Source organism: Convolutriloba macropyga, chromosome 7 (genome assembly GCF_964194025.1).
Source record: "Convolutriloba macropyga chromosome 7, txConMacr16.3, whole genome shotgun sequence".
Classification (NCBI taxonomy): domain Eukaryota; kingdom Metazoa; phylum Xenacoelomorpha; order Acoela; family Convolutidae; genus Convolutriloba; species Convolutriloba macropyga.
The window spans coordinates 61,210,671-61,272,368 of NC_134474.1; the positions used below are offsets into that span (position 1 = coordinate 61,210,671).

General features: G+C 36.6%; 1 protein-coding gene across 1 annotated transcript; it reads left to right on the top strand.

The window, feature by feature from the left end:
- The first annotated feature begins 5,637 nt into the window (after nt 1-5,637).
- LOC142342423 (calpain-15-like) lies at nt 5,638-36,111 on the top strand. Its single transcript, XM_075393744.1, has 8 exons — nt 5,638-5,941; nt 21,338-21,563; nt 25,529-25,824; nt 26,249-26,430; nt 32,162-32,451; nt 32,829-33,385; nt 33,919-34,054; nt 35,740-36,111. Exons 1-8 carry the CDS (start codon nt 5,845-5,847, stop codon nt 35,957-35,959), a joined length of 2,004 nt encoding a protein of 667 aa, XP_075249859.1. The 5' UTR covers nt 5,638-5,844; the 3' UTR covers nt 35,960-36,111.
- Nucleotides 36,112-61,698: the final 25,587 nt, after the last annotated feature.

A 61,698-nucleotide genomic window follows, 5' to 3' on the forward strand; every position in this document is an offset into this window, starting at 1 on the left:
ATTTCAGTAACTTTTTCCTGATTATTCTGAAGGCATGCAAAATTTAACCTTTCGGTTATTTTATTAATTTTCATGTTGGAAAAAAACAAGAAATACAAATTACGCTTATGAACGTGTAGCTGGAGCCGGCAGCACAAGAAAAGTAGTGAACAAGACTCTAACGTTTTAGTCCAAAGCTTTGAAATTAGATTAAATGGAATGTACAATTCAAGAAACACTGAAGCAAAAAAATGCTAAAAGGCCTCTACCAATTAGGACCTAAACAAAAAAGGTAACTGTTGTGACTCAGGAGGCTATTTAATTCTTTTTCAATTCTTAATCGTTATTTTGCACTGTTGTATCAGAGCAGGTACTTTGTTTGGGTGGCCGCGGATAACGTGGATTTTGGATTCCTTTGGAAGAAACCTGCGCGCTTCAAGTTTTAATATTAAAAACTCTGCAGAATTTCAACGAATACTGAGGTCCTGTTCACAAAAATTCCCGGATAAATTTTCTGGGCCAATGATTTTTTGCAATTAGTTGAGTGAGCTTTTGTTGCTTTGATTTCATCTGTATGTCAGCATTTGGATGAGAGGCATTTCGTGGTTACCGTTATATATTTTATTGCAGTTACTTATTTGGAATATAGGAGTTCGATTATCTTTTAAATTGGGTCTTATACATTCGTTGCGGCTGTGTCTGGCCTAGAAAATTAGCGCTATACCTATGGGAACTTATTAAAGGAAAATAACGGCTAGAACTTCTTCATATACTTACAACTTATGTGAAAAATACCAATTTGTCAAATTAAAATTAATTCCGATATTTAAAACAAACGTTTTCGATCATTACTTTCATCGTCAGGTTAAAAATGTTTTACAAATTATTAAGAGATAAAATGAATATGTATTTACATTTGTCTGAGACCACACTTAAAACAATTCTAGGAACTGTTCTGAAAAATGAAATCGAAAATTTTTCCGTATATACAATATTTAGCCTATTTACAACTCATATTTACATCTGTTATCAATTTATTTTAAAACATTTATATACCGGATTTTTCAATTTCTGTCATGTTCTTGTTTTTTTTAGGGTTTATTCCGAATTTGCCCTAAACTTAAGTATCCCTCTTGTGGAGGTTTTGCAAATTTCGTTTTGTCATACACAAAATGTTTTTTGCACTATGTATCCTCATCTAGTCAAAATTATAATTTGAACTAATATTATAACGTGAGTTTCCACCCCCTATATTCATCGCATGTGTTTAGTGCCGTCTTCAGCTTACTGATGTATATAGCTTTGATAATCATTAGTTTTTCTACTGTCCGACAGGCGTCCAGAATTTTCCATTCAAGGTCTTTCGTGGCGCCACGACAATCAACCAGATGTTGACCCACCAGTGAACTCTTCTTTTGATGTTCTGTTATCAATGTGGTAACAAGCCGGCTTGTTTGCCCAACATAGATGTATCCGCATCCATTACATTTAATCTGATATACATCGTGGGATTTCACGTCTCTATCGAAAGATGATTTCAGGGTGGGGAGGCTTGATCTTAATTTCCGCGTTGTAAAAACCACTTGAAATTAGCATAGTTTATTCAATTTGCTTAAAAGTTTTGAGTAAGGTTGCATCTGTATTGTAGAAAAATAGTTGGCTTATCATAAGATCTAGTCTCAATTGGTCTTTACCGCCACTTATTATCTTTTCTAGAGTCTGGTTCACTATTTTTGAAGACCATTCCTCTGGATATTGATTTTTGATCCAGCAAGTTTTGATCTTTTCGAGAGCCTGATCGAAGGCCAAACAACTAAAAGTTGCATTAAAAACCCTATGAACCGTCCCTTGAATCACATTTTTCTTATGCTGAAGTGGTGCACAGCTGCAAAATTTCATTATTATTCTAGTGTCAGTTGATTGTTGATAACAATGGCAGGCGATATTACTTTTTCTGCTCAAATTTACGTTAATGTCAAGAAAAGCCAAATCCCCTTCCATCTTAATTTTTTTAGGGTAAATTGCAGCTTGTTGTGTAATGAATATGCAAATTTTCAAAAATTTTCCGGGTCACCACGAACCGTGCAGATAATATCATCCACATACCTTTGAAACAGTTTCATCTCCTCACAACGCCCCACTGTCTGTTGTTTGCAGCAATAAGTACAAATACGAACAACATCCTCATGTTGGTGTATTCCTCATTCGCTATCCTTTGCGTCTTGCTTGAAAACCAGTTTTTGCATGACTCACATTCTACTCCTCTTCCTCGGAAAGTAACTCTCCGGTTACAGTCTTTGCATTTCCCGTTTTGGTCTGATCTGGAATTATTTTCACTGAACTCTGGTTTTTGCAGTGATGCCTCAAACGATTTCATCCACACTTTTGCTCGTATTACAGCCAGTGATGCACCCGTAGCCAGACCATCTGATTGTACATACCAAATGCCATTACATTTGAAAAGAACATTCGTCACCGCAAGCTTTAGCAATTTTTTCATGGCGGACCTTGGGATATATGGAGCTAGGTTGCTTAAATAGAGTTCTCTTAGAGCAATTTCTATAACCTCTCCATCCGGAACGTTGTTGTACGAACCTTTTACATCAAGAGATACTATCTGCTCGTCATCTTCAAGAGTGAGAGACTCTAAGGCCTCTCTAGCCTTTTGCGTGTTTGCGCCCGGTAGTTTATGGACAAATGGTGTCAGAAATCCGTTTAAGTTTTCGAGAGTTGTATCTTTTTTATGTACCTTTGCCAGGCCATAAAGACTCGCTGGTTGTGAACCTGTTGAAATGAGTCTTTGATGAATTTTGTCACTAATTTTCCCTTGCGTCATTAATTGTTGCAGGCTCAGAATATCATCTTTGCTTCATTGATTTTTTGAAACTGATCTGAGTTCAGCATCTCATCAAGTTTTTCCCTGTGCGTTGACTTCTTCATCACACACAAACCGCAGCCTTTGTCAAATGGTAGGGCCAGCAAATCTTTGGCTTTTAAGTAATCATTCATTTTTTTGACCCATCTATCCATTGGGGTTTCGCGTACGTTTTTTGCATACCTTTTTGCGGACGCCTAAATTTCACTAATTTCTCACCCTCAGTGTTATTCTCGCGTAACTCACGTATAAGTTTGTCTACGTCTGCAAGGAAGTGCACCTCATTAAACTTGGCTCTCACAGGGTGATTAGCTCCCATCGATAGGATATCACGTACAAACTTTGGACGTTCACGGCCATCCATTATCACATTACTATGGGAGCCATTCCGCAGTGCTATATCCTGTCTCTCTGACAGTTTAACAAGTTTTCCATTCAGTCTGTTTTGAACCACTGCGGAGTGTTTCCTCATTTCACGCCTAATTTTGCCAACAACGGATGGCATCAGTTCTGATCTCACATTATCCCTAAAATTACTCCTATCTGTCTCAAGTTTTTCCTTGAACACTTTATGGCCTTTCTCCGCACGGTTTAGTTCTTGTTTCAGGAGCTGTAAGTGAAAACTTTGCACCGCTTGTTCAGAAAAAAATCATTTTTAGGAGCGCGAAACCTCAAAAATCCGGAATAATATCATTGTTAAGGCATTGTTTTAAAAACTCAATTCGGTAATTGCAGCTAGTGATCTTATTTAGGGTTTTCAAGTAATCAAGATAAAGTTTGTAACAGTTTGAATTTTTCAAAATTGGCCATGTTCATGTATTTTTAGGGGTTATTCCGAATTTGCCCTAAGCTTAAGTATCCCTCTGGAGGTTTTGTGAATTTCGTTTTGTCATGCACAAAATGTTTTTTGCCCTATGTATCCTCATCTAGTCAAAATTATAATTTGAACTAATATTTTAGCGTGTATTTACATTTTAGTTGTTCCTCAATTTTGCTCCATTGTAGGAAGACGATCGTTTCCACATGCCGGAGCTGTCGAATGGAAAAGTTTTTTCGAGGTGAAACTTTTGTTCAGGCGAAAACTCAAAATTCATGTGTAAATGTGGTAGAAGTAGGAGATAGGCTTTAGGACGAGACCAGGGGTGAAATTCACCCTTCAGTTTTCAGCTGGCACAATTTTTTGGCAGGGGGTTACAGGAGCTACAGAGACAGAGAATTCGCCATTTACAAGGTTCATCTCATTGTAGCTCCTGTCGAAGAATTCGTGATACATCTTTGTCAGTCTTGATTTTGATAACTCATTCTCAGGTATGTGCTTGTTTCCGGCACTTGAGATTTTAAATGGTGCTTTAACCAATGACAATATAATAATTTAAGACTAATAATGATGTGCGTGAGTTTTTGCCTTAAGTGTTATATCTTATTGCATTCTTTTAAAATTTACTTGGGTTTTGACTCGTGTTCCCCTAAATCTAATTCCAAGAGCTTTGATTAAAATTCTGCAGCTTACAAACTACTTTTCCTTCGTTGCTGGTGCTGACAACACAAGTTTCATGTTTGTTTCACTTTTAAGATGAGATATGTTATCCAGGATATGTTAGTTTACAGCTATCAAAAATTCATCGCTTGACCGATTTTTTGTCTAACCCATTTAATTTTTCGTCCTCAAAAAAAGGATAACAGGTAGCGCGCAGCGGGCCTTAAATTCTCGGTCTTTCCCATTATAGCCTCCCAGCGTACTGGTCAGATAACCTATAGTCCCCCAATCATGGTAACAAACCATAATGGGCTATAATTTCATGGGGCGCTTTAATGGGAAAGACCGAAATTTCATAGAGGACACATATGCGTATGGGGGTTTGGATCTATTCTGTTTGCCCCCCAGCTTAGCGAGTTTATTTCTTTTACAACCAATTGGCGGAAATTGAATCAGGTTTTTGTCAGGATGCAAACCCGCAACTAGAGAAAAAGTTCCCAGACCACAAACTTCTGTCAGAGATCGTATGTAAGTTGACAGATTTGGGTGTTAAAAAGTTTGTTGATTAGAAATTGAATAGTCCAGATAATCAAGGCAAAATTGTTTTCAGTTCTGCGAAAAAAATAATTGATAGAACCTCAAATTTAATTGATCAATTATCGCAATATTTGATTTTTGTTTTTCCAATTAAGTTAATTTGATTGCTCCTTTTTTGTCTAGCCAATTCAGTTCAATTTATTTTTCCAAATCCCTGGAGGGCTATAATTTTGTGGGGGGGGGGGGGCTATAATGGGAAAAATCCAAGTTCTCTGAGCCTTTCAGCTCGCTAGTCTCTAAGTATGCGATTCACAGAAACTGCTTTGGAGAAATGCTTATGATGTGAAGGTCGGCTCTTAGAGGCTGAACCCCCTCCCCCTCATGTCACCTCCCTCCAATCCTCACCCCTGCACATCGTTCAGGCCCTAAAGGCTCCGTGCAACCAAAGACCTCCTTCACAAGAGTTTGCTTGCACATATCATAAATTTCCTGTCTACTACTTCGCCTGTTTCCTGATTCTTAATATATAAAACTTTGCTGTGTTGAGTAAAGCGTGTCTTATCTATGGGAACACCAGCAGAGAAGAGATATCTGAGACAAAAGTTGAGAAAGAAGTGAAACGGTTTCTCCGAGTGCAGTATTTTATCATGTTGAATTTTTATTCTAACCAATTAGTGGCTGTTACGCATGCAAAACAAGACAATATATTCAAAATGAGTATAGCCTCATAGCTCATCTGCAACTGCTTTGAATAACCGCCAGCAAGAACATTATATGTTTGAGTTATTTAAAATATTTCAGACAGACTTGTAGACCTGTAAATAGTTAGTTACCAATGATCTGTAAAAACATAATAGAATATAACGATCAGTACCGAGACCGACTGCTACGAAACCAATCTACAAAGCAAAATATAATATAATTGAAGAAGCTTGAAATCAAGAGGAAATTGTATAAAAACTGGAAGACGAGTAAAATGTCAACGACGAGAGGTAGGAAGACTACCGCCTCTGGGAGCACAATAACTGGTAGCAAATCGAGATCAAAGTCTAAGTCAAGATCCAGAAGCCGAGGTTAGTTATTCAAGTATTGTACCACGGTAAGAATTCTTACGTGTAGCTTGATATTTTATGCTTTTTTGCCTATTTCAACAAAGACTCAAATGTAGATAATGAATCAGTTTAATGGTTCCCTATTGAAGTTTGTAGCAATTATTAAGAACCAATGCTGAGCATTGGTCTTCTATCGGTTTTTACGAATCAAAGAATTTGTAACGTCCCGTTTTCTCCTAAACGAGTATATGTGCATTTATTTAAGTTCCTTACATAGAACCATACCATATTGAGAAGTTGTTTGTGTCTTTGCACTATATTCAGATTTCATAATTGGACTGTAAACTAGATACCGTATTTATAAGTAATTATAACCACGAGAGCTAAAATTGTTCATTTGACATATGTAGAAGAAGTAATGAAAAACTTTCATACACAAGTTGGAATGAACTAAATGGACAACCGAGATAGTAATGATGAGAACAAGTCAACTAATAGTTTTCTAATGAAATCGTTCCTTCTCTACTAATAGGCTGTCAACCCTGCGTTTCCGAAATTACACCCCAATATCCATTCCTGACCTTGGTTAGAGAAAAGGATATATAACTCAGATAAATCCCCTATTACATTGCATATACAAATTCGGTTATATAGAGGAAATATACCAGCCAGAAAGGGTATATAACAGAATTGCATTGTGGCGAAGTCTTTTTACAACTCGAAAAGTGGTTTCCTTAGAGCAATTTTTTTCGCTTATTTATAGGGAGTTTATAGTATGTCCCATAAAGTTGAAACGACCGAAAACGCCAAAACACGCAAATGAGCAATGTAGACAGTGTTTCTGAAACGTTCGCGTAGTGCAACTTTATGGGACACGCTATATTTGAAACAGGATGTTAAGTCGACGGCGCACCCGAAAACTAAGTGTTGCTAAGTAAAAAGGAGAACAAAAGTCTAAAAAACCCAAATGGACCGTATGAAAAGGCAATTGGAGCTAGCAACACAGAAAAAGTAGTTTATAAACAGCAAATTTTTTTATTAAAGAACCTCTCTGAATTAGAATTGGGAATAATGATACAAAATCCAAGGAAGCTGCTGAAACAATGCAAGAGAGCCTCTACCACATATACCAATTACTCGAGCACATTAACATTGAAGACAGAAAAATAAAACATGTACGACTTCGAAATTTCATTTTTCAAAACAAAAATGTAATCCTTATTCACACAGCAAGCAAACTTAGAAGAGATTTCACCCACATCGGCAAGCCACTTGAAAGATTATAAGTGTAATGACAGATCAGTCTGTGTCATCACTGAAGTGTCTCGAGGACGCTAAAAAATAAAACAAGGCTTAAATAAAAAGACGAGGACTAATGAGCAATAGAATAGATCCAGTGGTACGTATTCGACATCTTGAACTTGAAAAGAGTGATTCTGGGGTCAAATGCCAGCGGGCAGCCAGACGAATAGGAATTAACTACTCCAAAGTAGCAGAAAAATACTCACCTTCAATGCTCGGAGTCTGCGAGATTAAACAGATGAACCAAGTTTCTAATAGTCTGTTAAATTGCGATTTCGACATGGGTATCAGAATTATGGTTAACTACTGAGATCACTCATAAAGCCTTATCTATATTTTCATATTTCTGTATACCAGAAAACTAGGAATACAACTGATTCGAAATATAAAAAAGAGGGAGTTATATTTGCTGTAAAATCATCGCTTGAAGTTGAAAACTTGGATATTGCTTCAACTTAATAGAACATGATGTTCTTATGCAACAATCCCGACATAGCTCTCAGTTGTTATCGTGATTATGCAGTATAGAAAAAACTAGTAATATTAACAAACCGAGCTCGGATTAGTTTTCGATATTCACAGAAAAGTCTACTTGATGCAGGCGAAATCGGAACGAATGAAAAATTTGCTTTTAATTGCACTGATTGTAAAGAGTTTTGATATTATTACACGTTATCCTTTATCCTTTCAACCCTTATTGTCACGGTAGTTTCAATTTCCTGGTAGAATGTTTTTACACATGCTTCTACAAAAAAAGAGAAAACATATCACTTTGCACCAAACATGGGGCAAGTTTGCAACCATGGATCTCGAATTCAAGATCCAATTTTACTTAAAAATTGAGTACTTGAAATCGATTTGATAAATCTGATCTCATTTCTAATTGAAGCTCCGAAAATCATAGGTTCTGGTTCAAAACTCGCTTGATACTGACCACTTAATTTATGGAGCTGAAAATTTCGAAAATTAGCAAAATTCAAATGTATTTTTTTCATAGATCCGTAAAAATCCTCAAGTACCACCTGTAATGTTCTGGAAGGAACTGTAAGACACCATTTCTGTGATATCAGCTTACTTACCGAGAAAACAGACCAGGAACATTACAGTTGTTTCTTTCTGTAGACCGTGTACGAAAAATATGATAATGATGCTGTCAATGGTCTAAGTATCTTCTGTTTTGTCCCACACAATGCTTTTAACATATTAAAAGCTTCATAACATCGGCTTTTGAGGAGAGTTCATTGATCTAATTTTGTTTTATCTGACGAACCGAAACAATGTGAAAATTGGCAATGAGGTTTCTGATTTGCTTGAAGTTACAAGTGGCGTCCCACTGGGTTCAATGCTTGGAGCTCTTTTCATTGTCTTCAATGACTTGCCTGAACAACTAATTGATGTTTTTTTTTATTTGAATTTGCTGGTGCTATGAAAATAAGAAATGAGAAACAATAATAAACAGAAAACGCGACTTCAAATTTGCCAACCTGGTGTAAAGAAAAACAAATAGGACTTGGTTATAGCAAAACCCAACTCTTAAACGTCAAGGGAAGCATAGCGGCTTCTATTAATCAAGATCTGGTAAATGAAATCATAAACCAACTCGGCCTTGGGAATGAAAACTGGAATCTTTCCTGGAATAGAAACTGCTCTTTCAGGAAACAAATAATATCAAGTGTGAAGGTTAAACGCTTATTTATGTTACGATGTACCGATAATTTGCTACCGATATCTGCCATGGATTGTTGTACCATGGTGTGTCAAACTAGAGGTAGTTGAGCTGCCCGTTGATTTTGTTTTCATGTTTTTTCTACATTTTGTGGAGCCGAATGTATTGCATCCCCTACTCTTTGGCGATCTGCTTTTATACTCGGGTTTTTTTCACTCTGTCAAAATTCCTTGTTTCATGCATTCTTGATTGTCTTATAATTGAGCTGTTTTTTTTCCTTTCGGAGGACCTGGCTGTTTTTGGCCCCGGTTGCAGCTTTTTCCACAAGCTGTGTATTTATCGCGAATTTAATTTTTTGTGTAATTTAGAAGTTACCCCTCACTTCCAACCCCCGCACTCCATTTTACTCGTCCTTGTCCATTCGTTTATAAACAGCAAATTTTTAAATTAAAGAATCTCTCTGAATTAGAACTGGGAATAATGATACAAAATCCAAGGAAGCTGCTGAAAGAATGCAAGAGAGCCTCTACCACACATATACCAATTACTCGAGCACATTAACGTTGAAGACAAAAATAAAACATGTACGACTTCGGAATTTCATTTTTCAAAACAAAATGTAATCCTTATTCACACAGCAAGCAAACTTAGTAGAGATTTTACCCACATCGGCAAGCTACTTGAAAGATTATAAGTATAATGACAGATCAGTCTGTCATCACTGAAGTGTCTCGAGGACGCTAAAATAAAACAAGGCTTAAATAAAAAGACGAGGACTAATGAGCAATAGAATAGATCCAAGGGTACGTATTCGACATCTTGAACTTGAAAAAAGTGATTCTGGGGTCAAATGCCAGCGGGCAGCCAGACGCATAGGAATTAACTACTCCAAAGTAGCAGAAAAATACTCACCTTCAATGCTCGGAGTCTGCGAGATTAAACAGATGAACCAAGTTTCTAATAGTCTGTTAAATTGCGATTTCGACATGGGTATCAGAATTATGGTTAACTACTGAGATCACTCATGAAGCTTTATCTATATCTTCATATTTCTGTATACCAGAAAACTAGGAATACAACTGATTCGAAATATAAAACATTGAGTTATATTTGCTGTAAAATCATCGATTGAAGTTGAAAACTTGGATATTGCTTCAACTTAATAAAACATGATGTTCTTATGCAACAATCCCGACATAGCTCTCAGTTGTTATCGTGATTATGCACTATAGAAAAACTAGTAATAATAACAAACCGAGCTCCGATTAGTTTTCGATATTCACTGAAAAGTCTACTTCATGCAGGCGAAATCCGAACGAATGAAAAATTTGCGTTTAATTGCACTGATTGGAAAGAGTTTAATATTATTACACGTTATCCTTTCAACCCTTATTGTCACAGTAGTTTCGATTTCTTGGTAGAATTCTTTTACACATGCTACTTCAAAAAAGAGAAAACATATCACTCTTCACCAAACATGGGGCAAGTTTGCAACCATGGATCTCGAATGCAAGATCCAATTTTCTTTAAAAAATGAGTACTTGAAATCGATTTGATAAATCTGATCTCATTTCTAATTGAAGCTCTGAAAATCAGAGGTTCTGGTTCAAAACTCGCTTGATACTGACCACTTAATTTATGGAGCTGAAAATTTCGAAATCCGACAATTTAGCAAAATTCAAGTGTATTTTTTCATAGATCCGTAAAAATCCTCAAGTACCACCTGTAATGTTCTGGAAGGAACCGTAAGACACCATTTCTGTGATATCAGCTTACTTACCGAGAAAACAGACCAGGAACATTACAGTTGTTTCTTTCTGTAGACCGTGTACGAAAAATATGATAATGATGCTGTCAATGGTCTAAGTATCTTCTGTTTTGTCCTGCCCAATGCTTTTAACATATTAAAAGCTTCATAACATCGGCTTTTGAGGAGAATTCATTGATCTAATTTTGTTTTATCCGACGAACCGAAACAATGTGAAAATTGGCAATGAGGTTTCTGATTTGCTTGAAGTTACAAGTGGCGTCCCACTGGGTTCAATGCTTGGAGCTCTTTTCATCATCTTCAATGATTTGCCTGAACAACTAATTGATGTTTTTTTAATTTAGAATTTGCTGGTGCTATGAAGTTAAGAAATGAGAAACAATAATAAACAGAAAACGCGACTTCAAATTTGCCAACCTGGTGTAAAGAAAAACAAATAGGACTTGGTTATAGCAAAACCCAACTCTTAAACGTCAAGGGAAGCATAGCGGCTTCTATTAATCAAGATCTGGTAAATGAAATCATAAACCTCGACTTCTTAGTTAGTTGCAGCTAGCTCCTGACGAAGCCAACCGCTCGAGAGCCCTTTGAGAGCAATACGCCCGGTTTTTGTCGATTGTCTGAAACCATTAAGCAGGAAGAGTTTGCATGCTTTTGTAATGTACGCACAAAAGGCTTTCTGTTGGTGATGTTTTGAACTATTACTATTCTTTTTAAGGGCCGCCTGAGCTTCTCAGCCCGCTATTATAGTGCTCTTTTTTTGCAATTCAAAGAATTTGAATTGTATTGAGGCGCTGTTTTTTTTATCAGTTTACATTTTCCTGATTTTTGAGGTCAAATTGGAGTATTGATTTTTGTCATACCGCAAGAGGAAATGGAGCGAAAAAGCGAGTGGTTTTGCTGCGAGAAATTTTTTTGCTTTTCTTTTAAAGTTGATTGAGAAAACGGTGTTTGAACAAAATTTCGCCTTGTCGCTAGTGGTTTTTTGTTCACATGCGGCAATTTCACTTTCATTTTTAATGTTTTTTCCTTTTTTCATTGTATTTTTCTTCCAAACGGTTTTTTTCCAATCCATTCATCGTTCATTTTAGTCCTAGTTTTTTGTTTTAACCAAATTTCAATTTATTTCTATTGGTTTTTGTTCACATGCGTCATTTTGACATTGATTTTGATTTTTTCATTTTTTCAATCTGATCTTTTTTGGAAACGGTTTTCCCAATTCACTCATAGACCGTTCTAGATGTAATTTTTTGTGTAGTCAATGAAAATTCTTGGAATTGTACGTCAGGACTTGTCCGGCTATGTATTTTTACTTCGTCGAACAAAAAAAAGTTTCCCTTTACCTCATTTTGCCGTTTGCGTGAAATCTTTTTGACTTCTCTAGGCTAGTTTTTCTCTTCTCTCATTCTGCTAAAAGTGTTTTTAGACAGCGGCTGCTCAGTTAAGCAATTCAAAATGAACAGAGTCAGTATCAAAAAAACGAAATCAGAAATAGAAAAGGGATAAACCCATAAAGCCCGATTTTAGATTCCCGTTACTCAAACATTGTTCTTAGTTACCGTCTCTAATGCTTATTGGTATTGATACTAGCCTCTGTGTGGTCTCACTACGAAACAGGAGCATGTTCAGCTGCAAATTGACATCAAAATAGTTCGCACTTTAAAATTGTTTGTACAAAAATCATCTTTTCACTAGTTTTTTTCTCTACTTTCAATTCCAATCTTGGATATGGGCGGCTATTTTTGGCAACCTGCCGGGTATGTTTAATTATTACGTTGTTTTTAACATGGCAACAGTGCACGGTAAAAAGGGGGAACTATTCGAAAAATTGAAAGGACAGAATTTTCCGGATAGGAAAATTATCGATTGACTGCTTTTTGCCCTGGCTGCAGTTTTTTCCACAAGTTGTTCATTTGTCGCAAATTTTTTATTGTATAATTTAGAAGTTTTCCCCTTTACTCCCAACCCCGCTCTCCAATTTACTCCTTGTCCATTCATACCTTAGTCTATCCGTAACCTCGCATGCTTGAACCTCTGCTCCGCCTACCCTTAGTTATTTGCAGCTAGCTCCTGACGAGGCCAACCGCTCGAGAGCCCTTTGAGAGCAATACGCCCGGTGTTTGTCGATTGTCTGAAAGCATTAAGCAGGAAGAGTTTTTGCATGCTTTTGTAATGTACGCACAAAAGGCTTTCTGTTGGTGATGTTTTGAACTATTACTATTCTTTTTAAGGGCCGCCTGAGCTTCTCAGCTCGCTATTATAGTGCTATTTTTTTGCAATTCAAAGAATTTGAATTGTATTGAGGCGCTGTTTTTTTTATCAGTTTACATTTTCCTGATTTTTGAGGTCAAATTGGAGTATTGATTTTTGTCATACCGCAAGAAGAAATGGAGCGAAAAAGCGAGTGGTTTTGCTGCGAGAAATTTTTTTGCTTTTCTTTTAAAGTCGATTGAGAAAACGGTGTTTGAACCAAATTTCGCCTTGTCGCTAGTGGTTTTTTGTTCACATGCGGCAATTTCACTTTCATTTTTAATGTTTTTTCCTTTTTTCATTGTATTTTTCTTCCAAACGGTTTTTTTCCAATCCATTCATCGTTCATTTTAGTCCTAGTTTTTTGTTTTAACCAAATTTCAATTTATTTCTATTGGTTTTTGTTCACATGCGTCATTTTGACATTGATTTTGATTTTTTCATTTTTTCAATCTGATCTTTTTTGGAAACGGTTTTCCCAATTCACTCATAGACCGTTCTAGATGTAATTTTTTGTGTAGTCAATGAAAATTCTTGGAATTGTACGTCAGGACTTGTCCGGCTATGTATTTTTACTTCGTCGAACAAAAAAAGTTTCCCTTTACCTCATTTTGCCGCTTGCGTGAAATCTTTTTGACTTCTCTAGGCTAGTTTTTCTCTTCTCTCATTCTGCTAAAAGTGTTTTTAGACAGCGGGCTGCTCAGTTAAGCAATTCAAAATGAACAGAGTCAGTATCAAAAAAACGAAATCAGAAATAGAAAAGGGATAAACCCATAAAGCCCGATTTTAGATTCCCGTTACTCAAACATTGTTCTTAGTTACCGTCTCTAATGCTTATTGGTATTGATACTAGCCTCTGTGTGGTCTCACTACGAAACAGGAGCATGTTCAGCTGCAAATTGACATCAAAATAGTTCGCACTTTAAAATTGTTTGTACAAAAATCATCTTTTCACTAGTTTTTTTCTCTACTTTCAATTCCAATCTTGGATATGGGCGGCTATTTTTGGCAACCTGCCGGGTATGTTTAATTATTACGTTGTTTTTAACATGGCAACAGTGCACGGTAAAAAGGGGGAACTTTTCGAAAAATTGAAAGGACAGAATTTTCCGGATAGGAAAATTATCGATTGACTGCTTTTTGCCCTGGCTGCAGTTTTTTCCACAAGTTGTTCATTTGTCGCAAATTTTTTATTGTATAATTTAGAAGTTTTCCCCTTTACTCCCAACCCCGCTCTCCAATTTACTCCTTGTCCATTCATACCTTAGTATATCCGTAACCTCGCATGCTTGACCCTCTGCTCCGCCTACCCTTAGTTATTTGCAGCTAGCTCCTGACGAGGCCAACCGCTCGAGAGCCCTTTGAGAGCAATACACCCGGTGTTTGTCGATTGTCTGAAAGCATTAAGCAGGAAGAGTTTTTGCATGCTTTTGTAATGTACGCACAAAAGGCTTTCTGTTGGTGATGTTTTGAACTATTACTATTCTTTTTAAGGGCCGCCTGAGCTTCTCAGCTCGCTATTATAGTGCTATTTTTTTGCAATTCAAAGAATTTGAATTGTATTGAGGCGCTGTTTTTTTATCAGTTTACATTTTCCTGATTTTTGAGGTCAAATTGGAGTATTGATTTTTGTCATACCGCAAGAAGAAATGGAGCGAAAAAGCGAGTGGTTTTGCTGCGAGAAATTTTTTTGCTTTTCTTTTAAAGTCGATTGAGAAAACGGTGTTTGAACCAAATTTCGCTTTCTCGCTAGTGGTTTTTTGTTCACATGCGGCAATTTCACTTTCATTTTTTTTAATGTTTTTTCCTTTCTTCATTGTATTATTCTTCCAAACGGTTTTTTTCCAATCCATTCATCGTTCATTTTAGTCCTAGTTTTTTGTTTTAACCAAATTTCAATTTATTTCTATTGGTTTTTGTTCACATGTTTCATTTTGACATTGTTTTTCTGATTTTTTCATTTTTTCAATCTGATCTTTTTAGAAATGGTTTTCCCAATTCACTCATAGTCCGTTCTAGATGTAATTTTTTGTGTAGTCAATGAAAATTCTTGGAATTGTACGTCAGGACTTGTCCTGCTATTTATGTTTACTACGTCGAACAAAAAAAGTTTCGCTGTACCTCATTTTGCCGCTTGCGTGAAATCTTTTTGACTTCTCTAGGCTAGTTTTTCTCTTCTCTCATTCTGCTAAAAGTGTTTTTAGACAGCAGCTGCTCAGCTAAGCAATTCAAAAAAACGGAACTGACTGCTTTTTGCCCTGGCTGCAGTTTTTTCCACAAGTTGTTCATTTGTCGAAAATTTTTTATTGTATAATTTAGAAGTTACCCACTTCACTCCCAACCCCGCTCTCCAATTTACTTCTTATCCATTCATACCTTAGTTCATCCGTAACCTCGCATGCTTGACCCTCTGCTCCGCCTCCCTTTAGTTATTTGCAGCTAGCTCCTGACGAATCCAACCGCTCGAGAGCCCTTTGAGAGCAATACGCCCGGTGTTTGTCGATTGTCTGAAAGCATTAAGCAGGAAGAGTTTTTGCATGCTTTTGTAATGTACGCACAAAAGGCTTTCTGTTGGTGATGTTCTGAGATATTACTATTCGTTTTGAGGGCAGCCTCAGCTTCTCAGCCCGCTCTTTTAGCGCTCTTATTTTTGCAATTCAAAGAATTTGAATTGTTTTGAGGCGCTGTTTTTTTTATCAGTTTACATTTTCCTCATTTTTTAGGTCAAATTGGAGTATTGATTTTTGTCATACCGCAAGAGGAAATGGAGCGAAAAAGCGAGTGGTTTTTCTGCGAGAAATTTTTTTGCTTTTCTTTTAAGGTCGAGTGAGAACGGTGTTTGAACAAAATTTCACTTTCTCGCTAGTGGTTTTTTGTTCACATGCGGCAATTTCACTTTCATTTTTTTTATGTTTTTTCCTTTCTTCATTGTATTATTCTTCCAAACGGTTTTTTTCCAATCAATTCATCGTTCATTTCTGTCCTAGTTTTTTGTTTTAACCAAATTTCAATTTATTTCTATTGGTTTTTGTTCACATGTTTCATTTTGACATTGTTTTTCTGATTTTTTCATTTTTTCAATCTGATCTTTTTAGAAATGGTTTTCCCAATTCACTCATAGTCAGTTCTAGATGTAATTTTTTGTGTAGTCAATGAAAATTCTTGGAATTGTACGTCAGGACTTGTCCTGCTATGTATTTTTACTTCGTCGAACAAAAATAGTTTCGCTGTACCTCATTTTGCCGCTTGCGTGAAATCTTTGACTTCTCTAGGCTAGTGTTTCTCTTCTCTCATTCTGCTAAAAGTGTTTTTAGACAGCAGCTGCTCAGCTAAGCAATTCAAATTGAACAGAGTCAGTATCAAAAAACGGAACTGACTGCTTTTTGCCCTGGCTGCAGTTTTTTCCACAAGTTGTTCATTTGTCGCAAATTTTTTATTGTATAATTTAGAAGTTACCCCCTTCACTCCCAACCCTTTCACTACCATCCTGACGAAGCCAACCGATCGAGAGCCCTTTGAGAGCAATACGCCCGGTGTTTGTCGATTGTCTGAAACCATTAAGCAGGAAGAGTTTTTGCATGCTTTTGTAATGTACGCACAAAAGGCTTTCTGTTGGTGATGTTTTGAACTATTACTATTCTTTTTAAGGGCCGCCTGAGCTTCTCAGCCCGCTATTATAGCGCTCTTATTTTTGCAATTCAAAGAATTTGAATTGTGTTGAGGCGCTGTTTTTTTTTAATATCAGTTTACACATTTTCCTGATTTTTGAAGTAAAATTGGAGTAATGATTTTGGTCATACCGCAACAGGAAATAGAGAGAAAAAGCAAGTGGTTTGGTGCATAAAATTTTTCACTTTTATTTTAAAGTCGAGTGAGAAAACGGTGTTTGAACGAAAATTCGCGTTCTCGCTGGTTTTTTAATCACATGCGTCAATTTGTTCCATTTTTCTGTTTTCTTTTATATTTTTGTTTTCTTTTAAATGGTTTTTTTTCCAATCCATTCATCGTTCATTTTAGGCCTAGTTTTTTTGTTTGAAACAAATTTCAATTTATTGCTATTGGTTTTTGTTCACATGCGGCATTTTGACATTGATTTTCTGATTTTCATTTTTTCTTGGAATTGTACGTCAGGACTTGTCCTGCTATGTTTGCTTACTTCGTGGATTGAAAATTTTTTGTTTTTCCTCATTTTGCCGGCTTTTCGACATTTTGCGTGAAATCGGTGACTTCTCTAGGCTGGTTTTTCTCTTCTCTCAGTCTGCTAAAATGTTTTAAGACAGCAGCTGCTCGGCTATGCCATTCAAAATGAACAGTCAGTATCAAAAAAACAAAATCAGAAATACAAACGGGATAAACCCATGAAGCCCGCATTTAGATTCCGAACTTGTTATTAGTTACCATCTCTAATGCTTCTTGGTATTGATACTAGCCTCTGTGTGGTATCACTACAAAACAGGAGCTCCAAAATGACAACAAAATAGTTCGCTCTTTAGAATTGTTTGTACACACTAGTATTTTCTCTTCTTTCAATCCCAATCTTGGTTATGGGGATCAGCTGCGGCTATTTTCCGACAATCTGCCGGGTATGTTTAATTATTACGTTTTTAACATGGCAACAGTGTTGAGTTGGTTCTCTCTTTTGTCTCAATTTTCATTTGTGATTGTTGTTACTTTTTGTTCCAAAATTTTTCAGCTCTTAGAGGCTGGTTTTGATTCTTATAAAAACTTCGAATTTTATTGCAGGGTAAAAAGGGGGAATTATTCGAAAAAGTGAAAAAAGGAGCATTTTCCGGATAGGAAAATTTGCTTTTTTTAGGGGGGCTTTCTTCATTGTCTCATATTTGTGTTTGTCTCTTATGGAGGACTGCTTTTTGCCCTGGCTGCAGTTTTTTCCACATGCTGTGCATTTATCGCGAATTTTTTTTTGTATAATTTAGAAGTTGCCCCCTTCAATCTCAACCCCCGCTCTCAAATATACTCCTCCATGTCCATTCTTACCTTAGTTCACCCGTAACCCCGCATGATGGACTCTCTGCTCCGCCTCACCTTAGTTATTTGCAGCTAACTCCTGACGAAGCTAACAGCTCGAGAGTCGTTTGAGAGCAATACGCCGGATGTTAGTCGATTATGTTTGAAGCATTAAGCAGGGAGAGTTTTTGCATGTTTTAGTGATGTACGGCAGAAGCCTTTGTGTTGATCATCGTTTGAACTAATACTATTCTATTTAAGTACGTTGTTTCTAACATGGCAACAGTTTTGAGTTGGTTCTCTTTTGTTTCAATTTTCATTTGGGCTTGTTCCTACTTTTTGTTTCAAAATTTTTCAGCTCTTAGAGGTGGGTTTTGATTTTTATAAGAGCGCGGTGTAGAAAGGGGGGGCTCTTCAAAAAAATGAAAGGAAAACGGCAAAAGGAAAAGAGAATTTCCCGGAAAGGAAAATTTAGTTTTATTTGGTGGGGGGGGGGGGGGGGGGGTAAAGTTGTTGAAAAGATTTTCAGAATATAATTGCTCAATTTCACATTGTATTACGTTAATGTACCTATTTTCGATTAAAAAAGTTGGGTCTTCTGTCCCCCCCCCCCCCCCACCCCAGTAAACAAACAGAAAAATTGGATCTTTTCTGTAACCGCCCACAGTATGTTATGAAAGTTCAGTTTCTCTCGAGTTTTTCTCTTCTTAGCATCCATTTTAAGTGTTTAATTTTTCTTTCTTGAATTTATTTTGGATACAACCAGAACTTTTTACACAGGAATCGTAACAGTTAAACAGGCTAAAATTTTATAAAATAAGAAAAAGCGTCAAAAACTATTTAATTTCCTTTTTTGAAATTTTAATGATGTAGTTTTAAATTCGAACAATGTAGTGCCCTACAGTAAGTGTTTCTGATTTCATCTAATAGAAATCGTATCCAATTGAACAACTGTGATATGAAAAATTTTTGTGTAGAAGGATGCTTGAGAAATCATTTTTTCTAGAAAAGACAAACAGAAACCAAATTCGTCTATCTAATTGGGGTGTTTCCTCTGGCCTCCCAAAAAAACCATTTAATTTCCTTTGTTTTTGGAATGCTAATTGATTTTTCCGAACAATGTAGTGCCTCACTGTAAGGGTTTCTGATTTCATCTTATAGAAATCGTATCCAATTGAAAAACTGTGATATGTAAAATCTTTGTGTAAAAGGATGCTTCAAAAATCATATTTTCTTGAAAAGAGAAACAGAAACCGAATTCGTCTATCTAATTGGGGTGTATTCTCTGGCCTATCCAAAAAATAATGATGTTTAAGTTAGGACTTCGATATCATAGATCATTCGATGCAACGGCTAATATATGGATTTATTTCAAACGTATGGAAACATTATTTCAGGAAAAAGATCAATTGTTTAAAAAATAATAACTTAGTTTTGTATAACTCTGTGGGCACGTACGCTAAACTCAGAAACCACGTTATTTCCTTTACTTTAACTTGATTTTTTGACATTTCACAAAATTTACCGAATGTCGGATATTTGAGACGAGTAACACATACATTTGGCAAGATTTACTTCTATATTCTGTTGATTGTTCCTGATGCTTCAGATGCCTTCAAAAATTGAGCTCTCAGTTGACTTTTGGTAGACCATTATTTATTGTGAATTTTAAAAAACCGTGAAGACAACAGCAGTGTTGTTTTGCTTCAGATAAAAAGACAAATCAAGAAAAATGCGCGGGGAAATTAAATATAACATTTATCGTCCACATTTTTGCGCTAAATTGACTGACTTATCAAATTACAGAATGCACCTGCGTGATTTGATTATTCGAAAACGTCAGTATTAAAATACAAAAATAATTTATTGAAAAATTTGAATTCCATAATTCTTCAACGACTTATCACGTAAATAAATATTCAAAAAAATTTTTTTGTTCTGTTTAATTGAAATGATTAATACTTAATAATTTCCGAATAAAGCACAAATGAGTTGAAAATAATTTGCAAACAGAGTTGTAATTATAAATACCAAAAGTAAACAACTCCTTCTGACCGTTTTTATATTCGGTTACATTTATTTTGAGAAAATTTTTCAACTAATTTTCAGTCTAACTAGTTAAAAAGATTAAAAAGATTTCATCAATAGGACATTTTTTTGGTATGTAAACAATTATATGAGAAAAAACAGTCACTTATATGTTTGCTACTTCTAGCGTATAGATTGATCGCTGCTCTGTGTAGGTTGAAGATATTTTTTTGGGACTGATTGCTCTTGAAAATTCAATTTGTCAAGTTTTTAACCAAGTCAAGTTTTTAACCAAGTTGCTCCCGAAATTATGCTTCAATTTGAGCATTGCGGAACTGAGTCAAAAGAGCCTTTCCTCTCTGATCAGAGAAAAAATTATGACAAACTTGAAACTTATGTTGGGGCTTTCTGTGCTAGTCAGTCTCAAACGAGTCGTGTTGTTGTTGTTTCTCATTAAACTGTTTTGTCCTAAAATCAGACATTCTCTGAAGCATTTGTGTTATGCCGGTGTTGTTCTCTTAAGTTCTGACGCCTGGATTTATTTCAGGAATTTTTCTGCTTTTGTTTTTATGTCTTGAAATGCAGTATTGGCTAAGTGTTTTTTTAATTAATTTTGTTGGAGTTAATTTGAAGCAGGAATTGAAATGCTTAAAAATTTTTGCGTAGACCGAAAAGAGGGGTTTTTTGATACCGCTGTTTTAAGCGAGAAATTGAGTTGAAAAAAAATCTTCTGTAAGCGAGCGAAATTTTGGTGGATTTTCCAATCAATTTTTTAAACAATTTTTGTTTGGTTGAGACGTTTTGAAGATGCTATAGTACTTTTTTCGTCTTGATAGTGTTTGGAAGTTATTTTGGCAATTAATTTTGGCAATTTTGATGATAGTTTCCAAGTTTGCGATAATTTTCATGTTCGCGTACTTACAAGCTTTTCTAGTTTTTCCCCAGTGTTTTTGTTTTATTGCACTATTCGGAAATTGAAAAGAATACAATTGCTCAAGTAATTTTTAGTTACCAATCTATTAGAGTTTTGATAGTACAAAATCTCAGTCTTTTCTCTGAGATGACTAAAAATCGAGAATTTGAAACTATTTTAATCTTTTTGCAGTAAAATTTTCTTTGAAGTTAGAATAGTTTGTCAGGCTAGTATATACTTCTTATTGTTGTATTGGAATTTTATACTTTTAAGTTTTTTGGAGCTTTTGTATTACAAAGAAATAATGTAATTAAAGAAAAAAATTTAGTTCAGTTGACCTTAAGTTTTTTTTGTTTATTATGAGTGGTTTTTCCTAGGTACAAGTTTGTTTGATTCCATTCATTAAATACGCCTTTTTGACAGACAATCTGAGGACCCAGCAGTTTCATGGTAGCCTTTTGCGACACGATCATGTTGCAATGCGCTGATTATAGTCTAGTTATTTTTTTTTGTTGTTGACAGGTCGTGAATCTACACCAACTGCATTAAAGAGACAAAGAAGTCGACTTGGAAGTGAACTGCGAAAGAATGATGTGAATTTTGCGAAGCAAGATATTGACACTATTATTGCAAATTGTAAGAAGGATAATAAGAAGTTCACAGACGAGACATTCCCACCAAAGCCTGTCAGTTTGTACTTCAACGGAAAGAAACCCGGAAAGACATCTGTACAATATAATGAACAAAAGTAATAGGCATTGTTGCTAAAGTTTTTGTTTAATAGCCGCCCTCATCTTCTCAGCCCGCTATTATAGCGCTCCTATTTTTTTTTACAATTCAAAGAATTTGAATTGTATTGGGGCGCTGTCTTTTTTTTACGACTCGAAGAGGAGTATTGGTTTTCTTAAGGTTTTTTTTTACCGGAAGTACTATTCGTTCAGACGCTGCTTTGACCTAAAAGCGAAAGTGAGAAAAATTGCAGTGTGAACTAATTTTTTGTGAGCGAGAGAAGTTTTTTGATCATGCGCTGCGTTTAGTGAATGACTTTTTGACTTTGAAAAGTAGTTTTTGACTGAATAGCACATATAGATAACTGTTTTTAGCCGTTTTTTCGTCTAAGTGGCCCATTTTTCTGCTTGTAATATGGTTTTTTGTAGAAATGATTTTTATTCGATGCTATATTGAAATGTAAACCTTGGAAATTAATAGCACAGTGTTTTGCAGAGCCTGAAAACGCGTTTCAAGTTCAAAATTGGCATAAACTTCTTGATTTTGTAATTAATTTTTGGCTCTTTTCCTATTATTTTCTTCTTTTTTTGGATCTTTTAGCCGTCTTTTTGTCAAAAATCAGTCGATATGACAACGTCCCGTTGACAATTCATATACTCGATGCCTCTTTTTACCTCGATGTAATTTTGTTTTATAAAATTGTACATATGCTAATCCGATTTTGGTAGTTTTTTCCTATTTTTCTTCAGTTTTTTGTCTGTATTTTGGTTTTAATTACTAGAAATATTCTTTTTGTGCAACATGAGGGGCTTTAATTTCGTTTCAATAAAAACGTCAATAATTTTTTAGCGTTAAATATTTGAGAAAAAGTGAATTTTTTTATAAATGCAGTCCTAAAAATTTTTTGACCTTTTTTTGCAAAATGTTTCAATGTTTCGTATGTTTGATTTCTGCTTTTTCTTTTTTTTGATCTGTTCAGGAGGATAGATTTTTGTCTCGGTTGTATCGTTGTATTTTCTATGTCTCGAAGCTGAAAAATGAAATGGTGTTAGTTTTTCTTGTTTTTTAAATTTGATTTTTAAACTTTCAAAACCTTTAAACTTTGATTTGAACTTTCAAAAATCAAGAATTAGTCTTTGTTAGGTTGTTCCTTACATTGTGTCCATATTGTTCACATTCTAGCTTGTATCATTCTAGCTCTGTCCTGGCACCTACATTTATACTGGTTTTATTAATTTTTTTCAGTTATTATCAAATTGAATGATTTCGGCTTTTTCTGAGATTTTCGTCATTTCTTTGGGTTGCAATTGATTTCATTCAACATAAGGCAGTACTAAGAGTTTACTAGAAAGCCTTTCCCAGAATTGCTACCTATTACTTTTTATTGTATTTTTTTCCGACCTTGGTATTGTTCTTAAACATTTTTTTTGCCTTTAAATATTACTCGGTTGCTTTTCTATGATTATTTTAATTTTTGAATTAGTTTGGAATCATGTTGTCTAGCATATATACAAGAAGAAAAAAGTATATGTTGTTTTTGTCTTAATTGCAGTGATGAGAAATCTAACTGTAGTAGTTTTCTGATTCTTAACTTTGAGCATTATTTTTTGAAAAATTTAATTTAGTTTCTAAGTTATTATTATCTGCCGTAATGAGTTTATTGTTTATTAAAAAGGTAATGGTTTCAGCTGCAATTAGGGTTTTTGTCAAGTTTTGACGCTTCGAGTCGCTTCCGGAATTCTTCAGGCTATGTTTTTAAGATCTGTTCACACATTTTCATGATTTTTGAAGTCAAATTGGAGTAGTGATTTTGGTCACGCCGAAACAGGAAATGGAGCGAAAAAGCGAGTGGTTTTGCGGCGTGAATTTTTTTCGCTTGAATTTTAAAGTAGAGTGCGAAACTGGTGTTTGAACAAAAATTCGCTTTCTCGGTAGTGGTTTTTTGTTCACATGCGGCAATTTCACTCTGATTTTTACTGTTTTTTCATTTTTTTGGATCCGATTTTTTTTCTAAATGGTTTTCCCAATCCATTCACAGCTCATTCTAGGCTTACTTTTTTGTTTGAATTAAATTTTCGTTTCTCGTTGGTGTTTTTTTGTTCACATGCGGCATTTTGACATTGTTTTTTTTGTTTTTTTTTTCTTATTTTTTGATCTGATTTTTTAAATGGTTTTCTCAATTCACTCGTAGTCAATTCTAGGTCTAGTTTTTCTGTTTAGTCAATGAAAATTCTTTGAATTGTACGTCAGGACTTGTCCTGCTACGTTTTTTTACTTCGTCGAATAAAAAAATGTTTCGCTTTACCTCATTTTGCCGCTTGTTCAACATTTTGCGTGAAATCTTTTTGACGTCTCTAGGCTAGTTTCTCTCTTCTCTCATTCTGCTAAAAGTGATTTTGAACATCAGTTGCTCAGCAAAACAATTCAAAATGAACAGAGTCAGTATAAAAAAAATTGAAGTTAGAAGTAGAAACGGGATAAACCCATAAAGCCCAATTTTAGATGCCCGCTATTTGAACGTCGTTCCTATAAGTCTTAGTTACCATCTCTAATGATTATTGGTATTGATAGTAGCCCCTGTAGCCTCTCTCTAAGAAACAGAAGTACGTTATGTTCAACTACGAATTGCCATCAAAATAAATCGGACTTAAAAAATGTTTTTGTACAAAATTTTTTTTGCAATATCTTTTCTTTCAATCCCAATCATGCTTATTGGAATCAACGGCGGCTATTTTCCGGCAATCTGCCGGGTATGTTTTTTATAGCTGCGAAGCTGTAAGCTGAGCGTAGCTATATTGCGGTGCTCTTGGTTTTTTACAATTCAAAGAATTTGAATTGTATTGGGGCGCTGTCTTTTTTTTTTAAGATCTGTTCACACATTTTCATGATTTTTGAAGTCAAATTGGAGTAGTGATTTTGGTCACGCCGAAACAGAAAGTGGAGCGAAAAAGCGAGTGGTTTTGCGGCGTGAATTTTTTTTGCTCCAAATTTAAAGTAGAGTGAGAAAACGGTGTTTGAACAAAAATTCGCTGTCTCGCTAGTGGTTTTTTTATTCACATGCGGCAATTTCACTTTAATTTTTACTGTTTTTCGATTTTTTGGATCGGAATTTTTAGTAAATGGTTTTCCCAATCTATTCATAGTCCGTTCTAGGTCTAGTTTTCTGTTTAGTCAATGAAAATTCTTTGAATTGTACGTCAGGACTTGTCCTGCTATGTTTTTTTGTTTCGTCGTCTGACGCTCTTTTTTTGTTTTACATTTGTTCACACAGCAAAGCTGAAAAAGTAGAATTTTCTGAATGACTTCTTCCTCTCACTAACGGCATTTGCGCGCGTGACGTCATTTCTCACTCGCTTTAGCGAAAGTTTTTAGGTTATTTGCGTGATTAGATTTTGATCATACGTGACTTACCTCACTCAATAAAATGACTTTTGCTCTTTAAAACTTAAGTTTAATTTGAATTTGTTGAAGGTCAAAGGAACTCCTATGTGCAGTAAAGGTCCCTAATAACAGGCTTCTGTGGAATGAATTTTAACAAGCTTTATTAATTTATCGCTGAATGTTTTTTAGCCTAGTTTTTTGAGCGGCGTCGATTTTTTTTCAATTTAGATCTGTATGTTTCTATCTCTATTATATGGCACGTAGGTCTATTCTTTCGCAACTATTCCGGCAATCTGCCGGCTATGTTTAATCGAAGAAATAGTTTGACAGACAATTATCTTAATGCACTGTTTCGTGAGAAATTTTCTGCAGCTTTAGATGAATTTCTGCAGCTTTAGAGGTGCAGTTATTTACATGTATGATGCTGAGAATTATGTGCGTGAAACTTTAATTACGGCAATATTTCGGTTTCGGTTCTTTTTTGAAGGCATTAAAATTTATCGTGCGAAATTGACACAAAGCTTCAATTGTTGCAGCGAGTGACTTGGTAATGACAAAAAGATGAGGGGTAAATTTTAATCCTCTCATTTTTAATACGTTTAGTCAAGACGAGACAGTTTACAAATGGCTACGACCAGGAGAGTTTACAGAATCGCGGAAAAGTGACATGGAATGGGCCATGTTCAGAGATCCAAAGGGTTCCGATATCATTCAAGGAGTTCTGGGAAACTGCTGGTTGCTTAGTTCCCTGGCAGTTCTGGCAGAGAAACCAGATCACCTGCAGTTATTGTTTCCTGTGGATGAATACTGTGAGACGGGAGTGTACGAAGTGAGGTTGTGTAGAGAAGGCACATGGACTCTTGTCACTGTTGACGATTTGTTGCCATGCGATAAACGAGGTTAAACTTGTCTTAAAATAATAGTAAAAAATTAATTTTGATGTCGATATGAATTCCATGAATATGAATCTTTACAAATGGAACTTTCTCCTGAAAGGTCATTAAGACTGAAGACATACTGAGCAGTTCTCTAAGAGCTGCACTGGTCTCAGTATGTGATTCACTGAAAAGTGCCCAGGAGACAAATTCAAGGTGTTAAGGGGAGTTTTCATTAATAGCTGCAATAGCCGAGCGGAGAGAAATTATTGGCCTGCTCTTGATTACAAGAGGACTCGAATACGAGTATTGGGTTTTCTTGACATAATTGTTTCCAGAAGTTCTGTGTTGGATATGATCAGACCTACAAAATACGGAGTATGCTTGCCTAAAATAGAACCCGGTGATTACATACACGTTATTTTAAGTTTTGTTGTTATGTTTTAAGGTCGCCTGCTGTACTCGGATTGCACTAGAAGACAATTGTGGGCGCCGATTGTGGAGAAGGCATGTGCGAAGCTGTTTGGCTGCTACGAGGCCCTGGTTGCTGGCAAGTGTGTTGAGGGACTTTCATTACTCACGGGGGCACCATGCGAGTCCATAAGTCTACAGAAATTGAAGCACGAAGAGGTTCGTGAAAATCCTAAAGGAAGATATATCACCCAAGATCTCAATTGCTCTCAAATGAAGCTTGTTGTAGCAATTATATTAGTCCTGCTTAGTCTCTTACGCGATTTTCGTACTACCAACTTTTGGTCTGATTGTTTTTTCATCTGACCATTTGACTTTTCGTCCTCAAAAACGGGATAAACAGCTAAAGTCCGGAGGGCATTAAGTGGTCGAGAGGCTCTCTTACAGTCTTTCGCCTTACTAGTCTCTAAGCATATGATTCAACAAAACTGTTTTGATGAGACAATTTGTGTGAAGAGCGGTTCTTAATCTTGAAAGCTTGACCATCAACCCCCTCGCCCCCACCCTCACCGTACTCGTCCACCTGGCGATTTGGACCCCTCGTTCAACCCTGAAGGGTGGTTTTTAAGAGTTTCACCCCTCCCCAGGATGAGGTGCTTGACCCAAGGCCCGATCAGACAGAGTTTGGTCACGCACGGGGGTACACCGTGACCGCTCCACAGAGTGGCAGCACTACCTACGGTCTGGATAGTCTATTCAGGACCGCATCCGGAGTCTGAATGGTCTGCTCAGGTCACTACTTAATGTTTGGAGAGTAAGTAAAACGTCTTCCAGAGTCGTCGCGGTCTGACCAGGGCACTGATTCAACATTTTTTCTCGCACGTGAGTTTTTTTGCGAAAGGTTTTTTGAAAGCTATAAGACATCTTAGCCCAAGAATCAGTACTCTACCAGAACTATCCACACGAATGACAATCTTGCAAAGAGAAGGTTTTATAAAACGAAGTTCCAAGAACTCATTTAATCTTATATATGCGTCTCATTTTCATTTGGAAATCTTTTCTAATAAGAATTTACGAGCGTAATTTTGTCATCTCGTTAGAAATTACCATATTTTTTGGAATCTGCTCAAGAAATCCGCCCATAAAGATTATCTACAAATCTGTAGCTATAAACAATGTGCAAAGTTAATCTAAAATAATGATCTGTTCAATGTTCATAGTACATTTAAGCAATTTCATTGTGGATTGAATCGTCACTTGCTACATCGAAGGATAGAATCATTGTCGAGGAATTCTTGTCACTGCTCTGCCTAAGTTCAGGGAAACATCTTACAAGTTCAATTTTTTTTATTTGAGAGAAACAATTTCATATTTTTATTGAAGGACTTCGTTTCTGAGCACTGACACGTCATTCTGAGAAAGGCTCGGCATTTCGATCCTCTGTTCAATTCCGCGCTTACGCGAAATAACTAAGCCCTAGCGGCAAATTTTCAATGTAGTTTGCTTCATTTTTAAAACAGAAAAAAATGCTTAAAGCTGCGAAAACTCAGTAATGAGAACTATAAAATATCTGAAATGTTTTGGTGGTTTCATCGCTTCTTGTGGATTTCAGTTTTTTTTCTGAGCAAAAGCTGATTATCAGCAAAGGTACCACCAACTTAACGTATCAGCTGCAATACGTATCAGCAACCTTATTCTGCAACAATCATTAATTCAGCGCTAATGAGGCAATATCAATTGATCGGAAGAGAGCCGTAGCTGATATCATTTATAACAAAAGACTGAGTGATTTCTGACGAGACCTTGTAGATCAGTGTCCTCCAGTTGCTACTATTTAACACTGACTCAGCTTACCTGAACAAAATACTGAAATAAAACCTCAGGTACGAAGTAATAATGGCTATAAAATTATCTGAAAATTTTTTGTTTTTCCATCTCTTCTTGAGTATTTCAGTTTGTTGTTTACTTTGAAAGAAAAACAGCTGAGAAAATACCGACTATCATTAAAGGTGCTATAAACGTGAATCTGTCTGACAAAAAAATATCAACGTAATTCTACAGCAATCCTTAATCCGCAGCACACTAAGGTTCCAATTCGGGTTCGTAATATAAATGTTTTTATGCAAGCTGAAATGAAGATTGCATGATCATTTTGATTTTGTTCTGATGGAAAGCTGAAGAGATTTTTTGATTTCATAATTGGTGCTGCTTTTTCCTTTGCATTTCACAAAATTGTGCTGAAACTTCTTCTCACCTGAGTAAATTTCCAATAGGTTACTAATATAACTAGCTGAAGAGCAATCAGGAAGCTAGCTCGCAATAGCGTGATGAGTCAGTAGCCATTTTTTGTTCCCCAGAAACGCATCATTACCGATGTATTCATTAGTTTCCTGGTTAGGTAACAAACAGACCGTGTTCGTATAACTGCCATTGCTTTCGTTCGTTTGCCAGATATCAGAAGTGCAAAAGATTTATCGAACTTCACCGAGCAAAAATCATAAACAAGTGTTTTTTTCAATTACAAAAAAGGACTATTAGGATTATGGTTTCACATGCTCAAAACAACTAAAATTTTCAATTAAAGCATTTCCAAAAAAAACCTGTCTGAAGCCTGCAATAAAGTTGTTAAAGAAAATGTATTTTCAGTTCTGTTTAAATAACTTTATAAAAATGTTTTGGAGCTATTCATGTAGAATATTGGTTACACAATATCGATTGATTCGTATAGCTCTTCGTGTAGAATATTGGAAGGCCAAAAAATTTTTATTCTGACATAAAAGCTAATTATTCTGAAACTAATCGCACACCAATTATATTGCAGCTAGAATAAAAGGCAAAATCTCAAATAGTAGAAATTGATTTTCAGTGTAATGAAGTTAGTGCAACTTAATGATTTGAGAAAGCTGAAGCACTTGATACATAGCTCAGATTATGATTAAGTTAATCGACCTCAGTGCGACGGCATTAGTTCAACAATAGAATCTCAGGAATGATTTACCATGAGCTTGTCTAGGCTTTCGAAATCTAAATTTGCGGAACAACTGGTGGTTTATTGCAGAATTTTACCTTGCAACTGAGTGACAACTTTACAACTGAACATTATCTCTACTTAATTCTTGAGACGTGCATATGTCAACTGTTTGCTGAAATTCAGCAAGAACAATCTCGTAAAGATGCGAAAAGGTTGAATTTAAAGGTAACAGGACAAAGCAATCTGACGATTGTACTGTTTACGATATGGTTGAAATAATTACAAACCAATTTGACGTATCTCTTGTGGCAACTGATGGATTGGAAAACCACAATGTGATACCAGAAATCATTTATTGCTTCTCAAGTTTGAAGAATTTATAAAAACGAAATCAGTTTCTCCGTAAGTCAGTAACATTCAGAACTTGTGACAATTTTGAATGTAGATATGTCACCAGACTTAACAAAAGCTGAGAGAGTACAGCAATACAATTTGCGATTGCAGAAACCTAAATTTGAAAGTCAACATCCTGTAAACATAAAATGAATTCGCCGTGGGAGTGTACAACAAGGGGATTGACTACAGAGAAAATTCTCTCAAATCTCGATTTTCCTTCCTAATGTTCAGAGCATTCTATCGGTCGAGAAGACTAAATTTCGCCAGCTCTAGAGCCGAGTCTCATCACATTGTCTCTGGCAGAGACATGGCTTGATGATTCGGTACTTGATAATGGAATTTTTGCAGGTCGCGCTTTTACATTCGTTATTCGATCAGATCGAACGGCCGATCATCACGATGGGCTCCTAGTAGCAATGAGCAATGTTTTTTTGGGTACTGTTATTTTAATGTTTTTCGAAGAGTGAGCAATATTGTGTTCTTGTCTTTTGTAATAAAATCCTTACTCTCTGCATTATACTTGCAGATCTACCTCCTCGAGGGTCGATATTTGAGGTCAAACCTGGTGTTACAGAAGTCAAATTGCGAAATGTTTTGCTGATGTGGAGGCGAGCCTAAGCTGTGAGAAACGCAAATTTGTCCGGTGGGTTCTACTTGGTGATTTAATTTTCCCAAAGTACGTTGGGAGTCGATCTCTTCGCTTCTTTCTGATGGGCAAAATTGTTTGAATTTTAATTTTTATAGATTGAATTTTTGCTTACACAAATTGTTGATATATCTCATAAGCTCAGAATTATTTTGGATCCATTTTGTTGCCCCCATCCCAACAAAAGGGGCCCTTAATATTGTAGAGCGATTGTGCTCAGATCAGTATCCTATTTTTTAATGACCTAGGTTACCAATATACAAATGCGCACGCTTTTTCGATCAGGTCTTTTGACGACGGTGAGTTTTCTTCGCATCCAACACTGTCACAATCTTTTGCTCAGGAGTGCCACTACTTGAATTGAGTTTCTCTCAGCGTTATAACAAAGTAATTTGCTCTCAACAAAGGCTCAACAGAAAACTAAGAAAGCGCTGAGATGTTCCCTTCTATTATTCATCAAAGACAATGCCTTGTTTAATCAAACTTAATACAGCTCCAAAACATCAAAAAATCCCAGTTGAATGCCTCGAAAAGGAACTAGTGATTCTTTTTGACATTTTATTGGTAGTGCAAGTCCTGTTGACAGTGTATAGAAGTTTAGTACAATTAGAGCGTTCGCTTTGTTGAAAACTTCAGGTGGTAGAACTTGCCTACAGAAATGTTTCACAAAAACGAGGTGTCTTTTGAAGGCTATGTGAAAGTGAATCATTTTTTTCATTCAGGTTTTGAACCTAAGACTGAAATCCGTTTTGTCTGCAGCAATGAGATCAAATTTCCTGATGTTTGGTTCAGCATTGATGATTTTCGAAATACTCTTTTACGTAGCCCAATTAGCTCGATTCATGCATTTGATGAGATAATGCCAACTATATTGAGAAAAGCAGCTCTTTCATCACCACAATTCACCCAGTGTGATTATGTTACCCCTGTTCACAAAAAAGGACCCCGAGCGGAGGTTGAAAATGTCGTTCTATTTTAATACTCCCTAGGCTATCTTTTATTTTGAGAAATTTCTATCTGTTTTGTACCCAAAAGGCAAAGGTCAACATAGATTTCGTGCAAAGCACTCAACAGTTACGCAATTGCTAACGTTTCTGCATTACTTGTATTTCAATTATCAAAAGAACGTCGAGCTGGTTGCTGTTTTCTTTAGATTTCAGCAATGTTTGACTCTGTGGGCCGCACCGTTGCTTTCGAAAATTATTCATTTTAGTGCTGGCAAAGATTTTTTGAACCTTATTAGTTCTTTATCTTCTAGACGACAATGTGTTAAATTAGATGTTTTTTTTTGTCTGTTAGCCTCCAGGTTACTAGTGGTATTCCTCGGGGAAGCGTGTTAGGACCGGTTTTTTTTTATTTTCATTTATGATACTATCGAAATACCCGAAGTATCATATTTTCAGCTACGCTGACGACATGAAATTACTCTGCCAAGGCGACATCTGCGTGAATATTGCTCAAACTGATCTGTGCTTGTTACTGTTATAGGCTTATTTGTGCTCTATCTGTGCTTATTTTAACTATTTGTCTTTTATTTCAGCTTAAAGCGCATGTCTACACAGTATTGTCATTGGATATATTTCATGGTAATGTCGAGATACGTTCGCTTATTAATATTACGGATCTGGGAATTGAGGTATCCAAGACGTTGAAGTGGATTCTTCCTTTTCTAATAGCTTGATTCCTCTACTAAATAAGATATAGATCGTCTACCTAAACACGAATTTTGTATTTTCCAAACGCTCCTGTAATTGCCTTCATATATTGCGTTATTAGTAATACAAATAGAAGCACATTCTGTGCTATGGACAGTTTTCGCGCGGGGCTTCTTATTCTCTTCTTCAACTGATAGTAAAATTTGAGTTGAAATTGAGCCGCAATGTGCGTTCTTCTCGAAACATGTCAATTGTCTGTCACATTTTTTTTCTTTTTCACAGGACCCCGACCATGAAATGATTTGGGGGCAGCTGATAAGTGCGAAAGAAGGCGGGCACATAATGGGTGCCTCATGTGGAGGAGGACAGATGCAAGTAGACGATAAGGCTTTCGACGAAGCAGGTCTGAAACCCCGACATGCCTATTCGGTGCTAGATGTTAAGCTACTGGGACAGAGTCGCCTGATCAGACTGAGGAATCCATGGGGCAAATTCAGTTGGAAAGGAGCCTGGTCGGATGACTCACCACAAATGAAGAAGAGCAATAACAAGGAAAAGCTCAAAGCTAACAGGTACTGAATAAATTACATTCCTGTATTTAACGGCCCAAAAATTGTTGTAAATTTTAGATCCCCGAACTTACATGCAACTAGTTCATGCAATTTGCATTATCTTTAGCTTTAGCTGAGTGTGACTGAAAACTATAGAAAATATAGTTGTGAGAAATGTGTTTCATTTATGTGACGGAAAGGATGATCAAATTGTTTAGTTCAATTGAAGTAAGTATGTGCGTGATACCAAAATTGAACGTGGTACGGCGGCCTTCCGTCTTCATCAATATATCTGATCTGTAAAAAAAAAATTTTCGTTCCAAACAAACGGATCCTCTCAAAGCTACCCATTAATTAGATTACTTATGTACATGTCTATTATTAGTTGATTGGTTTAGGGCAAATGAAGGTGTGTTCTGGATGGAGTACAATGACTTAGTGCAATTTTTCGACAGTGTTGACGTATGTCGTCTGAACCACGATTGGATTCTCACCAAGATCAATGGAATTCTGCCCACTCTTACCTCTACACAGCAACATATGGGTCTCATCACAGTGACCAAATCTACAGAAATTGTAGTCACGTTGTTCCAGAAAAATAACAGAAATACAAATATGTCTAAGTGTATGGACTTAGCAATTATAGTTTGCAGTTGCAATGACAAAACTTTTGCCCCTATTAAAATGGTAGCATATAGTAGACGCCAGCTCAAATCTTTTGTATCCGTTAGCCACATTTACAAGCCAGGTGTTTATATTGTGGTTCCTGTGGCTTTTAATCACTACAAACACGACCAGCAGATGCCAACCAAGGCCAAGTTGAAAAAAATGCCCAAATTCACAATGACGTTTCATTCTATGGCCAACATCTCGGTCGACAGGTTTTACATTGGCACATATACCTTAGCAGACTCGCTCTACCATCTTGCCCACCAGAAAGGCATCAAACATGAAGGCTAGTTTAGATAGGCTTAAAAAGATTGATAATAGATTTAAAGAGAAATGTTATTAGGCGCAGTAAAAAGTAAGAATAAAGAATTTGCTTTATGCCGATGATGACAAAGCACAAATAGCTAGATTTAAAATCTGACCTTTGCCCCAGTAGTTAAGCGTGTAGCTTTTTTCATTCGCCCGTTGCAACATTCGTTTCTTACTCCAGATATTGTATTTAAACAGTACTTTCAGCTATCCTTAAATTTCTCAAAAAATGTCGCAATTGATCCATACGGGCTCTTCAATAACGTAAATATTTGACGTTCTTCGTTCGTATTTTGTGGATTTGTAATGCCTTGTAGTATATAGAAAAGATGCTCGTTTTCAATTTAATGGGACAGAGCGTTATCTGTTCAAAGTCATAAAAAGGCTTCCAACAGCTGACAAGTTTATAGTATAAGTAAATATTAGAATATCAGTAAATTTTTCTGACAGGGCATTCTGATGTATTTGAAACTTCGCGTTTCCGTGTTTGAATCGGGTTGATTGTTTCAGCTCGAAAGGGAGTGACGGTGTACTACCTGAGTGGTGGATGGGCTGGGTTGGTGGTGATGGCAGAAAACAGAGACCCGGATTTATTTCTCCAAATCAAGTGCAACTGTAGTGACAGCACTAATGTTGTTGCCACAAGGTTATATCTTTTGTTTCATGCTGATGACATCTAAGATTCTGACCCTAAGTGTTAAAATGTTTCTTGCAACCTCAAGAAACTTTAACTTTGGTTTTTAATAGCCGCCCTCATCTTCTCAGCCGGCTATTATTGCGCTTTTATTTTTTTTACAATTCAAAGAATTTGAATTGTATTGGGGCGCTGTCCTTTTTTTTTAAGATCTGTTCATACATTTTCCTGATTTTTGAAGTCAAATTGGAGTAGTGATTTTGGTCACGCCGAAACAGGAAGTGGAGCGAAAAAGCGAGTGGTTTTGCGGCTTGATTTTTTTGCTCTAATTTTAAAGTAGAGTGAGAAAACGGTGTTTGAACAAAAATTCGGTTTCTCGGTAGTGGTTTTTTGTTCACATGCGGCAATTTCACTCTGATTTTTACTGTTTTTTCGATTTTTTGGATCGGATTTTTTTCTTAATGGTTTTCCCAATGCATTCACAACTCATTCTAGGCCTAGTTTTTTATTTGAATTAAATTTTCATTTCTCGCTAGTGGTTTTTTTGTTCACATGCGGCATTTTGACATTGATTTTCTGTTTATTTCTTATTTTTTTGTTCTGATTTTTTTTAAAATGGTTTTCTCAATTCACTCATAGTCCATTCTAGGTCTAGTTTTTCTGTTTAGTCAATGAAATTTCTTTGAATTGTACGTCAGGACTTGTCCTGCTATGTTTTTTTACTTCGTCAAACTTTTCGCTTTACCATTTTGCCGCTTTTTCGACATTTTGCGTGAAATCTTTTTGACTTCTCTAGGCTAGTTTCTCTCTTCTCTCATTCTGCTAAAAGTGAATTTGAACATCAGTTGCTAAGCAAAGCAATTCAAAATGAACAGAGTCGGTATAAAAAATTGAAGTCAGAAATAGAAACGGGATAAACCCATAAAGCCCAATTTTAGATGCCCGCTATTTGAACGTCGTTCCTATAAGTCTTAGTTACCATCTCTTATGCTTATTGTTATTGATAGTAGCCCCTGTAGCCTCTCTCTAAGAAACAGAAGTATGTTCAACTGCGAAATGCCATCAAAATAAATCGGACTTAAAAAATGTTTTTGTACAAATTTTTTTTTTCAATATATTCTATTCGTTCAATCCCAATCATGCTTATTGGAATCAACGGCGGCTATTTTCCGGTAATCTGCCGGGTATGTTTTAATACAGCGGAAGTAAAATAGCTCTTCGAAAAGTGTCAAGTTTAAAATTAAGCGGAATGAGAGAACCGAATTGACTTTCCCTTCATGAACATAGAATATTCGTACACGTGACCCATATGCTCCTGATCTGATGTACATATACTACGGAGACGGTCATGACTCGGTCAACAATTTCCGAGCTCAAAAATTTTGTACTGACAAGGGTGTAAATTGTACGTAGTACACTCGAAAATTGCGATTATTTGGTTCATTCATCACGTCTAGTTATATTTTTAACTGTTTTCGTTTGAACAATCAATTTTAAGTCAAAAGAAATAGAAACGAGGTCGCATGCACTATAAAACGCTGAAAGGAGCTTTAATAGAGGGAAGTGTATTTTTTGCGCACATAACAGGCGGAACAAAGTGTGAGCCGTTATAAAAGGTGTTGCAACCCGTTGACATTTCCGTAATCTTTTCGGTGACTGTCGAAAAATTAGCACCATTTCAAACTATTTTGTTGTAGAGGTGACCTTGTGACAATGGATGTAGTTCCTCCCATGCACAGACAGATCATAGTGGTGCTGAGTCAGCTGGAGATGTCAGGCGGACACCAGATCAACCACAAACTTACACACCGCACCTCAACCGGAAAGGACCTGGCCAACTGGGCACCCGAAGGAACCACAAACAAGCCAGCGCTCACTCAAGCCATATGGGGATTGCATGCCCCAAGGCCACTGTAGTAATCCGAACATAGCATTGATTGAAAGCTAACACTGTCTACATTACGACGCAAAGATACAAAATTAGTTTTTTTGTGAAAATTTTGTGAAAAAAACGTTTGTTTTTTATTCAACGAACGGATCCTGGAGGTTGCGAGACTGTCTATTTTTTGCAAGATTTGGGGGGGCAAGGAATGCGTACATTTGTGAGCAAATAGTTCAAGAAATTTAATGTTCTCTAATGTTGATTGGAATTTTTTACCATTTGAATAGACTGAATTTTCTGTGACAACTTATTAATTGCTCTCAAACGAAGTTTGTAGCAATTATATTAGTCCTGTCGGTATTTTTTATGCGATTTTTCGCTTGACCGATTTTTCGTCCTCAAAAACGGGATAAAAACGTAGCTCCCAGCGGGCATTAAGTGCTCTTAGAGCTTTTCAGCTCACTAGTCTTCAATTATGCAAGTATGCGATTCACAAAATCTGTTTTGGAGACTTATCTTTATGGCGCGAAGGGCGGTTCAAAGAGATTGACCCCCCCCCCCCCTACTGTTGCCACCCCCATCACTCCCCGATGCACCACCCCCCCCCCCCCGCTGCGCTCACTTACGCCCCTTCAATTAAGCTAAAGCTAGCCTCACTAAACCGTGCCTAGCTACCGACGAAGCCAGCCGGTTTTGAGAGCAATTCGCCCGACGTTAGTCGGTTATGTTCGGAACACTCGCTGACGAAATCTATACAGCTCGTTATGTACGAAAACTATAAACTGCATTCCATATAGTTCTGTTTCATTATTTGATTTTATGTAAAAAAACGGATGGATGATAAAATGCCCATTTTCACGAGAAATCTTCAGGTTTATATGATTGTGTCAGGCTTGACCATAGGAATTTTTGTGTTAATCAGGTGGAGAACTTAATATTCTGCTGTGGATACACACGACAAATCGACTAATGTCGCACAAAAATTTGCTTGATTTTTACTGGATTTATGTGTTCACACGGAAAATGGTGTAAATTGATGCAATATGTCGTGGAAATGAATAATTGTTTTGTCCTTTTTTACGCGAGAAATTGGTTAATAATTCATTTTTTTTGTTGACGGACACAAGTACTTATTGTTTTGACGTTCTGCCACGAAAACTGATCTCTTGTCTGTCGAAAATGGATTAAGTATGTAAACTGGTAGAAATAGTTGCCAATGTTAAATACTTGTAAAAACAGTTTAGTTGTTAAAAAATTTCAGTTCTCAATAGTTGCATTTTTGATTGGATATTCCAAATAGCCACATGCTGATAGATTTCGATCGAAAAAACTGTTTAGCAAATTCATATTTCGGGCATCAAATGAAATAAGTGTAGGAAAGAACCTAGTCAATACTCTAACAGCAAATGGGGCTTTCTCTTAACCGATGTTGCCTAAAAAAGTTTTGAAGCCAATTTCGCTGGAGGGCTCTTCAGGTCACCTGTTCTCACGCTTGGTCTGAGTGGAAGATGCATATATCGTCTTTACGTTTCTCTAAAGTGAAAGGGGCAGAGTGCATAGGGTTTTGAAATTTATTTGATTTTAAATTCTTTAATTGGAAACTACAAAAAACCGGTTTGGTCACTGTAACCCAACTTTACAAATTATAACAAAAATTCAATTACTAACGCGGTAGCCAAGCAACGTCGCTATAACTTAAACATTTTCTATCAAGTAGTTTTGAAATAGTTACTCAGTTCCAAGCTATACCAAAAGTGTCGATTACAACAATTGAGAGTTAGAAGTTCGCGCAGGGTTGACCAAATCGTCCGACCTCATATAATTCCCACGGAAAAAGCTTGAAGAGTGACAGAGACGATCAATATTGCAGTTTCGTTGCAGTATTTCAAGAACGGAAGTTAAAGGATAAGTCTACCATGTTATTAGTAGCCTTAAGGAATAACTGGCCTATATTTTTGAAGCCAAATGAGTTGATTTCGTACATATACAATTTTTACTAAAGCAGGAAAAGCTATCATGGGTTCTTCTTAGAGAATTTTATCACTTTTTTTTTACTTAACAAGAGGAGTATATAGTGCTACTATTTGGAAGCTCAATGTGAACAGCAATACGTTGTTTTCCTAAGCGAGCGATAATTTGTTTAGTGCTTAGTGGTAGTGGTGATAATTAACGCACTTAAAATTTCACTCTGTATTCTTGATTAACTATCCATTCTTTTCTAGCAGCTCTTTAATACTACAGCTCTCCCCGATTTTTAGTTAGAGCAAGTATAAGTACACTGCATTTTATAAAAGTAACTGGATTAACAACAAGGGAGTGAAGGTAGTTTCAGTGAGGCCAGTTAGGTGTTTTTGAGTTTGGAGTGGTGTCAGGGCATGTGGAAATGATGATTGATGATCAATGAAGCAGAAGAATTGAGGTTGAATTGTCACAAGTTAATGTTAAATGAAGTGAATTCTGCAATGAAATGTCAAGGGCTTGTGCTCAGTTGCTATTTGTCAAACAGGGATAATGTAAAAGTACGACCGAAAGGCAATAGAATTTTTGGATACAAAAGATTGCAAAGGGCGATGAGTTTTACTCAGTTAAGAAATTGAATTGCAAACGACTATATAAGAATTGTGAATTTTGTTGTTGTTGGGCACCACAACCACCTCTATGACTTTCTAGCAACCCTACCCGTTACTATTATTTAAAACTCATATATTTCTATACGCATGGGTTCGACTTGAGTTGTTATGAAAAAGGGTTACCAGAAAATCTCTAAGTCATATTGTTAAATACACTTATTTAACTTACATGGTTTTCTCTAAGATTTGGTTTGAATAACAACTGAGTCAAAAGATTTCAATTTTAAGCGCCGGCTTGATATTAAGTAAGAAATCAGAACAGTGAAATAGAAATTTATGTACAATCTAATATTGAGAGTTTCTCCGCCTCGGGTGTTAGCACCACATTTTACCCATAAGCGTTCAATTTCTGACTTGTATAAAGTAAAACTTATTAAGAACGACTAACGAAATCTTAACTACCAAGCTGGAATAACTAAGCGAAATGAATCACCAGAATCTTGGGTTGTTACACCTCTTACTTCCCAGGGAGAGCACGTCCACGTGCTGTAATGAAATGTCGTAAGTAAAGAGGTAATTATTATACACCAGTAAAATTTGTAATAAGAAAGCGAAAGTAGACTAAATGTATCAACTGTTATGAAATTTTGGAGAGAATTTAAGAGTTACCAAACTATTTTTTTTATTAGTCTACTGTTTAGTTTTCGTCAGAGGAATACCACTACGATTGGCTGGAGGCCAGCCTCCTTCGTGGCTTTTTGTTCTGAACCTGGTTTCTGGGTTTTTCTGTGGTAACTACTGCCGAGTATATGCTATCAATTTTTGATTGTAGCAGGTCCAACTACCTCTTGTTATTGGTACCGTTACTGCCTGACGACTCCAGTCTTGGTCTGTTTCTTTCCTTTCTTAGTCGATCATTTTCTCTCCTTAGTTTCTCTGTTTCGTCTTTTTCAGTTTCTAAGTCCTCTTGTAGTTTTCATTACTTCTTTTTCCCCTTCCAAAGAGTACTCGGTTTGAGTTCCATCCTTTCCTTGATGTTTTCGTTTTCCGTTTTTAAACGTTTCATTTCCATTAGTAAAGTCTCCTTTTCTTTCTCAGCTGACCACAGCTGTTGGGTTGATCTATGTAGATCTTTTTGCAAAGTTAATACCCTTTCTTTAAAAACTGCATTTTCTTCTTAAAGCACCAGCTTCCTCAGGAGTCAGAAATCCATCCAATTTTAGGAGTTCCAACTCCTGATAATTTCTGCTTCTTGATTTCGGGTCATTCTGTAGGAGACACCTAGCTTTTCCTCCGCCAAGGTTCTTTTGTATAAGCATAGGTGCTCGGTCTGTCAAACTGAAGGCAGTAACGCCTTCCTTGTGCTCCGGCTTCATTCGACTTTCTCCGGAAAGTCGTTTTTCCTTTTTAGAGGACTTACTTTTGGGACATTAAACTTCACCTGCTTGGGTATACGGTATACGCACATCGATGCTTCGTCTTCTGTTTCCTCTTTTGTCAGTGAGGGCACTATTACAGTAGTTGAATCGGCAGGTGAAGAAGGCCGCGCCAAGGACTCATTTCTTGAGGGTGGAACATCAGTTTTAATTGGAGGTTCTGTTGGCACCGATCCAAGATTGATATCTGGGATCTCTACATATAGAGGGACACATAAATTAGATATGTCGGCCTTGAAAGGACCCCTAGTCCTCTCGACTTCCTCGACCCAACTACATTCTTAAATAAGGCTAAATAATGATACTGGATCATTATCAATCAACGGGCTATTGAGAGTCATTGAGAATATTTTGACGCTATATGTTTAGCCAAAAATTGAAAAAGGAAAATGATTAAGCTTCCTGTGTCATCTAAAAATAGAACAACATGAATAATTTGAGTAATTGAACAATGATACATAAACGTTTGCAAATAAAGATCCAATAGGTAAACAATTTAAATTAGTATGTGAAAGATAGTCCAAAAAATAATTTCAACAGAAGACTGAAAGAGAGAGTAAACGAGAAATGGAAAAGCTTCAATCTTAGATCCGGGGTTTTAACTAGGCAACTGATAGTAACGACTGAGAAAATGTAAGTGATGAAAATTTACTTTTCAATTCAACTTTCATTTGTTTACAAGCCAAAAGCTGGGGAATTTAACCACAAAACAATTGAGATAAACAAACAACTCAGATTATCGTTTTTTTAATTTAAATTCACCTGTTGCGAACATCTTTTAATCTACACACTTCCCAGAAGGTGTCGAAATCAGTTTTTTGTTTACATCAATTTTAAAATCGTCCTGTTACTAAATTGTAGCATCTTGAGCTCTCACAAAAACAAACTTTCTCTATACAAGTGTTTACAATTTCATCACTCAGCGGTAACACCTTGGACCCCCCACAAAAAGTGTTCAAAACCTTGAGAGTGATCGGAATTTGTGTAAACATTTCTCTGACAACATCTGTTACTAAATGAACAAACACAAACAACGCTCAATTTTACCTCTCCTTTCAATAAAAGTTCATCTACAATGTTTACTACACTAAACCTCTTGAGCAATCAGAATGTCCTTCTAAAATACCGACACATTCTCGCTATATACTACTCACATGGATGATTTTCACTCTGCATTTTGTGGTCTGAAAAACAGAGAACTGGCTAAATTGGTGATCTTGTGAGAACGTTTGTGTTTTATTGAATTTGACACTCATTCATCAACACTATTGAAGACAAGGTGGTTTTGGAAAAAACTTGTTTCTTGCAGTTGGTCGTTGAATTTAAAAATAAGAGAAAGTTTTTGACGGTAAAACAACTAGTTAGTTATTGCGTGACTGACTGTCTTAGCATCAGATAAAACGTAATAAACATATGAAAGAAGAAAAAGCGTACAATAAATTTTTCGACATATCAAAAGCCGCGCAAGAAAAACGAGTTATGGTAGGTTGAACATTTTGCTATGCTATGGTTTGGCAGCGAAGAATCAAGTCTTCAAGAGTCACATTCGAGCATGTCAGCATTTTCATACAGTTTCTTTTACACTTTTGATCGCCTCTCGTCTTCATTGTCATTAAACAGATCGCTTTTTGCTTTGTACAAAAAACTAAGCATCCAACAATAGCGCTTAATGTTATTTGTCTCAGAGGAACCGATGTTTATTTGTAGAAGTAGGCTCTTTAAATTAGCTATTATGAAATCAAAAATGGTATTCAATTCTTCTCGCGTTGCAACATATTTGAACTTCGCTTAAAGATAATCACATTGACCCTCTGCGATAACTTGAGAATCATATTGGACTGCGATATTTGGTTTGTTTGTTTACTGACAACTTCCTTCACTACGTCAATCCGGAACATTTGTGCTATCTTGGTTATTTGAACATTTCCTTACCCTAAACAAAACACAATAAATTTAATGAGGTTCAACAAATTGTCGAAGTGATTTGTTTTGTATCTTTTAGGGTTCGATACTGCCCATCTCAATACAGTACAGTATTTAACATCCTTCAAAACATAAGGTGTTTTTAAAGCAAGAAGGTTCTTATTACCTCGTCATTAACGTCGTCATCTTCCAAGTCAACAACTTCAGTGGTAGAGCTCGCTTGTTGGGAGTTGTCGTCGACAGACTCTTCAATTTCAATCCGGGTGGGGTTGCCTCCATATCAAGATTATGGCCGCGACTAAGGGCAATTGCTTCGCAACTCACTGCTTCAGAGGAACTGACAGAAGTCATTGATACTTGTCTGAAAAACATAGCACTATAACCTCAAATTTGTCACAATAAACAAAAGCAAGATCATACAAATTGATATCCGTTGGGAAAACTCGCTTATCTTCAATCTGCTTGGTTCTGGAAATTTTATTATGTGTCTCCAATGGAGATTTCTGTAATCCTAATATGTATCTGAGATCATCGGAAAGATTTGTCAGATGAACACAGTCCTTCCATTCGCATAGAACAACACCTTTGTACGTAAATTCTTTTCTCGGGAAGAATTGAAAATCTTTTTTACTTTTATCGAAAATAGATTCTTGTCCTCTAGATGAATGGATTCCTTTTTCCATGCCATCAATCAATTCGAACACGCTATTGTACAAACCTTCAGGAACGCGAAAAATTGATACGTGGATGCCAAGTTTTCCATTGATATAGTCAAATTTACCTTCAACGACATTGCAGAACTTTTTTGGGCAAGTTATGTTAGAGACGGAAATGGTCCACTGATTATCATCAAGTTATAGAGGTGCGCTGAGTGGTGTACGGAAGGACGCAAGTGTATTGTGAGGATAAAGCGTGTTGATATTCAGAGCTATGACAAATTAATGTGCTTGCTCTAACAAACAGGAAGTGATTTTAGCAAACACGCATACTCACGCACGCATACACTCATACACAACACGCATACACTCATAAAAATACTCACAAATACAAACGCGCACTCAAAAGGGAACAATACGGCAGCTGAAAAAAGTGTGGGGAATTTTGACGCTATATGTTTAGCAAAAAAATGAAAAAGGAAAATGAATAAGCTTACTGTGTCATCTAAAAATAGAGCAACATGATTAGTCGGGTAGGCTCCGAAAACCGAGAAAGAATGATTGTGCTGATTGGGTGCCGAGTATCACTCTATCGGCATAAGTATTCTTCTCTTAGTAATTCTGTTGTAGATACACACGACAAATCGACTAATTTCGCACAAAAATTTGCATGATTTTCACTGCATTTATCATGTGCTCACACTGAAAATGGTGTAAATTGATGCAATATTTCGTGGAAATGAATTATTATTGTGTCCCCTTTTACGCGAGAAATTGGTTAATAATTCATTTTTTTGTTGAGGGACCCAAGTTCTTATTTTTTTGACGTTCTACCACGAAAACTGATCTCTTGTCTGTCGAAAATGAATTAATTGTAAACTGGTAGAAATTAGTTGCCAATGTTAAACACATGTAAAAACTGTATAGTTGTTTAAAAGTTTCCGTTCTCAATAGTTTCGTTTTTGATTTTTGATATTCCAAATAGCCACATGCTGATAGATTTCGATCGAAAAAACTGTTTAGCAAATTCATTTTTCGGGCATCAAATGAAATAAGTGTAGGAAAGAACCAAGTCAATACTCTGGCAACAAATGGGGCTTTCTCTCAACAATTGTTGCCTAAAGAAGTTGAGCCATTTTCGCTGGCAGGCTCTCCACGTCACCTGTTCGCACGTCAACGTTTTCTCTCAAGTAGTATTGAAATAGTAACTCAGTTCCAAGCTATACCAAAACTGTCGATTACAATAATTGAGAGTTAGAAATTTGCGCAGGGTTGACCAAATCGTTGTCCAACCTCATATAATTCCCACGGAAAAATCTCGAAGATTGACAGAGACGATCAATATTGCAGTTTCGTTGCAGTCAACAACTTCAGTGGTAGAGCTCGCTTGTTGGGAGTTGTCGTCGACAGACTCTTCAATTTCAATCCGGGTGGGGTTGCCTCCATATCAAGATTATGGCCGCGACTAAGGGCAATTGCTTCGCAACTCACTGCTTCAGAGGAACTGACAGAAGTCATTGATACTTGTCTGAAAAACATAGCACTATAACCTCAAATTTGTCACAATAAACAAAAGCAAGATCATACAAATTGATATCCGTTGGGAAAACTCGCTTATCTTCAATCTGCTTGGTTCTGGAAAGTTTATTATGTGTCTCCAATGGAGATTTCTGTAATCCTAATATGTATCTGAGATCATCGGAAAGATTTGTCAGATGAACGCAGTCCTTCCATTCGCATAGAACAACACCTTTGTACGTAAATTCTTTTCTCGGAAAAAATTGAAAATCTTTTTTACTTTTATCGAAAATAGATTCTTGTCCTCTAGATGAATGGATTCCTTTTTCTATGCCATCAATCAATTCGAACACGCTATTGTACAAACCTTCAGGAACGCGAAAAATTGATACGTGGATGCCAAGTTTTCCATTGATATAGTCAAATTTACCTTCAACGACATTGCAGAACTTTTTTGGGCAAGTTATTTTAGAGACGGAAATGGTCCACTGATTATCATCAAGTTATAGAGGTGCGCTGAGTGGTGTACGGAAGGACGCAAGTGTATTGTTGGGAAAGCAATCACGCGACGCATTGGATGGTAAATCGATCTTAAATAAACTGTTTTCTAATTTTGTCATCAAAACGTTGCAATCACCACTGCCTAAAATTGGCAAGCACTTCCCGTTGAAAAAATTTGAAAAAAAAACTGATCATGGCGCAAACTGTGTTTTAATCAAAATCTTGTCTTTCTTACAATGTCGGAATGAAGCCCAAAATGCTTTTGGATATAAGTTGGATGACACTCGTTCACTTTTTGTTGTCTTCCAATGAGAAACAAAATCTAAATGTAGTAGTGCAGCTAATCTGAAATAAAGTGGAAGGGCTGTTTTTTAAAACGAAAACAAGAGCTCTAAGTAAAAATGAGAAATCACTTTAATTTATTGTTGATGAAAAGCAAAAACAGCGAAAGAACAAATTTTACAATTTGCAAAATTGGAGCAAGATATCCACTCGCACGTCAGAAATAATCCTCTTTTTTACAATCTGTAAAAAGAAGCGATATAGAGATTTTACAATTATTGCGAGTCTATAGCTTTGGCATTTTAACAAAATTCTTCTAACGTCTCGATAAGGGAATTCCCGTTGCACAGCATTTGGACTCCTCGTTTTTACAATTTGTAAAAATTAAACTAGAAAGTTATCACAAATTGTAAAATCATACAAACAATTGATACAGGCAACAAAATTTCACTTTGAGAAAAAAGAAACCAGACGAATGTGTAAAATTTTTAACTTTGTAGAAGTAGAATACCTGAGATTTTACAATTTTTAAAAAGTATTTGCCTATAAATTTGATAATGTGTAGGAAAAAGTTGCTGAAACTTTACAATTTGTAAAATTAGATGCCTAAAAAATTGACAATTTGTAAGAGGATCATGGTTGAAATTTTACAATTTGTAAAAAGCAGAAGTTTAACATTTTACAATTTGTACAAAAAAAATAGAAGCTGAGTTTTTTTTACAATTTGTAACAAGTAGAAGTTCAGTTTTTTAACACTTTGTAAAATTGGATGCCTAAAAATTTGACAATTTGTAAGAGGAACGTAGTTGAATTTTTACAATTTGTAAAATGTAGAAGCTGAGTTTCTTACAATTTGTAAAAATTAGAAGCTGAGTTTTTTTACAATTTGTAAATAGTAGAAGCTGAGTTTTTTACAATTTGTGAAAACTAAAAAAATGAGCAGCAAGACAAAAATAAGTAAAGCCTATTCGAATAAGCGACAACGCTAGGACAAAAGCAAAAATTTTAGTCGAGAAGGAGCAACCAAATGACAGTTAGCAGCAGTGTGAGCACAATGATTTACTTGGAGCGAGGCAAAGCTAACCTCAACTTGCTGGTCAATACAACAACCAATCAGAAAAAGTCTGGAAAGAAAATCCACAAAACAAAGAATTTAAGCATTGAGTCCTATCAGAAAAATTATCGAAAACGAAAAATTATCGAAAACGAAAAAGAATGAATGAAAAGTAGAGACAAAATTAACCAATCAGCTTTCTTCGCTAACTCAATTTGAAGTTCGACAACACAAAGCGAATCAACAAAAAGATTGGTTTTTATAGCGAATCAAGTTTTCAACAATTTGTAAAAAGTTTTTACATTTTGTAAAAATGAGTTGATCCGACAGACAGGTATCACGATAAAAAGATTTAGTTATTTTACATTTTGTAAAATTTCTACAAATTGTAAAAATTGTTCTAGTTTTAGTTTTTGAAAGATTCCTTGGAACGATGAAAGTTTTACAATTTGTAAAAAAAATTGCAATATGTACTGTTTGTTTGATTAAAATCTGACTATGTGCATGTATCAGTTGTTACGTATAAACGCGTGTTTGTGTGTGTGTGTGTGTGTGTGTGTGTGTGTGTTAGTGGGTGGGTGTGTGTGTGTGTGTGTGGGGGGGGGGGGGTGGGTGGGTGTGGTTGATGGAGGGGGGTTACCCATCATTTTTAGTAATCAATTTTTTGATAACTTTTTTGATAATTTATTAGAAAACACGCAGCCTTTTTCGAATACGTAGATGAAATAAGTTAGGAATAGATTTGACTGTTTAGAGTGAGTTAAATTGTTGAGGCAAAAATCAAGATTATGGCCGCGACTAAGGGCAATTGCTTCGCAACTCACTGCTTCAGAGGAACTGACAGAAGTCATTGATACTTGTCTGAAAAACATAGCACTATAACCTCAAATTTGTCACAATAAACAAAAGCAAGATCATACAAATTGATATCCGTTGGGAAAACTCGCTTATCTTCAATCTGCTTGGTTCTGGAAAGTTTATTATGTGTCTCCAATGGAGATTTCTGTAATCCTAATATGTATCTGAGATCATCGGAAAGATTTGTCAGATGAACACAGTCCTTCCATTCGCATAGAACAACACCTTTGGACGTAAATTCTTTTCTCGGGAAAAATTGAAAATCGTTTTTACTTTCATCGAAAATAGATTCTTGTCCTCTAGATGAATGGATTCCTTTTTCCATGCCATCAATCAATTCGAACACGCTATTGTACAAACCTTCAGGAACGCGAAAAATTGATAAGTGGATGCCAAGTTTTCCATTGATATGGTCAAATTTACCTTCAACGACATTGCAGAACTTTTTGGGCAAGTTATGTTAGAGACGGAAATGGTCCACTGATTATCATCAAGTTATAGAGGTGCGCTGAGTGGTGTACGGAAGGACGCAAGTGTATTGTGAGGATAAAGCGTGTTGATATTCAGAGCTATGACAAATTAATGTGCTTGCTCTAACAAACAGGAAGTGATTTTAGCAAACACGCATACTCACGCACGCATACACTCATACACAACACGCATACACTCATAAAATTACTCACAAATACAAACGCGCACTCAAAAGGGAACAATACGGCAGCTGAAAAAAGTGTGGGGAATTTTGACGCTATATGTTTAGCAAAAAAGTGAAAAAGGAAAATGAGTAAGCTTACTGTGTCATCTAAAAATAGAGCAACATGATTAGTCGGGTAGGCTCCGAAAACCGAGAAAGAATGATTGTGCTGATTGGGTGCCGAGTATCACCCTATCGGCATAAGTATTCTTCTCTTAGTAATTCTGTTGTAGATACACACGACAAATCGACTAATTTCGCACAAAAATTTGCATGATTTTCACTGCATTTATCAAGTGCTCACACTGAAAATGGTGTAAATTGATGCAATATTTCGTGGAAATGAATTATTATTGTGTCCCTTTTTACGCGAGAAATTGGTTAATAATTCATTTTTTTGTTGAGGGACCCAAGTTCTTATTTTTTTGACGTTCTACCACGAAAACTGATCTCTTGTCTGTCGAAAATGAATTAATTATGTAAACTGGTAGAAATTAGTTGCCAATGTTAAACACATGTAAAAACTGTATAGTTGTTAAAAAGTTTCCGTTCTCAATAGTTTCATTTTTGATTTTGGATATTCCAAATAGCCACATGCTGATAGATTTCGATCGAAAAAACTGTTTAGCAAATTCATTTTTCGGGCATCAAATGAAATAAGTGTAGGAAAGAACCAAGTCAATACTCTGCCAACAAATGGGGCTTTCTCTCAACAATTGTTGCCTAAAGAAGTTGAGCCATTTTCGCTGGCAGGCTCTCCACGTCACCTGTTCGCACGTCAACGTTTTCTCTCAAGTAGTATTGAAATAGTAACTCAGTTCCAAGCTATACCAAAACTGTCGATTACAACAATTGAGAGTTAGAAATTTGCGCAGGGTTGACCAAATCGTTGTCCAACCTCATATAATTCCCACGGAAAAATCTCGAAGATTGACAGAGACGATCAATATTGCAGTTTCGTTGCAGTATTTCAAGAACGGAAGTTAAAGGATAAGTCTACCATGTTACTAGTAGCCCTAAGGAATAACTGGCCTATATTTTTGAAGCCAAATGAGTTGATTTCGTACATATACAATTTTTACTATAAAGCAGAAAAAGCTATCATGGGTTCGTCTTTGAGAATTTTATCAATTTTTACTTAACAAGAGGAGTATATAGTGTTACTATTTGGAAGCTCAATGTGAATAGCAATACGCTGTTTTCCTAAGCGAGTGATAATTTGTTTAGTGCTTAGTGGTAGTGGTGATAATTAACGCACTTATAATTTCGCTCTGTTCTTGATTAACTATCCATTCCTTTTCTAGCAGCTCTTTAATACTACAGCTCACCCCGATTTATAGAAGTAACTGGATTAACAACAAGGGAGTGTAAGTACTTTCAGTGAGGCCAATTTAGGTGTTTTTGAGTTTGGAATGGTGTCAGGGCATGTGGAAATGATGGTTGATGATCAATGAATTAGAAGAATTGAGGTTGAATTGTCACAAGTTACAGTTAAGTGAAGTGAATTCTGCAGTGAAATGTTAAGGGCTTGTGCTCAGTTGCTATTTGTCAAACAGGGATAATGTAAAGGTACGACCGAAAGGCAATAGAATTTTTGGATACAAAAGATTGCAAAGGGCGATGAGTTTTAGTCAGTTAAGAAATTGAATTGCAAACGACTATATACAAATACTGCCAGAGGGAATGAAATGGTGACGCTAGATTTAGAAGGTACCTCAAGCAACTTAAGCCTACTTAAATGCTGTCGCAAGTGATGAAGGAAATGAGATGCGAATGATAAGGATGAGACAAATTCTTCAAATTCTTTCCCTAGAATTACAGGGCTGGGAATTTTGTCGTTGGTGTTGGGCAGCACAACCACCTCTATGACTTTCTAGCAACCCCACCCGTTACTTTTATTTAAAACTCAAATATTTCTATACGCATGGGTTCGACTTGGGTTGTTATGAAAAATGGTTACCAGAAAATCTCTAAGTCTTATTGTTAAATACACTTTTTTAACTCACATGGTTTTCTCTAAGATTTGGTTTGAATAACAATTGAGTCAAAAGAATTCAATTCTAAGCGCCGGCTTGATATTAAGTAAGAAATCAGAACAGTGAAATAGAAATTTATGTACAATCGAATATTGAGAGTTTCTCCGCCTCGGGGGGTTTGCACCACATTTTACCCATAAGCGTTCAATTTCTGACTTGTATAAAGTACAACTTATTAAGAACGACCAACGAAATCTCAACTACCAAGCTGGAATAACTAAGCGAAATGACTCACCAGAATCTTGGGTTGTTACATCCCTCCCTTCCCAGAGAGAATACGTCCAGGTGCGGTAATGAAACGTCGTAAGTAAAGAGGTAATAGTTACACACCAGTAAAAATTATAATAAAAAAGCGGAACTAGACTAACAGTACCAACTGTTTTGAAATTTGTGAGAGAATTTAAGAATTACCAAACTATTTTTTTTATTAGTCTACTGTTTAGTTTTCGTCGGAGGAAGAAGACGATTGGCTGGAGGCCAGCCTCCTTCGTGGTTTTTTTCTATACCTGGTTTCTGGGTTTTTCAGCGGTAACTACTGCCGAGTATATGCTATCAATTTTTGATTGTAGCAGGTCCAACTGCCTCTTGTTATTGGTACCGTTACTGCCTGACGACTCCAGTCTTGGTCTGTTTCTTTCCTTTCTTAGTCGATCATTTTCTCTCCTTAGTTTCTCTGTTTCGTCTTTTTCAGTTTCTAAGTCCTCTTGTAGTTTTCATTACTTCTTTTTCCTCTTCCAACGAGTACTCGGATTGAAGTATTTCTTCGTCTGCTCCAGTAATTTTTGATTTGAGTTCCATCCTTTCCTTGATGTTTTCATTTTCCGTTTTTAAACATTTCATTTCCATTAGTAAAGCCTACTTTTCTTTCTCAGCTGACCGCAGCTGTTGGGTTGATCTATGTAGATCTTTTTGCAAAGTTAATACCCTTTCTTCAAAAACTGCATTTTCTCCTTAAAGCACCAGCTTCCTCAGGAGTCAGAAATCCATCCAATTTTAGGAGTACCAACTCCTGATGATTTCTGCTTCTTGATTTCGGGTCATTCTGTAGGAGACACCTAGCTTTTCCTCCACCAAGGTTTTTTTGTATAAGCATAGGTGCTCGGTCTGTCAAACTGAAGGCAATAATGCCTTCCTTGTGCTCCGGCTTTATTCGACTTTCTCCAGAAAGTCGTTTTTCTTTTTTAGAGGACTTACTTTTGGGACATTAAACTTCACCTTCTTGGGTATACGGTATATGCACATCAGTGCTTCGTCTTCTGTTTCCTGTTTTGTCGGTGAGGGCACTATTACAGTAGTTGATTCGGCAGGCGAAGGCCGCGCCAAGGACTTATTTCTTGAGGGTGGAACATTAGTTTTAATTGGAGGTTCTGTTGGCACCGAGCCAAGATTGATATCTGGGATCTCTACTTATAGAGGGACACATAAATTAGGTATATCGGCCTCGAAAAGACCCCTAGTCCTCTCGGCTTTTCGACCCAACTACCTTCGTAAATAGGGCTAAATAATGATAACGGATCATTATCATTCAACGGGCTATTGAGAATCTCTCAAAGAGATCAGTTGTTGTCGTTGTGGTTGTTGTTGCTGCTGCTGTTGAATGCCATTCTAAATAAAAAACTATATCCTTCTGGTTTCAGATTGTATAGCCACTATCCTTTCTGTAGAATAGAGGCTATCTCTTACTACATTAGGAGGCACTGCCTCCAGCAGTGGTTCATTCGGAACACTAGAAACAGGATCGTGTAGTTGCATTACCTCACGATGACCATCCATGGTCCTGAGAAACAGAGCGAACGGATTCATAAGCGATGCGACGGTACTACAAGGAACGCCGTATGTTAGAAGTCAAAGGGAATTCCGAACGACGGAATGATCACTTCCATAGTGCATCCATACGCCTTCAGCAGTTTTATACATATAAGGCGCAATAGGATCACAAGATGTTAGTGTATAGTTAGGGTAAACAATTTGAGTGATGGGATTCATAAATTTTATGTTCGTTGAATTATCCATAATGACAGGTACTTCCTCAGTGCAGTAAGGGAAATCAGCTATATGTACTGCTACCTTAGCACATTTATGTACATTTAACACTACACCAGCTTTCTCTGCATAAAATCCCAACATAGAGCCTGCCCCAAGGAACAAATTGGGATTGTCAAGATTAGAAGCGAGAGACATTAATCCGTTTAGAATCATTTGTCTCGCTTTACAAATCTCCTGTTTGATGAAATTGACAATCCGTTGTCTTGAGAGGTGAGCACTTACTTGCACAAATTCTATCTTAGTTCCATAGAACAGATTGGGAATTGCATCAACGTTAAAATCCACTGGTGGAATTTTCTGTTTGATTTGCCTCAATTACCAAGTACACACCTGTGTATGTTGTTGGTTTGACTCTATAGGAACAAACTGTTAGAGTAGTGTTGAGTACCTCTACGTAAAACACTCTGGAGTTCGAACCCTCGGTTGTTTCTCCGCTAATGTATTCCGCTCCTTTAGATCTTATGAGGACACCTTTGTCATCTTCATTAAACATCAAAATAGATTTCATTTCACATTGTCCATAAAAATGAGCCACTGAATCATCAATAAAATCTGAGCCAGGAAACATGCATGAAGTTTTCTGATCCACAGGATCCTGCATTACAAGCTACCATGGCGTTGATGTTTTGTCTAGGGAAGCAATCAACTTTCCTATGACTATTTCTCCAGTAATTGCTACCGAGCCAAATATTACTGAACCCTTGGGTGTTTTCCATTCCACACCATCAGCCTATCGATAGCCAACTTTCGAACCTCCTCGGTTGAATCTAGCGGTAAAATTAAAGTATTTTTGCTCCCCAGCTTTCGATTCTCGACCATCGACAATTGAATTTTCCTTCTTCCAACTTAAATCTGGAATTGGGAAATCTTGGTAGTGTGAACTCCTAATTGCTACCGAGCCAAATATTACTGAACCCGTGGGTGTTTTCCATTCCACACCATCAGCCTATCGATAGCCAACTTTCGAACCTCCTCGGTTGAATCTAGCGGTAAAATTAAAGTATTTTTGCTCCCCAGCTTTCAATTCTCGACCATCGACAATTGAATTTTCCTTTTTCCAACTTAAATCTGGAATTGGGAAATCTTGGTAGTGTGAAATCTTGGTAGTGTGGTTCGTCCAAATAGCACAAGTCCAAGTTTCAATTGGATAGTAAGTCGGGATCAACCTTGATTCTTCTGCAATAAATATTGTTGCATCATCTAATCTGTTTAAATGAGCAATTTTCCAGACATAAGAAGCACGGTACAAAAAACTCAAGTCAATGTCAACTTCGGTGCATGTAATACTCAACCACCATAGGTTATATTTTCAGTATCTAACTTATCAGGTGAACACCTGTCGGAAAGCATCAATGAATATATCTTTGTTGACAAAACTTGCTCAATGTCGTATCCAATCAGTATTCCCGTTGCTGACAGAGATGTGGTTGTTGAACTTGATTAGACCCCTCATCAGGTTCAAACAAAAGTAAGTAATTATCATCTGACTGTTTTTCAACATCTACACTAGGTTGTTCGGTTGTTATTTTAGAAAATGCAACGTGTTTATCTGAGGGCATATTTTTAGGGAGCGAAATACGTTTATCCTTGAAACTATTGTTATAATGTTTAATACGATCCTAGTGCACAATGCTCTTTTTGCGATAATTGGAGTTTTGCACGATAAAATTAGCATCGTTAATTTTCTTTTTAATAACATACGGACCACTCCAATGGCTTTTAAGTTTGTCGATTGACCTTTTTCGTGAGTGCAGCAATACGAGGTCTTGTTCTTTAAAAGATGGACCGTAATTTTTTTTGTGGAATGTCAGTTTTTGCCTACGGTGCCCCAGAGCAGATTTTGAACGCACACTCAAAAAGTTGTGATTTATGAACCAACTTGTCTTGGATTGCCGACTGAAAATTTTGAGGACTGCGAAAGTCCGTCGAGGTTGGATATAAAAAGTCAATGGGAATTCTAATTTCCTGCCCAAAAAGAACTCTAAAAGGTGTTTGACCAGTAGCTTCATGAACGGCTGACCTGTTGCCATCATAAAAGCTTGAAATAGCTCAGACCACTGAGTTTGATTTTCTTCAATATTTTGCTAACCCATGCTCTACTGTTCTATTGATTCGCTCAACTGTAGCGTTACCCTGTGGATGATAGGGTGTGGTAAGTCGGCTCCATTCCCAGTTTATAACAAACATATTTATATAGCTTTGAAGTAAATTGGACACCATTGTCACTGTGAGTGTACTCTGGGACACAAACCGTGTTATCCATGCATCAATAAGAGCATCAAAGACAGTATTTGCTTTTATGTCCTGCGAAAGAATTGCCTCGAACCATCGAGAAAAATTATCACCAATCATGAAGATATATTTATGTTCTTTGCTAATAGGCAATGGACCTAAGATGTCGAAAGATATCTAATAAAATGGTTGTGAGGCGAGCCATATTAACATCGGCATACGGTGTTTTTGTTTTGGACCGTTCCGTTTCTTACCTTGGTCGCAACTAGAGACCCAAGCCTCAACATCTCTTTTGACACCAATCCAATAAAAATTGTTTCCGAACACGTTGCAGGGTCTTAGTGATACCTAAATGATCGGCTGCTTTGTCATTATGAAGCATAGTTAAAATTTTTGAAACTTCAATATTTGGCGCACAAAGTTGATAATTTGTATTGAACCGTCAGTTTCAACTATTTGGCGGTAAATACAGTCATCTATCATTGTTAAGGACTCAAATTGATGTTAATAACCTATCAAGTCTGTTGGCTCTCCAAAGAGTTCTGACCTTCGAGGGCGATTCTGAGAGATTAACCAATTACGAACCTTTCCCAATGTGTATTCATCTGCTTGTGCCTTAGCAAAAGGAACCTCAGCCTCTGTTGAGGACTCTAAGATAACTGCTGATATTTTATATCAATTGTCGTTCATGCGCGACAAAGCATCTGGATGTGATTTTTGTGTTCCCGGTCGATGTTTTATCTCAAAATCACACAAACTTAGTTTTTCTATCCATCTTGCTACCAAGCCATCAGGTTTTTTTGAAAGAATATAACCAATCTAGAGCCCGGTGATCAGTTATTACATCAAAATTTTGACTAATGGGATGCTCTCGAAAATAATGGTTAAAATAAACAACTGCGTACAATTCCCGCTTTGTTGCAGAATAGTTATGCTGAATCTTTTGTTAAGTTTTACGAGCATACGCTATATTTTTAAAATAGCCACCTTGGTTCTGGGAACGAACAGCTCCGATACCAGACAGAGACTTATCAGTACAAAAGACAAAAGTATCAGTCTCCGTAGGAGAGCCCAAAATTGGGGCGTTCAGCATTGTGTTTTTCAAAGACTGAAAAGCTTTATCGCAACCCTCCGTCCAATGGAATCGTTTTTCTTTATTCAATAGGTTATACAAAGGTTGCGCTATTTTACCAAAACTTGGTATAAACTTCCGGTAAAATCCTGTTAGTCCTAAAAATGCACGCACCTGCTTCACCGTTTTAGGTACTGGGTATGAGTTAACAACGGCTATTTTAGATGGATCGGTTTGAATTCCAACCTTGGAAATAATGTGACCCAAGAAAAGGATAGAATTTTGAAAAAGTTTACATTTTGAGGGCGATGTTTTTAATTTTGCCTCCTCTATTCTACCTATAGTGATACCTAAGTTTTTCAGGTGTTCCTCAAACGACCTGCCGTAAACAATGATGTCATCTATTTACACCAGAACAATTTGGTATGTCAATCCTGTTAAGACCAGTACCATCAATCTTTGAAAAGCACCAGGTGCATTACAAAGTCCCATTGGCCTTCGTCTCCATTGGTACAAGCCAAATGAAGTTATAAAAGAAGTAAAATGTTGATCTTCTTCTATTTCCATCTGATGGAAACTCGTTGCTAAATCAAGATTTGAAAAGTAGCAGCTACCTTGTAAGCTTCCAGAAGTTCTTGAATCCGTGGCAACGGCCATGATGTCTTCACAGTCTGGGAATTCAGTTTCCTGTAGTCTATGACCAACCGATAACTACAATCTTTCTTTGGAACTAACACTGTTGGCGCTGCCCATTCCGAATGTGTCGGCTCTATTAGGTCTTTTGTCAGTAGGTTATTGACAAACTTTTTAGAGCCTTCCGTTTTGTTGGATTCATTGCCCGATATGGGACCATACTTGGTTGGGCATTTTTTAACTTGATTTGAAGTTTATGCAAATCACATCTTCCAAGATCCCATTTTTCTCGCGCAAACACATGTGAGTACTGCTCAAGTAGTTTCTGTGCCGCCTGACGTTGCTCATTATTAAGTTTTGCAAGTCCTCTGCAAAAATTATGTCAAATGATGGCTGAACACCTTCACCAGGAAGATTCAGAGAACTAACAACACAATTCGTGGGTGCTTCACTTAAAACTGCAACTTTCTGGTTGTACAATGTAATGTTGCTTTTTGTAGGATTCAAGATCCTATTGTAAATTTCACGACGGTCTTTGGGTACCGTTACAATTGCTGATGCAATTAAGTACATTTCATTATGGTTTTGCAATGGCTAAATCAAGCCAATGAAACCATTAGTACTGGTAGACCCCAGCAAAATTGGTTGTTTGAATTAAAAACGGTTGGACGTAGCCTTACATAAAACAAGACTTTCACTTCTTTGGGGAAGCATTGTGTTAACAAGGTATACTGAACTTCCCTTTGGTCCACTAGACGTAGTAGTGGGCGGACTAATACATTCTAAAATTCCTTCCTTGACATCTAACTGACCCAAAAAGAACTATGTCGCACTTTTGTTGACGTAGCAAATCCATTCCCAGAGTTACTGGTACACTCATGTCAACAGCTACATAGAAAGTTCCAACAAACTTTGCGCTGCCGTTGAACCATTCACACAATAAACGAGTTTTTCCCAAAAAAAAAGCGGCACTCCGTTTACAGAGGCGGCTTGTATGTCAGATGACTCCAAGCATCCAAGGGAAGAATCCATCCTCGCCAGAGTTGATTCTCGTATCACACTGATAAGGGCTCCAGAATCTATTAGAGCGGTCAAGAGAATATTCGATATTTTAAGACGGGTGAGGAGGGATTGAATCCCGTATATTGGGTCCAGTTGTGTCATTTAGTAAACACGACAAGACAAAATTACCTTCTGTATTATTTCTTTTTTATTACGTGTTTGCTTGTGCACAGTTTCTTGTGTGAGAACTATATCCACATGACCAACAGTTGAGACAATTTTTTTTAGTGTGCCCTTTACGGTTGCACTTATAGCAAACAATTTTTTATTAAAATTAACGCGTCGGTTGACGCTTGGTGAGCGAGATGAATTAAAGAGGTCTTCAAGGCGAGCGCAAATTAGAATTTCTACGGAATGCAGATGATGAGAAACCCGTATCATTCTTTTGATTATATTTGTACCTCTCCCTAGAGTTATATTGATTTCGAGAAAACCCCTGTCTTGGTGATTGAAAATGTTTGTTTGACTTATATGGTCGACTCGGTCGCCTAGAGTCTCTCCCGGAGTTAGAGTTAATTTGACTGATAGCCAACTTATTCATCATCGAATCCATTCGGATGATAAGTCTATCAATTGATCCTACTCCGTGAGGACTACTATTTAAACCATTATTAACGCCGCCTTGGCTTGGAATCTCTAACCTGTAGATTGCATCCAAATGCACGGCTCTTTTAAAAGCATGCGCCAGGAAAATATCTTTTTTTTCCTAATTTCTAATCTAACATTCTGATCAAGCAATACTCCTAAGAGAGCTTGCATAACAAGGTGTTCTCTGATTTCCTCAGAATCATCAGGATATTATTTTTAGCAAGAAGTTTTCGATCTGCCGAGAACTCAGTAACTTTCTCAGACTGTCCTTGAGTTCGTTTTCTAAGTGCTCGTCTGAAAAATTCCAGGGGTTCTAAATGTTGTTTCTCAAATGCACTCCGAAGGCTTTTGTAATCATTTTTATTCTTATAGTCTAGCGAATGATAAAACTCTATTGCACCAGCTGTTAACCTAAGTGGGAAAATCTGATGTCTTTTATCAATGTATAGCTGATTATCATCACCATCCAACTGAGGATTACAGTCAGCGTCTTTACGAGGCGCCAACCAACTTTGCAAATTACTTAACTCAAATTGAGTGATATATGCCGATATATCTCCCGTGCCATTAAGAGGTTCCGGTAAAAGCATACGAGCGGTATCCGATGACGCGGCCATCTTGGCACGCGGCCTCCTTTTAATCGTTCAACGTTTGGTTTCGAACAAACTACTACCACTAAGTGCGCTGCAGTTAAATTTCATTGATTGCTTCTGGTTATGGTTAAATTATTTTGTTCTCCAGAATAAAATATTAAGTTACAGTATAATTTGTGTTAATCAAAAGATGTCATTCTAAGACAATTTGTATTTTGAAAACTAGTCTGATTATTCTAGGGGAGGGTTTTAGGAACTCCTGCCACCAATCTAGCGACCCTACCCGTTACTATTATTTATGACTCAAATCCTTCTATACGTATGGGTTCGACTTGGGTTTTATGAAAAAGGGTTACCAGAAAATCTCTTAAGTCTTATTGTTAAATACACTTTTTTAACTCACATGGTTTTCTCTAAGATTTGGTTTGAATAACAATTGAGTCAAAAGAATTCAATTCTAAGCGCCGGCTTGATATTAAGTAAGAAATCAGGACAGTGAAATAGCAATTTATGTACAATCTAATATTGAGGGTCTCTCCGCCTCGGGGGTTTGCACTACATGTTACCGATAAGCGTTCTATTTCTGATCTGTATAAAGTACAATGAACTTATTAAGAACGACCAACGAACTCTTAACTACCAAGCTGGAATAACTAAGCAAAATGACTCACCAGAATCTTGGGTTGTTAAAACTTTGTCTAATTGACTTTCAATATCATCATGAGTGGACAGACATATTTCTTGACAATGTGATTTTTGGGTTTCTTCTTGAATTTCCGTTTTTGTCCTTGTTTATTTGATTGCGTATTTTCTTTCTTTGATTTTTGATTTGATTTTTCTTCACCTCGTTATTGTTTCTTCACCAATTTGCCGTTGTTTTAATGAAAACGTTTTCAACATAGTGTGAGCATTAGACTCATTAATTTTTTGTAACTGGTGCGCAACAATGTATTGGCGCTTCCGGTATTTATTTGGTTGCTGGGTATTTGAGGATTGTTTGGACTTCAAACTTAGTTGCTCAAACTTGAGTTCAAGCTTGTTTAACTCAGTTTTTAGTAGAGCTGCTGTCGAAACAAAGTTTTGGCTTAATGGTTTTGATGTTGGACTTATCAGCAAACTAGAATTTATTGAATTTTGTTTTTAATTGCTCTTGAACGCAGTTCATAGCAATTTTTGTAAACGTGTGTGTCATGCAAATTTTTCGCTTGACAATTTTGCGCTTTTCTTCTAGAACATTCTTTGACTTCTCAAGTGTTAATTATTTCGTTAATTATTATTTCGTTAAGTTTCGTTAATTTTTTTTGAGTGGTCTCTGGTGCCCCGAAGTAAAGTTTGTTGCTTCTATAAAATCGGTTGCAGCAAAGGAGAATTATGTGCCTAGTAGCGCAGTGGTTAGTGCGGGTGGGCATAGAGCTGGAGGACAGTGGTTCGAATCCCGGGGGGGCGAGGTTTTTTGCACCCATAAAGAAAAATTGATCTATACTAAAGGCCATGAATTAAATTGCCTCGCCTGTCGTGCAAGAGCAATTCTTCCGACATTTGTCGGTTTATGTTTAAAAAACATGATAGGGCAGTCACATATCTTGGATTCTTATGACTCGTGTTTTATTCTCTCTGCTTTTGAAGCTTGAGAGATTGCCATGGCCTCTTCTTCGTTTCGTGTGGAGTAGGGTCTTGTATATTTTTCATTATGATCTGTTTTCGCGACTGTTGTTTTTTCGAGTCGAGGTTTGCTGGCTTTTTCGATTCAATCGCCAGTTGTTTTCAGGATCATAGTGCTGTGTTGTTTACAATTGAGTTTTCCGTCTAATTGGTGGTCTTGATGCCTGTTGGCTTTGTGTTGGCTGGAGTTGTTTGACGTTGTCTTGACGATAAGCTGATGATTGCGGCCTTGTAATTGTTATGGTTTTCAGGAGCTTCAATACTAACTGTATTTATAAAATTTTCATGCTAAGTGTCTTTTTGTAACTGAGTTTCCATTCCAGTAGCGTCTAGAACAAATTTTGGATGGAAAAAATTTATTCTCGCCCGTAATTTTGCCTATTTTCTGTTTTTCTCAAATTTTTTCTCCTTTGAAGGCATGCGATTATGCGCCTATCACTTGAAATTTCAGGTGCTCTGACCATTACGCAAGATGTAATTTGTTATTTTTAACCTTCCAACAACAAAAACCATATGCCTGCGTCGTGATGTGTCATTATGTGCAATTAACTGCCCTTCACTTGTTACCTACATTCCAAGCTGCTAAATTGTTTTTAGTTGTTCCCTCTAGTGTGTTCCTTGCCTTTCTTTTATTATTTCTGTAAAGTTATATTTTATGCTGTCAATTTTTTCTCCTAGCAGGTCCTTACAATTACTTTTAACATCACAAAACAAATGACTATCACCCGAACAATCTTCTCGGTCGAATGTCGGCACATCGATAGAAACGTTTTTTCTGTGAACAAATAATTATCTCTGCTTTTGCGTTTGCGCGAATGACGAAGTCAAAAAAATTGCAGCACTGAACAAACCTTTTCTCGAATATTATATAGCTTGAAGTTTATCCCGAATACTGGCCAGAAATAGATTCTTTGGGAACGCATTGTGGATTGGTATGGGCTAATAATACTGTAGTTGTTTCGATCAAACGTGTGTCGAGAAGATTGTTTTATCTCACTCTCAGGCGAATAAGCAGCGATTTATGTTGCAGTAAACTAGGCTAAAGAAGAGTACCACAAATGCATATTTTATACACTAAGATGTGATAGAGATCGCTATTTTTGCACAAAAATTCAATTGATTTTATTCAATAGGTGTTTTAATCAGCTAGTCATAGATAGTACAAAAAAGGTAAGAAGACAAGCTTGGACTAATGAGTAAGAGGCCAATGCATACTGTTTCGAAGAAAAAACATGAAAAGTCCCCAACGAAAAGTGCCTGCTTCTGAACAACCGCACTTGACCGTTAAAGAGCTGCGCATTGGAGCCATAAACCTATCACAACCGAACAAATACATCACGATCAATGTTAGCATGGGCTTTATTTCAACGGGGAGAGGGGTGTTATTGATTGCACTGGAGCGAATTTTGAAGCAATTATTGTAAACGTGTTGGTCTTCTTTATGCAAAATTTCTACTGACTTTTCACTTTTCGGGCGACTTTTACGCTCTTGACTTGTTTTGCGCGATGTAAATTTATTTCACGAATGCCCTCAGCTAAACTCAAGTGGCGGCAGTTCGCTACTGGAAATCAAGTGAAAGGTGCGCCGAAACTAAATTTTCGCTTAATTACGTCAAAAAAATTTTAGTCGCTGGGCACGAGGGGGACTAAGATTTTGTTCTAACGTATTTAGGGAACCAAAGGGTTTGAAAGTGTTGAAATTCATTTGAAATTTACGTTAAGAGTACAATATTGCAGACTATCATCTTTCACATTTTTCGTTTTCTCAGTGCGCATTGATAGTATGCTATCGTCAAGCATTTCCTTTCACTACAAAGTAGCATCCGAGTTGTTGCTCTCCATGTCTAGGAAGGTACATGACGTTTGATTTATTAATAGCCGCAAAGCGATAGCTGACGCTTCTCTCGATTTTTTTTTCGTCAAAATTTTTACGACCATATGACGTCACAATCATTTCAAATCTGCTCTTCCGTGAACTTCAAATCTGCTCTTCTTTCGCTGAATTCCGTGTGTGACGTCATTTTGCACTCTTGGTGGATATAGTTTTGCTTCATTCACGTGTTCAAGTTTTTGGTTGCGTGATTATGTGTATGACCTCCTCATTGATTAATAGGCGCACAGCGATAGCGGGGGCTATTATTGGCCTTCTCTTGGTTTTTTGTTTCGTCAAGATTTTGTTATGACCATATGGCATCACAACCACTTCAAATATGCTTTTCGTTCATGCAATTTCAAGTGAAGTGCATGCGTGACGTCATTTTGTGCTCTTACTGGAGCGAGTTTTTTGTTCATTCGCGTGATTGAGTTTTCGGTCGCACTTGACTTACTTCGCTCTCAAAAATGTCTTCCTCACTTTGA

Bases quoted from the DNA above. Each gene is read 5' to 3' on its own strand.
- LOC142342423 (XM_075393744.1), top strand. From the start codon at position 5,845: ATGTCAACGACGAGAGGTAGGAAGACTACCGCCTCTGGGAGCACAATA. The intron at 32,452-32,828 runs GTACTGAATAAA...TGATTGGTTTAG, and splicing joins GAAAAGCTCAAAGCTAACAG to GGCAAATGAAGGTGTGTTCT. The intron at 33,386-33,918 runs GCTAGTTTAGAT...TGATTGTTTCAG, and splicing joins GAAAGGCATCAAACATGAAG to CTCGAAAGGGAGTGACGGTG.